Here is a 72,089-nt window from a genome sequence, read left to right on the forward strand (position 1 = left end):
CACACATTATACATTCAATACAACACTTATACATCTACAACACCTTCACAATACTCTTGATTTCTGATTAAGTGTTTTTGTTCAACGCTAAGATAGCCTGGTGCACAAAAGAGTGTTTCAGCCTCACTTTGTTAAATCTGGGGACTCTATACCTCCGCTTTGATGGTAGTAGTTCAAACTCATTATGCAGGATATGCATAGGGTTAGAAGCTATATTATTAGCCAGCCTTAGCAAATTGTTGTGATAGGCTGAATCATAAAGCTTCTCAAGAGGCTGACCTACAATCTTTGAGCAAATTTTTTAATTGATTAAACAACTTAGTTTTTAGCATAACAGACAAACTCTTATACCAAATAGAGTTGCAATATTGCAGTATACTCATTATCACAGACCTAAAGAACAACAGAAGAATCTGTTTTCTTACTCCAAATGACCTAAGACGACGGAGAAAGTAAATTCTCTGCTTTGTTTTTTTTTTTACAGAGTATCAATGTGATCTTTCCAAGATAACATATCGTCTATAATCACTCCTAAATATGTATACGTCTTAACCAATCATATTTTCTCCTTATGAATGAAAACAGGCATATCAGATACAGACCCAAATACAATCTCCTCAGTTTTACTCGTATTAATGACAAGAGCATTATTCTCACACCACTCAATCAATTTAGTCACACCTTGTTGATGAAACCCAAGACTGTCCAAATCATTCAACACAGATATTAAAACATATTCAAAATATTCTGATTTAACATGTCAGTTCGACAGTCGTCTGTATATAAGGTGAAAAGTATGGCAGAACTAACGCAACCTTGCGGTACTCCGACATTTGTATTGATTGCAGACGACACTGTTTTATTCACTTTGACTCTCTGAACTCTATCAGTGAGAAATTAGGTATACCACTGGATCAGATAGGGATTTACATTCAACTGTGCAAGTTTTGACACCAATCTGTCAACCTGTATTGTGTTGAATGCAGAAGAGAAATCCAAAAACAAAGTTCTTACAATTGTTTTGGATTTATCTAAATGTTTAGAGATGATATGTACTAAAGCAGCAACTGCATCTTCAGTACTACAGCCTTTCTTATAGGCAAACTGCCAAGGATCTAATTTATCTTTAACTGTCATAACTAAATGTTGAAGTAACAATCTCTCTAGACATTTCACAATCACAGAGGGAAGGGCTATTGAATCTTTATATTCTCTTGGACATGACATTTTCGGTAATGGTTTTATGAAATGTATGTGTGTCAACGGAAGCTTGAAATATTGGTTGCCAGTTTTAAAGGCTTTCTCCAAACACTTCTGAACTTCTTTTGTTTCCTTTAATTTAATTTTGAACTCTCTTTCTGTTTGTTTAAGTGCCTTAATATATTTATCTTTAAATGCTACTTTCCTCACATTTATCATTTCTTTAATACCTTTAATACCTTTAGTCACACATGGTTTATTATTTGGATAAACTTTAATCTCTTAAGTAGGTATGTTCAGCTCCACACAGAAGTTAATATAATCATTTAACACTGTAGTTCTTTCATCAAGTGAGAAGTTACCACTTAATCCTTTTGAAAATCTAAAACATGAAAATGATACATATTGTACCCAGATATACAGTATTTCATTCCGTCTGGGATCTAACCTTTCAAGAAGTAATATATCTCTTTGTAGTAAACAATACTGAGTGTTAAAAAAATAATATATTACTATATATTGTTGGTGGTGACAGCAGATTTCCAGAGCAGAGTTGGAGGTGACTGCTACTGACCTGTTCTACTTAGGGAAATATCACTTTTAAGAGAAAAGCATTGTTTTGAAAATAACTGGCCTCAGATGGGAGATTGATCACTAGTTTAAAATATGCTCCTAAAATGATGTCCCTCAATATTTTCTTGCCCTTGCAGTGCAGAGACGGCCCCTCCACACCCCGATCATGATTATGCTGAACTGCGCCCGCCACTGGGGGAGCAACTTAAGGAAGCCCACAAGAGCATCAACGATCAAGCAGAATTAATTGCACGTCTTCAAATCAAGCAGTTTCTCCTTTCAAGATTCCAAAGCGATCATAAGAACATCATGTCATTACAACAAATAAAACAAACAAACAAACAAACAAACAAACAAACAAACAAAAACAAACAAACAACACACTGAAAGCAGTGTTTATGGCCCTACAGCCTACTGCAGAAAACATGGTAGGGTGGAGTCAGGCACAGCAAATAAGGCAAGCTGACTGGGAAATTGTAAGGCAGGGGTTTAGCATTCCTAAACTGGCCGTCATTGACCATTTTTTTCTATTTCTTTGTTGTCTTAGGCAAGGTTTTCCTGAACAGGACCTTGCAGTGCACTTTGATGTGTCACAGTCAACTGTAAGCAGGGTCTGTGTAACCTGGGCAAACTATCTACATTTCATGTTAGGATCACTTCCAATTTGGCCTTCGAGAGAAACTGTTAACGAGCTCATGCCTCCTTGTTTCCAAAGCACTTTCCCACTTACAAGAGTTATATTAGATTGTACAGAAATACACGTGCAGAGACCTAGTTCAAAAGTTCTAAACTCTGAAATCTACTCTCACTACAAAGGTAACACCACCTTTAACGGCCTAGTTGGCATCTCTCCCTCAGGTTTAGTCACATTTGTCAGTGACTTGTATACAGGTTCGATATCTGACAAGGAGATCACAAGAGAATCAGGGATCCTGTGTCTACTTGAGGAAGGCGATGAGGTCATGGCTGATAAAGGATTTCTCATCAAGGACCTTCTCACTGAAATCAATGTCTCCCTTGTGATCCCACCCTTTTTAGGCCCAAGTGGACATTTCAGCCAAGAAGAGGTGAGACAGACACAAGCCATAGCCAGACTTCGCATTCATGTTGAGCGTGCCATTAGGAGGATCAAAGAGTATCACACATTCGATAGGGTCTTACCAATGACACTAGTGGGCTCTGTCAATCAACTGTGGACTGTTTGTGCCCTCTTGAGTAACTTCCAAGGGCCTCTGTTCTAAAGAGTGCCAGTGTACCCTTGAAATTATACCTGTCTTTATGGACTGGTTTGAAATTATACTGTCCACCCCATGGAACACACTGAATTATGCTGACAGGTTGTTTTACAGACAAGTTTCTTTTATTTTTAACACAGTGTTTATTTTTGATGTAATTTTTGGCGACTGAAGCCATCTACTGCACAGATTCCAAAACATTTAGTACATTCTTGTCATTCCCACACCAAAATATGTTAAAATAGGGCCAAGGTAAAAATGATTAAAAGAGTATTCAAGAAATCAAACTTTGTCACAAAAATTTTTAAATAGAAAGCACTTTCTCTGAAAAACCTCTGAAAAATAAAACACTGTCTTTAAACATGGGCTCCTGTGTTTCATTTCATTTCATTTCATAGATGCTCTTTTCATGTACCTTTGTTGCACAAGGCAGGCAGGAAGTATGTAAAAAAGAAACTGTCAAGTTTGGATTTCATGTTTTCCCATTCTTCAGGGTTGAAGTGGACCCGCTCCAGGTGATGGTCCTGTTTGCACCGGACAAAGAAGTCGCACCATGTCATACCGGTGATACCCATCTGTCCCACCATCTGGTAGTAGTACTCATGGATTGTCTTCAGAGCATAGGTTCCATCGGTTTTGCAGTACAAGTATGCACAGTCTTTAAAACTGTCCTTGTCTGGACTGTAACGACTGAGACAAATCAGACACAATTATTTGGTATATGTACCAAAAAAATCTTTAAACTTCACTCTGGGATCTATGGTCCCATCCCCCCAAACAGGGCAAGAAGGTCTTACCATGACCATGATCAGATAAGTTGGTTTTATTGGTGTTAAAAGAATGTGGCCACATGCTCAAGAGAGAGACAATGGGAAGACAGAAACAATCTTTAATACAGACTTTGCTGCATTAATCATAAATAGATCTTTTCCATAGTTCCATTTCCTGCTTCCGGTTCCATATCACTCACCATTTTACCTATGGATGACTGTATGTATGAATGTATGTATGTTTGTTTTGTTTAGTTATGTTTGTGATTTAGTTAATAAAACTTGTGCACAATATGTATTTGGTTCTGATTCTCTGTTTGCAACAAAGTCCATTTTACGATCTTGATCTTGTTACATGCTCTAAGAGCTGTACATGCTAATTGCTGAGAAATAATTATTCTTCGGTGGCCATGAAAGATAAGCTTTTCTTAGAATAAATGAATAATCAAAAGAGTTCGTTGGAACTGATTAATTGATTGTAATATTAATTTAGCTACCTCAAGTTAATCCAATTAACTGACCCAAATATTAATAATTAATCATAACTGATAATTATGAGTTATTATTAATATTTCCCCTTTGACTTAACATGTTACAATATGGTGGAGAATGCTAGGCATCGTATTAAACATTGTATGCAAGCAGACAGTAATCAATTATATGTTGTCCCATAAGTTTTTATTATACATGCACGTACAAGTTTCTGATAAAATCAGCAAAACTATAGCTTGAATATGCCTTCCTATGAACGGCAGAAAGTTTCTCAATGCTATAATGCATGTTTAAATCGTACGATAAGAAACTCCTGATTTTAGCGAATAAATCCTAATTTCAGTTCTAAATCGAGCGTAAGCCTTCTCTGACGAAGAAATATCAGATTAGCCACGCGTATAAATGGTACCAGAACAAATTAATCTGATTTTAGGGCGAATAAATCCCCATTTTTTGAAGGTGATTGAGCGATGCTCCTCAGTCACCGATTATTCGTTACGTCATTGTATTCATATTAAACCGCTGAACCGCTCATATGAAACAATCACGTCGAATTAGTGGTATAAATTCTAGCCTAGCTAACTAGTAATTTGCAATTGTCTGTGAAGGGACTGTGCTGTTTTGATTTGTGAAAGAGTTGCATCACTTGCATGCAACTTCATGTGTTTAAACTGGAGTTCTCAATGCAAACTTTCAGCACAACCCGATCGCTGCTCCGTTCTATTTGTGTTGTTGGTTGGCATTGGTCTCTTGGCAAAACACATTACACTGGGAAGTGCGAGCAGGCACTTCTGATTTGTGTAAACAAGTGATTGCGTGTAGCCAAAGATAGCTCCCTAGCAACTCTACACGCATACAAGTTAAAGCCCTTTACCTTGACTGATAGCTTTTAGCGCCAGCTAAAACTTAGACACGTGTGAGCGTAAAGTGTAACCTTTAAACCAAAGACTATAGACTTTGGGCCTTGGCCCTTGAAACAAAGGGATAGTGATTTGAACACGTGTAACGAGAGCCAAAGCTCCTCGAGGCTTTGAATCAAAGGAGTCAACTGCGTCACAAATGATTCTTTGTTTTGAAGCGCCCTCGTTGGTGACCCCTGCTGGTCAGAACAGTGTAAGTGTAGAGAAAACTCAACTCAATGAAACACCTTTCACAAACCAATCGCAAAGGTTTGATCAAAGGTGCAATCAAATAATGGCAATCCACGAACCATCTAATACCCTTTTAATATGAGATGTCTTTCAAGGCACGATATCTTAGAAACCTATAGGGCTCGTTTATGAAAGCTTGGTCAACCAGACCAATAAGAGACTATTAAATTCGCCTCTTCCCTTTATCAAATGCATCATTAAACGTGTACGAATCTATAAAAGTGATACAAGATCACATAGAAATCAGATACACACTGGTTCACGAACCGTTGAAATTTAAAATAATTTCGAAACAGCTATGACGCGTAACGAAGCCCCGTTTACTGAAATCACGTGACTTTAGCAGTTTGATCCACGCTCAGAATCACTGATTTGAGACAAATGATTCACACTGGTTTCAGAGCTTCACGAAGCATGTCTCATAGGCGGTTTAAACCACTCCGTCCTCTCTCTCTCTCTCTCTCTCTCTCTCTCTCTCTCTTGACCCCCTCCCTTTTGGTTTCACTTTTAAGTTGAAACCCAGATACCTTGGTTTTTATTTGTGTTTCTTTTATTTCGACTTAAGTCTACCCGTATTTTATTTTGTGTATTTACACCTGTTGAGCCTGAATATTCCTATTCAGTTAAGTTGAATTTAATTAAATTTGGAATTTAATTAAATCAATTTGCTTATTCAATTTCCCTTTTAGTTACCAGAGCTATGAGGACACTCCATGTTTACTCTTTATTCTGATTTTATTTCAATTTATTTATTTTGCGAGGTAGGGCTGGACCTGCAGTCCAGGATGATCAGTCACCGTCCGCTCTCGGGTCCAAGAGGCACATCCAAGGAATGCTGCCGACAACGGCAAATTGTGGTGGCAAACAATTTTCTAATACTGAATAAGAGACAAACAGGTATCAATTGTCTTTAACAATTATTTATTACCTTGCAAGGAAAGGTCAGCAGTCATACAGTCATACAAAGTGCCTGCAGAGTGTGACCACGAGTGGGGGGAATCCTTCATTCTTCATAGTTGTTCCTCCCCCAAGGTTGTTTTCCCGAGGCTACATCAAGATACATCTTAGACATAACTAACACTTCCTGCTCAGCTACTGTTCGGAGGCTCTTGCTTACTGCTCCGCGCTTTGCTCTTTTATATTTTATCTTCTATATTTTTATATTTTAGCTCCTTTTATCACATAATTTTAACTTCAGCAAATCAGCATAGTGCTCAAACGACAAAGTTTGGATTACTACAAAAATGCAGAATTCTTCTAGCCGACCAGCTTACATTCCAGGGAAAGGAAAACACAACTGCCTACAAGGATAAGAGAGAAAATGCCTCTTCTGGAATCTACTTGCTGCACTAACTGCCACAGACTTTTACAAAGGATTGCAGTTCTTGAAACAAAGGGACCACCATCTACTTACGGGACCACCAAACCAGACGGAACACACAACAGAGCTTCGTCATGGACACCCTCAGCATATAGCCGGTGAGTCCCATGAAACTAGTGCTCCTCGACAGGTAGAGAAACAAGCCGATCGACTTACAAATCGATGGCACAAACAGGGAGCGAGACCCAAAGGCACTCGAGACATCAGATTGTCACGAGCCTCACATATTGCCGCAGTAGCATCCTCTACCCCAGATACAGCTCTGACAAGGATTGCAAACACTGGTCTCCTACCAACACCTATACATCTTGAGAACAGATTTGAAGTACTAATGAATGTAAATGAGGAATCCCCAAACATGATGAATATGATCGAACACAGACTGAATCAGCCTGTAGCTAACCCTGATGCTAACTGGCGCTCAAGGTCGAGCAGACAGCGGCACTCAGCTCAGAGCACAGCCGAGCCCAGGACTCTGATAGTGGGGGACTCCATAATCAGAAACATTAGCAGCAGGGATACAACTACATGCTGCCTTCCACAAGCAACAACTTCTGATATAAACAGGGAACTTCAGAACATTCTAATGAAACATAAGACTGCAAATCGACTCATCATTCATGTGGGGAAGAATGATATTCATAAAGAGCAGTCAGAACTCCTTAAGAAGGATTTCAATGAACTTTTTGAAACACTTAAAAGACTGAAAGTTCAAACATTCATCAGTGGACCACTCCCAGCGAGAGGAACAAACAGGTTTTCACGGCTGCTTGGGCTTAATACATGGCTGCAAAAAAAACCTGCAATATAAAAGGAGTAAACTTCATTGACAACTTTAATCTTTTCTGGAGTCAGAGACAACTATTTCATTGGGATGGCCATCACCCAAATAAACTTGGTTCAAGAGTGTTAAAGGACAATATCTACTTCTCCCTCAATCATCCTTCTGCAGTGTGTGCCAATCCACTCAATCTGAACGGCACACACACACCTGGACACAGTATGAATGACCACGGGACTTCACTTCAGCAGCAAAATGGACATGCGGTTGACATATCACACAAGGACAATGATAACACCACTCAGCCACAACAACCTCTGCTCACGGACACAATCTCAGCTGAGCCCTGCCCACAGAGCTCACCACAGGCAGACATATCAGAACTGCTCCAAGATTCAGCACCCAAAGACGACTTCCTGGAAAACAGCCAGTGAAGCCAGGACTGCATTACAGCCTCCGATAACACCTGAGCAACAGCCCCTCTCACCAGACACGTTAAATGGAAGAACTGGTGCATGCTGGAACCAGACTATCCCACTCTTTTGCTGCAAGCCCCCAGATACCAACCAAAAAACGGCAGGCACCTCAAACACCAAGGCCTGCGCGCCGAGCTCGCCCGCCCCCTCCTCCTGTGAGAGCTCTTTGGCCTCTTCGGCCAAAACGCCAGGGCCCACACCCTCCTCCATCTGCTCGAGGTTCATCCAAAAACAACTGATACCAGCTCTCAGTGATATGTGTCGGGTCCCTGTTATGATAACAGTAACTTTCTCAAATGTTTACAGAACAAGCGGAAACCCAGTGTGCCTGTATCTTTCTCTTTTTCTGTTCTATTACAAGATAGAAAGTCTAAGGCCAGGGGTGGTCACGTGACCCAGAGCGAGATGGCTGCTTGAGTTCTCTGCTCCGCTCTTATGTTTATTTAATCCACACCTCATGAAATGCAGCCATGAACTCCTCACTGGAATGTGCACTGAGGGTACGAGACATACGCCCCATAGACTGAGTTTTTAGTGAATGACCAAAATATGGGACATTAAAAATTACAGGCATATGATCAGAGAAGGTTGCATTGCTAATTGTGATATCGGAGACAGATAGACCATGAGTTAAAATCAAGTCCAAGGTATGACCCTGTTGATGCGTAGGGCCAGAAACCCACTGAACAAAGTCAAAGGATTCAATAAGATTTAAAAACTCCATGGACAAGGTTATAGATGCACAGCAAACATGAATATTAAAATCACCAAGCAGCAGTATTTTATCATAAGCAATGACAAGGTCACCGACAAATGCAGCAAATTCATTAATAAATTCTGAGTTATATTTGGGAGGACGATATAACAATGCAATAGTGACAGGATTTGCTAGTAGTATTTGGAATAATTGCACCTCAAAGCTGCCGTATGAAGATGCAGATAAAATTTGACAAGAAAATGTGTTTTTAAAAACAGTCACTAACCCCCCACCACGGCCAGAGCAGCGCGGGGTATTTAGAAAGTCACAACCCTGCGGTAGTAATTCAACAAGTGAGCTGGATTCGCCAGGTTTAACCCATGTCTCTGTGATACAGAGGAAATCCAGCGCTTGTGCAGTAAAAAGTTCGTTTAGGATGAAAGATTTATTTATCAAGGATCGTGCATTGATGAGGGCCATCTTTAGTACAGACGAGTCACTATCCGACTGTATTGTTGCACGACACAGAGGCCTGAGGTTACCTGAATTAACTCCGCCACGGTGAGGATGAAGAGACATCGCATGACGATGCATGGAAATAATAACTGGGATACTCGCACATGGCCGCTGGAACTGAGCCTCAGGGAAACACCTTCCTGTGCCACGTCCACAAGCCCGAGCTCCCAACTCGCAGGACGGGTGCCGCGCGGCGATCTCTCGAGCCAACGCAGTTTTCCGGCGAACAGCGACACCACCCCGTTTGCCGCGCCTCCACCGGCGCCTTCTTCTAGGTAAATCCATAGGACACCTGCACAGGTGCATAGGGAGATGGATCGCAAAAGACGATTGGAATGCTCTATGTCCATTAACATCACCATTGGCAGAGTCCATGACCACATTTCGAATGTTAAGCAATGTTAAGCGGTCATACACGAGGGTGGAATTACAATTTGCGATCATAATGGAGATAAGAAAAAGAAAAACGCATGCCAACGGCAGCGACGAAGCGGACAGCAGACGGCCAGCCAACACAGGCGACATCATCCAGATCTACATAAATAAATATCAGGCCTTGTACTTGTATGCTCCCCCTGAAGCTGGTTTGGGTTCCCCGTTTCGCCTAGCTCCCTCTGGTTTTCAATATTTGGGAATAAATATTACACCCGATTTGTGTGATTTATTCAAAGCTAATTACACCCCATTAATTACCAAAATTAGTCAGGACTTGTCCGACTGGTCAAATCTCCCCATTTCATTTCTGGGCAAGGTTAATGTAATAAGGATGAACATTCTTCCCAGATTGAATTTTCTATTTCAAAATTTGCCCTGCTATTTGACTGTTGCTTTCTTTAAAAAAATAAATTCTATCATATCAAAATTTATTTGGAATAAAAAAAAGCCTAGACTCAAATTCTCTACTTTACTGAAACCCAGAGAACTAGGAGGGGTCTCACTCCCTAACTTCCAGTTATATTTTTGGTCTGCCCAGATCAAGAATATGATGAATTGGTTTCTTAATAGAACGGATTCACGGTGGGTAGGAAATGAGTCTTCGAGATGTTTCCCAAACTTGTTATGTACTTTACCATTTATTTACAGTGTACATAAAATCAAATCAGTGTCCAATATTTATACGGTTCCAAACACTCTCCTGGCTTGGAAAGATGTTTTGGAGTATTTGAATATTCCATATATTTTATCTTTAAAATCTCCTATTTCATCCAATCCTGATCTACCCCCTGCTATTCAAAACATTGGTCTTCGATCATGGAGACTGAGGGGAATTTGGGAGCTTGACCAGTTATTTGACAAAGGCAATCTGAAATCATTTCAGTTATTAAAACAGCAATTTAATTTACACAATAACGATTTCTACAAATTCTTGCAACTAAGACATTTTCTGGAATCACTTTTAAAGGATGATAGAATACGTTTTGATCTTTCTGATATAGAAAAACAATTGTATTCTTCAATTTCCCTCAAAAGGAAGATTTCTGTTTTTTATAATATGTTATCTAATGTCGGGCCTTCCTCCTTTCACCCTCTGAAATCGATATGGGAAAAAGACTTTGAGACAAATTTCAGTGATGAGGCGTGGCAATCGATCTGCACCGGTGTCTTTTTTAGAGGGGCTTCAATATTGAATCACGAGCAAAACTTTAAGTTAATTTATAGGACTTATTTAACACCGGTTCGTCTCCATAAGATTTTTCCTAATGTTTCCCAATTTTGTTTCAAGTGTAAGTCTAATATTGGCACAGTGATGCATATGTTTTGGAGCTGTGACATGATCAAGGTGTACTGGAAAGAAATCCATAAAATTGTTCAGAGGATTACTGGTAAATCTTTTGCTCTATCCCCGAGTATCTATCTCCTGAATTATAAAGCGGAATTACACCTCAATCATGATCTAGAATGTGTTTTACATCTTTGTACCTACTTAGCGAGAAAATGTATACTCCTGTTGTGGTCCACTCCTCATGTCCCTTCTTTTAATATGTGGATGAATCAAATTGCTATTTTCCTCCCTTTAGAAAAGCTAACTTGTGACTTACGCCGGAGGTCTAATGATTTCTGGCGTATTTGGTCCTGTAGAAATGAGTGAGGAGTCCATGAATCCAAGCCAGATGTGTTTATTATACACTCTAAAAACTCCTGGGTTATTTCTTCAACCCATTTTCTGGGTTATTTGTGTTGGGTTAAAATTATGGGTTATTTTTTCAGAGAGTAACCATTTTCTGGGTTATAGGGCTAATATTTTGACCCAATTCATGGGTTGTTTGGGTTTCTGGGTTATTTTTCAAAGAGTAACCCATGTTCTGGGTTATAGGGTTGGCTTTCTCTCTCTCTCTCTCGCAGTTGTTCTGGAATTTTCTCACAACAGTCGTTTGAAATAACCGTCGCTTCGCGCTCGATCCGTTTTGGCCTGTGCTTCATCGGTGCAACTTCATCTATATTCAAGGTAAGAGAGTATTTTCAGTGTTGATGTAATGTTAACTTTTCTGTGTCCATGTCCCTGTTGCTAGTTTAGCACCATTTGCTAAAAAAAAAAAAATACGTTGCTACGTTGAGACTAGCGTTAGCCGTGGTAATTCTGTGGTTGGCATGTAGCCGCGGCTATCACGACAACATCTAGGTCTAGGACAACTCGAGGTAACGTTATCGCACAAGCGGACGCGATTTTGAACACGGTCCTGAGCCGTTGCTGGGTGCCGCGGACAGACCGCCGGTGTGTGTGTGTGTGTCCGTTACACTCATAGAGAATAATGTGTTCGAATTTTAAAGACGCGGCGCTGCGCTTCGCGTCCGGTGTGCGAGCCCCTTGAGAGAGTGCACGTCCGGTGAGCGATACCTCGAGTTGTCCTAGCTGCGGCTACAGAGCGACGAGGCAACACAATAGTTGAGTTATGTTTACCAGCTGTGCCGTGCTTATCATATTATACAGTGCTCTACTGGCTGAAGTAGTGAGAGTTAAAGAAGCGGGTCAAGTCTTCAAATTGTTGCTAACCTCTATATTGCTATGTTTTCTCCACAGTTTTGTCGCTGATAAGCTAACTGAGTGGCAGCTGTCTGAGCTGACAGAGGTGAGCATTTTACTCTTATTGCCCTTATATCATCTCTCTATACCTACATTTTTTTTTTTAATAAGAATGTGTCAGTGCAAGATTTTGTGAAAGTCACAACTTCTTCGACAGTGGGGTATGTACAGTGGTGTAGTCTAGTTTTTTGTAGTGAGTATACTCTAATACCCCCCCCCCGCACGCCGCATGCCGCATGCCGCATACTCACCCATCCCAGAGCGTCACCCCATAAGCACCACCACACTCACTATGCATACAGTATGCATCGACATATAATTGAGAGCATTATGAAATACTAAGTGTTATCAACATGTCAATTTATTATAAGCAACACAAGACTTTTACAGCCAATGACATTTACAGCTGGGGAGGCTGGACTGATTTTCTACTGTTTAGTGTTAATCACCATCTAACTCAGTCAGTTAAGAGCTACCTTTAGCCTTAGATGTTATATGAATAATGGTCCCTGAAGCACAGGTTTTATCAGCTGACAATTAAAAAAAAAAAAAAAATTTTTTTAAACATTATAGGCACAAATACAAATTTACTTTTAGAAATGGTGTTTTTGAAAAAAAAAAGTGTTATTTTAAAATACATTTTACTGTGCAATTTCTTTATAATTAATTTGAGTTAGACCGAACTTTTATTTTGGTGGGTTGTAGACATTTGAGTTTCTGTGTGTTTTAATAAACTATTATTATTATTATTATTATTATTATTATTATTAGGCCTGAAGTATACTCCTGAAATATGCAATAGTAATATATTTCTGTTATAATTTCTTCAAGTTACACCGAACTTTTATTTTGACAGGTTGTCGTAAAGACATAACAGTTTCTGTGTGTATATGAAACGAATGAATGACGATAGTTTTAACAAATGAAATGGTGAAATTCTCGTCAAGTGACTCTCATAGCAGCTCTGCGATGAAATGCACATGTGTAGCTGTAGCCTACATCATTCATGTCTCAATACAGTGAAACGCTGAAAACACCACGAGCGTGAGTCACTCGTGCTTCTCTGTGTGTGTGTGTGTGGGTGTGTAGTGGATCACACATTGAGCGCTCATTCCCAGAGACGCGTAGAACAATTGCAGTCTCTTTTAGCTTTAATATTCATAGACACTAGTCCATATCGAGATTTGATTCATTGTACAGCCCTACTTTTGATTTATTCATTCAAAAATAGCCAAAATCCGTGACGTTCTGCCCTATAGCAAGTTCCATTTGTGACTGGATTCCGCGATTCGATCCGTGTCGCTTCGCAAACACAGACGGGGTGAATTTATGAATGAAAGTGAAAGTTCTGACACAAAACGAAGTTGTTACGTATCCTCACGCTTTTTTAAGTGGGTATACGCAAATCCTTGGCCTTTTCTAGTGGGTATACGGCGTATACCTGCGTATCACGTAGACTACACCACTGGGTATGTACAACCCTAAAAGATTATTGTGCCTTGTCTTTAAGCTGTTATGCATAAGAATGGGCTGTCATTACACTTTTTAATGAAAGAAAATATGGCATTCACACAAAATGGGTAATGTTAATGCTGCAAAAGAACCACATTAGTTAACTAGCAATTTGGGGCACGTAAAAAAAAAAAAAAAAAAAAAAAAAAAGCCACTGCATTACCTTAAAAGTGATTATTTGTTAGCTTGATAATGAAAGAGTGTCTGGTGAGTGGTTCACAATTGTCTCGACTTATTAACAATACTCATATTGTCTTGTTTTCTGTCTTTCAGATAGATGAGGAGGCATTTCTTCTCTTTGATGAGGACACTATCAAAAATCTTGTCCCCAAAGTTGGCCCCAGGCTTAAATTCCTGAGGCTCTTCTGAGAATTGTTGTTTATTTTTCTATTTTTTATTTCTAATATTGTTATTACAGTGTGACCTAAAATAAATATGAAAATAAACATGTCCAAGTGTGTGTTTTTTCTTATAGATTTTTATTTAATGCAATAAAAACGTAAACGTGCTTGAAGTGTGTAATATAATGTAAAACAAAGTTTTATTTTCTGAAATAAGGCATACTGGGATAGTGACCCAAGTTAGGTTATTTTTGACCCAACTTCTGGGTTAAAAAGGGACCAACTAATTTTTGGGTTATTTCTACCCAGATGTTGGGTTTTTTAAACCCAACATTTTGGTCAGGTATTTAACCCATTGTAACAACAATGCCTCTAGTTTAGGGAATTTATTAGCTCAAATGAGAGATAATATTCATAAGATATGAATATGCATTATGCCGTTTACACAAATCGAATTATTCCAAAAAGGGAATAGGTCAGACCTCAACGTATATCAATAATTTCCACGATTACTCGTAGAATTTACTGATATAAGTAGATAGAATTATATTTTAATTGGGGGAATTTAGATAGAGGTTAATTCTCATTTATCATACAACCATCCGTCCGGCAGATCGGATGCACGATTTCTGAACAGAAACCTATTGTCTCCAACACGACAAATAATTTTCCTGTGGCCACAAAGGAATGATTATTTTCGTGTCTTAGACAACTTAGATTGTTGGATAGTAAATTAAAGGGTAGAGCTGGGTAGGCGATCACACTTTCAGGGATTTCAGTAATGAAACAATATGAGACAGATTCAATTCACAAAGATTATAGGATTTTAATCAAACAACTAAGATTACAGGTACTATTTCAATCACGCAAGAGTAAATATGCATAACAAACAAATAATATAAACGATCGCAAATAAAACATAAAATAAAACAAAATATATGAGAGGGAAAGAGAAAATGAGAGAGTTTAAAGGAGAGAGTTTAAAGGAGAGAGTTTAAGGTGTGTGTGTAAGATGGTAGCGTGAAAAGGTAGGTGTGTGTGGGTTTTAAAGCACGTGCGTATGTTTTCCTAGGAACGCGTGCGTGTATGTGTGTGCGTGTTGGTTTGAGAGCACGTGTGGGTGTAAGGGTGTGTGTGTGAGGATAAGTGTGTGCGTAAAGAATGAATGAGAGAGTTTAAAGAAAGGCACAGACAGTTTACAACATTCCTTCACACCGAGACCCCAACAGTTTCTAGTAATTATTAGACAACTTAAACAGCATTTCTTTCAGATTGCGAATTTAAGAATGGAAGGTTTTTACTTTACTTGTCCTCGCTTATTTAGGCCCTCGTTTCGTGCGTCTGTGGTGTGTAAAGGAGCCTGGAACACGTGGTCTGGTGCGTCGTCAAGGCGGAGCTCGTTGCGATGGTAACTCAGAGCGTTCAACTTAGCCGAAGATGATTTAGCCTTAAGTTGGTTTTCTTTGGTTTGTAAGAAATGATCAAACTGAGGTAAACTATCAAGAAAAGAAAGACTTAGAATAGAAAACGAAAATAAAAGCAAACGAAGGTTCCTTGGAAGAAGGAAGGAGGCGGGTCTCTCTCTCTCTCTGGCGAACTGCTACCAACAAGGAGAGATCTGGCGCCGTGTTTTGAAGTCGCTAACACCACGCCTTCTAGCGTGCGTGACCCAGTCGTCTGGGAGGACGATTGTGGCCACCTCCTTACGTTTTGCAAAGGTCCACACCTTCTTCCGACTATGTATTAAACTAATAAATTCGGTTATAACCCTTGATAGCCCGGGATTAATGAAAGAAAGCATAATTTTACACATTGAGTTAAGGATTCAACACCGTAGGTTCTTCCTGAACCCAATGGTACCGCGAATCATGATTCTGTGATCTGAGGATACCTAGATACACGATTTCTCGTGGTTACAGGCGCATCACATTAATTACATCCCACTAAAGCTTCATAGGTATATCAGCGTGGTTACAGGGATCATACACACATCAAGAAATATATTTTAAACATTTTACAAGGTAACATTGTATGAGAGAGAGTCTCTGTGTGAGTGTGTGTGACCCAGGCTGAGAGTTCACAACCGCGCGCTGAACTTTTGTCCTCGAGCCGCGGGGTTGAGAGGCTATGTGTGTGCGTTTTTAGAAATGATGCAATTAACATGGTTTGGACATTTGTTCGGATAGAGTCTTGTTGTTCTGAAGTGTAAATCAGTGTCTTAGAGATCCCTAGGGGGTTCTTTCGAGATTGCTCTATTGGTCAGCGGATGTTCACCAAACAGTAAAACAGAGGGTTTTGTTGATTCAGCAGTAAGAGATCTGTGTTTTCAGATAGGCAGTCAATGAGTTACGCGTTGGTCGGCGCCATTTGGTCTGCACGTCCTGCGCGGCGAGGATTTAAGACAATGGAGGTGTCTGTAAATGGGGATTCCAGTAAGTTGATTAGGTCCCAGACTAGAGAAGGGGTTTGATCACAGGGTAATCTCAGTAATTTAATCAATAGAGAGAGAGCTGGCAATCTGATCATCTTCTTTGCGCTACACCATAATTTGGGTCAAAAAGCATAACCCAATTTTCTGAGTTGAAATAACCCATAAATTAGTTGGTCCCTTTTTAACCCAGGAGTTGGATCAAAAATAACCCATTATGGGTTATTTTTGACCCAGGAGTTTTTAGAGTGTATAAACTTCTGTTGTGTATAATCAACTTATACGGCCACAGGCAGCATGCTAAACTAGCAACTACAACTCGGCGGGGGGGGGGGGGGTGACACGAGCGCGGGCAGAACTAATGCGCATGCGCGCTTCCTCCAGTACGGTAACTCATAGTGTCCATACAGTATGCAAACACGATCATTCACCAGAATGATCTACATCCCCTTTCTTTAGTTTGTGCTTTCTACGGCAAACTGAATAAAAGGCTAGGCATTAACTTACAACACTATGACAGTTGAATTTTGTATGTTGTGAAATTGTACTTTGTAAAGTAAACTGTATATATGACTCTGGGTCAATACGAATTAGCTCAAGGATATAGGGAATTTGGAATTATTAATAATCATAACTCATGGTCATAATTCATAAATCGCATATACATTTACTTTATCAATTATCGAGATTACCTTGTTCTGTAACTGGTCTAGTCATCAGTCATTCGTCCAGCGAATAAGTGTAAGATTATCACAGTCAAGAAGGGGTATCCCGTTTACAAACTCCAAGAAAATGTATCTTCTGGCCGTGAACATAAAACTTTCTGGGTTTATGAATTAAAACTACTCAAAGTAGTCTATAATATCGAACGTGTAGCTTAGATCTTTTGGCATTTTCATTGACTTTGTAAAGATGGATTTTCAAATACAGAGACAGTCAAAGTATGAATAAGTTTTAATAAATGTCAAGACTAGTTATTACATAAGCTACAACTATAAACATACGTAAACATGCAAACAATAAAACAAACAAACATTTAAACAAACAAGAACATAAGAAATAACGTGATCAGAGTGAATGAAATGAAAGAGAGAAAATAAAGTGAGAGAGAGAGAGAAAGTAGAGTGAGAGAGAGTCAGAGAATTGAAGAAGAGCCTGGCAACTTATTACAAACAAAGAACCCTTTTGAGAGACACCTAGATTCAGCTTTAAAATATGTCAGATTATATACTTGCAGTTTGATGCACTCTTTTGTGGAGCTGAGAAAAAGGAATATGTGTGTGTTCCTTTTAGAGCGGAGATGCGTGTCCTGGTCTTCTTCCGGAGTTGTGTAGCGGGAAGATTTGAAGGTTCACTTGAGCGTACGTTACCGAGAATGATTCAGGCTAAGTTCATTCAGCTCGTGAATGAACAGAGGCGAATAGGAAAACGAAACTAGACTATAGAAAACATAAAAAGAAATAAAAGAGAAGAGAAGCAGGCCGAAGCCGGTCCGGACTTGGGTTTCCAGAGTTTCCGAAGGAGGGAGAAGAGAGTTGAGAGTTGAGAGAGTTTGGACTTTTTATTAGTGTCCCGTGTACGCCTCCTTTGCGTGGAGGACGAATCATCTTAGAGCATTTCGAACGGGAAGATCTTTTCTTTGTCTTGTCAGGACAACTAATCTGCATGGTTTATGATGGTATGAATTTTCGTCATTTCTACCCAGAAAGATTGTACACACAGAAGATTACATTTTACTTTAATCTCGCATGTGTGAGTGTTTCAGTCAAAACACGACGGTTAACCAGATACCAAGGATGACAGATAAAACATTTAAGGATACACAATTACACTCAAAAACCCGATTATAGGCATTTTACATTTGATTAACACATAATAAAATTGTAGATACTTCCATTGTGACATGTGAAGACATCTAAGCACCAAAAGGAATATATTTAAAATATTTAGCGGTACTTTTCTCTGAAAAGTTCCATGGATGGTGTCTGTGTGTGTAATGTGTGTTTTGGAATGTGTGTGCGTTGGAATGTTGCGCCCCCGTTGTCTCCCTTGCATAGGGCTGGATGAGCTTCGTGGTCAAATTTTATGACCTGCCAATGAGATCGGGTTACGGGATGCGATTCTACTGGGAGCACATTCTTCAAAAATACATTTCAGAGGCAAACACTCGAAGATCATAACTATATGATCAAAACAACATTAATCACACATACATACAGGAAGTTCAGATACAAGTCTGAGTTACATACATTAAAAGGATATTAAGTTAAACACAAAGGATGTTTGTGTGTGTGTGTGTGTATGTACGTGTGTGTGTCATTCAGAATTCAGGCTGCTTTTGTGAACTCTTGTCCTTTCCCCCACCCTTTCGGGGGGGTTCAGGATGTGAGTCCCGTGAGTTGGCGAGATTTGAATCAAGGGACTAGGTCGACCCTTTTGCTCAACGCTCGGCTTGTTATAAATGTGTCATGTGCCAGGGAGGCCCTAGCCCGAGCGGCGCCCCCGCTGGTCAACATGCCCAAAGGGGGTCGTAAACAGAATGCTCTTTGTTTACTCAAGAAGAAACGAGCTGTGTTTTGCAAATCAGGATTCGCTAATTCAGAACATCTGGCCGGATGCCAAGTCAGTGTCGCTACAACTTTTAACATTCAAAACATTTCAACATTCAAATGTGAATTCAGTGCATTGATGAGTGGTAACTGAAAACATTTTCACTAGAACATTGTTTTTTGTTTTTTTTACACAACATGGCTATGGCCAGAACTATAAAGTCCCATATAGAGCCTACTGCAGAATTATATATATTTTTCTTCTTTAAATGTCTTTGGTTTGCAGTCCATAACAGCAAAATATTCATTGTTCATATTTTGGATTAGGCCTACAGACGCGACCCGAGCGTGTCACGTACAGTATGTTACCTGGTGATACCTTCGTTGGAGACTGAACAGCAGGCCTCTGCTGCACACTGGTGGGCCTATAGGTGCTACCTGGGTCTCTCGAGGTGTGTGTGGTGTGTATGGGGGACTGACTGGTGCAGCTGGATCGGCACACTGACAATCAAGGTCTGCAGGGTCGACCTGTCGTGGTGGTGGCTCAGCGACGGGGAGGATGTGGCGGCGATTTCTCCTGTAGGTCCCTCCGTAGGACTCGATGATGTAGGAGCGTGGTTCCTCGCACACTTCCTTCACGGTGCCCAAGTTGTCGTGTCCCTTGATGGTCTGCATCCTAACGACTTGTCCCTCTGCAAGCGGCTGTAGTGGGCGGCTTGATTCATCATAGTAGCGCTTTTGAATGAGTCTTTTATTTTTGAGTTGGGCATTGACCCGCTTTGTGTTCTTTGGGGCTGGCTCCAGCAGTCTGGTGCTGACAGGAAGAGTCGAGCGTGTCTGTCGTGACATAAGACGTTCTGCAGGCGAGCCCAATGCTTGGTCACGGGGAATGTTCCTTATGTTAAGCAGGTTGAGATACACATCAGTCCCATCTCTGTGAGATTTTTCCATCAGTAGTTTGGCACTGCGGACTGCTCTCTCTGCCAGTCCGTTTGACTGTGGATACCCCGGGCTGCTGGTAATGTGGGTGAAGTCCCACTGCTCGGCGAAATCCTTGAAACGTTGGCTTGTGTATTACCTCGCATTATCACTGATGAGGGTGTGAGGTGTTCCATGGACAGAAAAGTGCCTTTTCAGCTTTGTGATCACAGCTGCTGAAGTTGTGTCACGGAGAAGGTCGATTTCATACCACCCTGAGTACGAGTCTACCAGCACGTGGTACTGTTGTCCGTGCTACTCAAACATTTCAGTAGCCACTGCAGACCATGGCAGCGCTGGAACTGGATGTGGCTGTAAAGGTTCCTTTTGCTGATGTGGTCTGGTGCTATTATACCCCTTTTCCACCAAAAAAGAACTGGTTCGGAACTGGTGCTGGTTCAAAGTTGGTTCAACTTGCGAACCTTCTTAGAACCTGTTTGTTTTTCCACTGACTAGAGAGCCCAGCGAACGGCGTCATCACTGTATACGTTGCCATAGGCTACGTCTTAAGGGGGTGTACACCACCTGAAAATCCAATAACATCAGCAATTTTCTGATTTCTGTAAATGAATATAAAACTTGCAGCACAGGGTGAAGTCAGTATACATTAACTACGATATGAGACACATGCAAATTTAATATAAAACTTTGTAACGTCGGTTAAATGGCGCTCTGTTGCGCGGCAGGATTTTGAACACGGTCCTGAGCCGTTGCTGGGCGCTCCGGACAGACGCCGAAAGGCACCGCCGGTGTGTGTACACTTCTAGAGAATAATGCGTTCGAATTTAAAAGACGCGGCGCGTCGCTGAGCTGAGCTGCGCGTCCGGTGTGCGACCCCCTTTAGCTTTCCTAGAAACACTTGCGCCAAATTCAAACATAACAATTACAATGGCGGAATACATCGTCTTTCTGCAAAAGTTTCTTCTTGCTTTGCGATCCTATATTGGGGTCAGAAGAAGACGTTTAGAACACATTCGTGCTGTTCGGACGGAGGTTACGTTCGAGAAGAAGTTCGACAACAACCCCGCCTCCAGCATGACGTGGTTAAAGAACGGTTCTAGTCCAGCAAAGAGTTGGTGCCACTTTGGAACCAATTTTCCTGGCCGAGAACCGGTTCTTTGGCTGTCGAAACACAAAGAACTGGTTCGCGAGTAGGCACCGGCTCCGAACCGGCACCAGCACTGCCTTGGTGGAAAAGGGGTATTACAGATGGAGCATGATATCAGTTCTTCTGCAATGTCTTTGTTCATTGACAGCCAAAAAACAGTGCTCCTGGCCCTGCGTCTGGTTGACTCTAAGCCTGGGTGACCTCTTTGTACAATATTGATGTATTCTCGGTGCAGAGAGTGCGGAATTACTGCTTTATGGCCCTTGATAACTATTCCATCTTCCACCACCAGCTCGTCTCTGTAAGGGAAGAACGAACGAATGGATGGGTGGACACTGCGTTCTTTGTCAGGCCATCCTCGTTGAATGATTGTGCTGAGAGTCTGTAGCACCTGATCCTGTGCTGTGTGGGTCCGGAGCTCCTCTAGTCTGTTAGTTGAAATGTAGCTGATGGACATCACCTCAAATGTATTGTTTGCAGCTGGGCTTTGTGAGACAGTTTTGTTTGGAGCTCGTGATAGGGTGTCAGCTCAGTGGTTCCCAAACCTGTCCTGAAGGCACCCCAACACTGCACGTTTTCTTTGTCTCCCTAATCAAACACACCTGATTCAACTCATCAGCTCATTATCACATGGGTTAATGAGCTGATGAGTTGAATCAGGTGTGTTTGATTAGGGAGACAAAGAAAATGTGCCGTGTTGGGGTGCCTTCAGGACAGGTTTGGGAACCACTGAGCTAGGTACATGTGTTTGAGTGAGGAGTCCATGAATCCAAGCCAGATGTGTTTATTATATAAACCTCTGTTGTGTATAATCAACTTATACGGCCACAGGCAACATGCTAAACTAGCAACTACAACTCGGCGGGGGGGGGATGACACGAGCGCGGGCAGAACTAATGCGCATGCGCGCTTCCTCCAGTATGGTAACTCATAGTGTCCATACAGTATGCAAACACGATCATTCACCAGAATGATCTACAGGTCCCCTCTTTGGAACTTTCTTGAGAATGAATGTTGATTGTCTTTATTTCTTCACTCTTGTTGTTTTTTTGTTGTTTTTTATTTTGTTTTTTTGCTACTACCCTTCACCCAATACTTTAACTACCAGTTGATGGATAACTGTATGTGCTGCCATGAGACACCTGTACCACGGTTTTGATATTGTAAAATTACAAAAACAATTATTTAATAATAAAAAAAAGAAAATAATAAAAAAAGAAAGTCTAAGGCCTTCAATAGCCGTACAGCAAACTCAACTGGTGCCTATTACATGTCAAACTAAGATTGCTGTGGGGACAAAAAGTAAGACTGTTAAGTTAGCACGTTTAAACATTCGCACACTTAAAAATAAATCACTTCTAGTCAACGACTTAATAACCACAAACAACCTGGACTTTATGTTTCTAAATGAAACCTGGCTAGAAGACAACTGCAGTGCAACAGTCCTCAATGAAACAGGTTCAGGTTCAGGTTCAGGTTACTTTATTGGTACCCGTAGGTAAACTAGTTTTACAGTCAAAGAGGCAGGACATCCTTAAGACATAACATGCAACACACAAAACATTAAAACATATAAAAACAGGTAATAAAAATTAAGTAAAAAACAAGGAACAGAGAACCGTACATGACCAAAGTGCTTGGCGTTTTGTGCAAATAATTTTACAGTTTGTTTAACAGAATGATTGCTGCTGGTACAAAACTGTTTTTAAATCTTGTGGTTCTGCAACCAGGAACTTTTAGCCTCCGTCCAGAGGGGAGATACTGGAATTCCCTACTCAAAGGATGCAGACTATCTTTGTTGATGGCCATAGCTAGTTGGTTTACATACAGAGTTGTGGGGTGCAACTGGAGCTCCCCAGTCAGCTTACTCTACCATTTAACAATTTGGTTTAAGCGATTCTTGTGCTTGACTGAGACACAACCGAACCATGCCACCAGGGAGAATGATATGATGGTTTCAATAAAAGACTGATAAAATAATGTCATCATTGTCTTGCCTATATTAAAATGGTGCAATTTTCTCAAACAGTATAGGCGCTGTTGCCCTTTTTTACAGACAGCCTCACAATTCTCCTGGAAATTTCATTTAGAGTCAATAATTGTCCCTAGGAATCTATAGGATTGTACTTGATCCACTAGTTGACCATTTATAGTTATTGCCTCATATCCTGGGGTTTTTCCAAAATCAATGTACATATCCTTTGTTTTGGATATGTTCAGTTGAAGGTGCGACTCCTCACACCATTGGACAAAGTCTTCAATTATTGGACCATGACCTCTATCGTTTTTATGGAGCAGACTCACTATGACGGTGTCGTCGGCATATTTAAAACAGCCCCTCCTAACTTTACTTTTATGAGTGTCTGCAGAGCTGTTAAGAGAGGTGGGGGTCTAGCTGCTCTTTTTAAAGATATCTATCAATGTAAGCAAATATCATTTGGGAATTACCCGTCTTTCGAATATCTGGGTATTGTGTTAAAAGGTGCTCCACGCATTTTACTTATCATTATTTACAGGCCTCCAAAATACTCTCCAGTCTTTGCTGAGGACTTTACAGAACTGTTATCAACAATTACCTCAGAGTTTGACTGTTGTGCCATTGCTGGAGATTTTAACATTCACATAGATAGTGCAGAAAACAATATGGCAAAAGAAATCAAAAATCTATATACACTAGATGTCGCCTTAAAGACATTCGTTCCAATGAACTGCCGTAGACAAGGCGACATCTAGTGTGTATATATCTATGCACCAGTCTGCATACACGTCAGATCAGATCACTTGGACATGGCTGTGTATAAGTGGTAAAAACTATATAAATACTGTTCGTTTTCTCACACAAACCGCTCATTTCGTGTCTTAGGCCATCAATGTGTACTTACGATGGGGAATTGTTTAATTTGGACGACGGGGAATTGTTTTAATTTGGACTCTGTGCATGCTCTTTGAGACAGTGACCATAGACCTGCATTATATGACTGACAGACAAGAACGGTTTGACCTAAAAATATCAAAATTGAAACTACTGCGGAAAAAAAGACACCTACATCTTGGATGCCCTTGAGGTAAGCTAAAACATACCAAAAATTAATTTCAAAGTGAACTATCCCTTTAAGTACAGTTTATATCAGATACTTTAAGACTTTTACTTAAGTAATATTCTAAAAGGTAACTTTCACTTCTACCAAAGTCTTTTTCTAGTACGATACTTGTACTTTTACTCAAGTATTGCTTTCTAGTACTTTATACAACACTGCTTAAAATGTCTCAGTGCGACTGGTACAAAGGTCTCATTCCCAAATAAGTAAACAAAAGGTAATAAGGTTTTTAAGAGTTTAGAGATAACTGGCACACAAAGGAAGGTGAGTCTCTAGGGAAATGGTCTCCTACTCCCAAAAGGTGTCAACTCTGAATGTAAATTCCCATTGTTAGCACATGTTTCCATGTGAAAGAAGTTTCTGTCTATATAATAAAATGCAACTCGAGGATCAGCGCGATTCTGTATCTCAGATCAGCCCGTGAATGCTGAGAGCCGCCGGGACTCTCAGCATCATGTATTTCCTAATGTCGGGTTCGCATCTCTTCTATTTATTCTAGAGCATTTGATGTTTTGTACTGATTATCTTTGAATTGATTATGTAATTGGCATGATACATTTACCTGACATAATAAATTGTAAACATTTGATTCTAATGGACTCATTATTTGCAGTAAAGAGTTAAAAGGAATAGTCAAACATTCGCTCCCATTTGATGCACAGATATCATTAAAACATTTTCATTTATGGAGTCAGATGAAATAACGAGAAAATACATATGAGAAAATGTATTAATTTAATCAAAATACTTTGCCACGAGAAAAGACAGTAACGGGCAGAGACCTTCCCCGCTGACCGGATGCCTCCATTGGGTCGATTGAGCACGGACTTACAACAGTATACTCTGTACAGTAACAGCTGTACAGTATTTTCACAATTTAATATTTTCAAATGCATTCAGTCTAATTAGAACATAGAAAAAGATGGGGCCGTTGTCCATCTGTTTCCGTTGATAAGTCTGCTATTTAGTCTCCTCTTTCATCTGCTGGTTTAATGGAGTGTCTGTGAGGGACAAGAATAGCCTCAGCAGTATTGTTAAAATCTGCTCCAAGATCATTGGAGTTCAGCTGACAGACCTGAGCTCCCTCTGGAAAAAACGGGGGCTCCAGAAGGCTAGACAGGTCATGAGTTATCCTGACCATGTTCTTGGTCAGGAATTCTGTCTAATGCCCTCAGGACGACGCTACCAGCGTTCATGCCAGTTAAGATATATGCCAGTCCCACACTGAGTATCTCCCCTACAGACTATTCATGCCAATCACCCATTGGAAAAATGGCAGCTGATATTACTGAAGATCCTGTGACACCATCAGGAAATATATATGTCCTCGTTCTCCGAAACTATTTCACAAAGTATGTAAAATTGTACCCTATGAAAGATCAGAGAGCTGTAACGGAACAGTATGTCACAGAGTATGTGACATGTCTACTCATGCTAGCTAGTCACTCTAGTCCAGTGGTTTTCAATCCTGTTCTTTTGGACCCACTTGGGTACCTGAGCCAAGAAAGGAGTGGTGAGTAAGAAGGTCAGTTTACCATGATTATTGCCAGTTTCTCATTCCAGTAATTGGCTTGGAGCGACAGGATAAAAGCAACTGGGGAAGGTGCGAGAGAACTTGGTGAACTCGTGTCTGTGTGCGTCTCTGTGGAGAACAAAGCCAAAGGAACTGTTAAATTGAAGGGTCAGTGTTTGTTTTGTTGAGAGAACTGTCGGAAAAAAGTACACCTCTGTCTTCTCCTTGCCCTGAAGAACTGTCACAACAATTATGAGGAGTTTCACTGCAGCATTTTTTAATTCTAAACTTCTGTATATGGCACGTGTGACAGCATTAACACAAATAAACTGTGTGAGCAACCTGATATCCTTAAGGTAAGTCATTTGATTTGTATAAATTCACTGTTGAACACATTTCATCTTAGAGTTAAACCCACTGAATACTATCATACAACTTTAACTCATATAATTTTTTCATAGGGTTTTTACCTATGGTATAGGCCATGGCTACCATTTAACATCACATTTTTGCACATATAATTGTATATGACAGTTTCTAAATAGACACTCTAACACAATGATCAGAGTCTGAATCTAAAACACCTATGATGAGAGTATATGGCACCATTTACCTCCAATTGATCCGAATGGCATCCACATTGTTTTGTGATCAGATTACTCCCAAAACACATTTGGAGGTGGCATGTGACCAAATTGCCATTAATAGATTGAACCATAATCATGCAGAAGATAAATTACATAAAGTGGAGATGTGGGAATTATCTCTTGATCTTCAGCAAACAAGTAATACGCTTAACCCATTTGGAAACTAAATAAGGTTGGATTTATTAGATATTGTCAGCTTGACACCTAAACCTGAGATAAAGAATTCAAATCCTTTTGGAATAGTATTCTCCGGCTATCATCCATATTCCTTATAAACACAAGCTAAATTAAGGTAAACCAGAAGGAACTTTCAGATTGGTGGTATTTTCAGATGTTTCTTTGGGTGGAAGTGAAAAAAAGTTTATAGTAACCATGACTGTTTCAATCTCTCCTGTAATCTCTGTATAGAACTGTGAGCACTCAGAGGAGGACATGTCCACTACTCTCTGTCCATCCCAGTCGAGGGCTGGTGGATGAGAAGTTTCGGATTGTTGTAACAAATTTACCACCAAGTCAAAAGGTGACACTACACTCTCTACTTCAAACAGAGGATAAGGACTTCTGGGAGGCGTTTGGACACTACATCAGTGATGAACACGGAACAGTTACAGGTGCATGGTAGTCTAAATGCATGACTTACAAAAGTTACAATGATAACCACAGTTTCACTGGAATACTATGATTACGACAGTTATTGTTACTGTTAGAATGAAAAGGTGTAGATGACACACAGCTCAAATCTCTATTACTTTGAGTTACTGAAACCTCTCATGACACGTGTACAGAGCAGAGCATCTCTCACACTGGCTGTTTCTCAATTCCAAGAACGCAAATAACAAACTTGCGTTCTCGTGGAGACCAGTCCTGACAGGCGACCTTGAAATAACAAACTCGGAAGGATGCTGGGACACAAAATGCATCCTTGTGAGAATTGAGATGTGATGCTATCTTGTTGCTCAACTGACCTTCCCAGCATATTATAAGTAGAGACTAATGCACAATTAATACAACATAACACAAACAAATGTCAAAACCTATTAAAACTTCTTTCATATTATTATAGACATTTTTCCTATTTAGCACCAAAACTTTGGAACAGTCTTCCTAACATTGTCCGGGAAGCAGACACACTCTGTCAATTCAAAGCCAGACTGAAAACACATCTCTTTGACCTAGCATACACAAAACACATTATAGACTTTTATAATTCAATGTTAGGCTGCATAGATTAGGTCAGCCGGAACCGGGAACACTTCCCATAAATCCTAATGTACTCGTTACATCATAAGAAGAATGGCGTCTACGCTAATATTAGTCTCTCTGTTTATCCCGAGGTTTACCGCAGTCCGCCGGATCCAGGCTGTATCCAGATCTGATGAAGGACCTGCGCCTGGACGCAACGACAGCGCAGTCCTGAAATGTCAACAAGGCTCTTCCCTGTGAAGGCCTCCCTCCCCTCCCTTTACCTATCTACAGATCAAGCGTTGCCGGGATAATTCCGGTTCGCGTGGCAACGTGGAAGCGATACAAATTCTATATTATTAATTTTAAGCCAGACAAGTAGTATGTTGAGGGTTGATTTGTAGGGAAGAACTACACCCCTGTGCACATATATTCAAATGCACATACCTATAGACTGAACTAATAATACGCATGTGCACGCCATCAGCGTTCTCACTGGTTCGCGTTTTTGAAGTTTGCGCAAAGAACTTAAGAGTTTTCTGTTTAAATGAATAACTAATGATCGTTGCAACGGAAGTGAATCAATCAAACTAACTTTAGCTGGACAATAACTTTATTCTAGAGCTGCAATAAAGCCAAAACACTTTACTTTAATTTCCTATTATCAATGTAAAGCTGCTTTGGAACAATCTACATTGTTAAAAGCGTTATATAAATGAAGATGACTTGACTTGACTTGACATTATTTTAATATAATTTTATATCTTTTTATTTTACCGCGTGTATTTATGAAAATGAGTAGCCGGTGTTACCTATGCTTTGTATGTCGAGATTATTTTTAATATGCCAATAAAAATACTGCAGGCTTTCTTCAGGTTACCACTTTAAGCTAAACAAATGGACAAATGTTTACTTTCACAAGCTGTCATGTATTTGCGATTCTCGCGATCTCTGCACGTACACAGTTCGATTAGATTTACACTGCTCACTTGCGTGTCTTCAGGAGGACATATCGCCAAATCAGCCTCCGCCAGACGTGACAGTCTTTTTATTCAGCCAGATTAACTGTGTTTGCATCCTGAGCTGCCTCTTCTTATTTTTTCACCTGCTCCCCTTTTCCACGGCGGCCGTCCACAGATTTCTCTCAGTTTTTTCGGGGTATGTCGCTTTCTAAATCTGCCGCTTCTTCGGCCATGCGTGGTGCACTGATCGCCGGGAAAGACCTTCACCCGTTCTGCATGGTCTGCTTGGGCTTCAAGGATGCAGAAGAGGTTTTGGAGAACCCTGAAAAATGCAGCCATTGCCTTATGCTACCGAAGAAACTCCTGTTGCTGCGACACAATGCGTCGAGTTCGGCCTTTCTGACTCGGATGGAGGACACGGTGATGATGATGCGATACCGGGGGCTTCCCTGGGCACATCGTCCCTCAACTGGACTGACCAGCCCAATCCTGCATTCCCGCAACCACCGACCAGGAAAGGGACATTTACGATGGGAAGCTGCTGGGACCCTCTCTCAGCCTGAGGAAACAACTCTCTTCCCCGTCCTCCCAGCATGCGCAAATCACATGAGGAACAACTGGAGCGACCCACTCGATTTAAAACACGGTCTCGCGGGCCTCGAGGTAAAGGACATGGCGGCTCTCGGCATGGGTGGTCCCCCGCCATCGAGCCTTCTATCGCCGGGCACCATAACCCTTCCCAGGGCGGGCTGCTCACTCCCCCAAAGCCAGCTTTGCACAACAAGATGGACCGCTTTTCTGCTTCAGTGCACCAGGCCGCTTACAAGTCCTCGGCCAAGCTCCAGTGACCAAGGAGCTTGGTCAACCACGATCACCAGCATGCCCAGTTCTGATGGTTGCTAGCCCCAAGCTTTATGTACCTTCCCGTCCTGTAGTTCCTGCACCAGAGCCAGTTTACAACATGGCCGCAACACCGAATCCTCAGACAAGATGCCCGCTACGCCTGTGTCTTCAGACAAGATGGCTACTACGCTGGTGTCTTCAAACAAGATGGCCACCATGTCAGAGCCTCTTCCCATCGTGGCTGCCACTCAAGAGCCTCTTCACGACATGGCCGGCAAACCAGAGCCTCAACTTTCACAGACATTTTGCCAGAATCTCCAGCCATCATGAACGTCACATCTGTGTGACCTGTTGTCATGAGCACTGCACATGAAGACATTAAGGCTTTCCCTAGGCACTTGAGACTGGCTTCAAGTATGGAAGGACACACCGCAGACATCGGTGTAAGCAGCTGGCATCTCAGCAGTAATGTCAAACCTGGGGGTCTCTGAGGAGGTCCCACTGTCTACTATACTCCCTTTTACAGCGATGGCTATTTGGTGTGTTTGGGCCGTGCACTGTGCTTCAGTTGAAGAGTCTATTCCAGAGCCTGATCCAGCCCATGAGTTCGCTTCAGAGTCCACCTCAGTCTATAAGTCCATTCCAGAGTCTTTGTTTTAATGTTAATCAAACAACAAAGGACAAAGAAAAAAATCACGGTAATACTTTACAATAAGGTTCATTAGTTAACATTAGTTAATTTATTAACTAACATGAACTAACTATGAGCAATACATTTGTTGTTTTTTCATGTTAGTTCATGGTGCATTAACTTATGTTAACAAATACAATCTTTGATTTTAATTACGTATGAATAAATGTTGAAATGAATATTAACTAAGATTAACAAATGCTAAAGAATTATTGTTCATTCTTAGTTCATGTTTACAAAGGTAACTAATGAACCTTATTGTAAAGTGTTACCAAAATCACTTACTGCTCTTGACTGAATAACTTGTGTAACTTTAATAAGGATTAATCAATATTTAATTTATACAGTGATTGGGCATGGCCAGTGGCCTACCAAACCATCCACAATGTTTGCGTCTGCATTAAAGCATAATACCCTGATGTAGTGAAACAAGCTACAACATGTGAAACAAAAACCCATCGATATTCACTTAGCCTACCTGCTCACCCAGCTCATGTCCATGCAAAAACAAACAAGGAAGAGCTATTGGACAGCACGCTTCAATGCATAAGACCGGACCACATCTCGAGGCCTCCTTTCGGGTGCCTTCTTAAAAACCCTCTAATTACCTGACTCTTACTGATAACCACTTAACCAGCTACATTCATATAGCGCAGGAATTGAAGATTCGATTGGCACATTAATTAACTCAAAAACTTAAAAATACAACTATGACAAAAAGGTTGCTGACCCCTACGTCAGACTGTAGCTTATGTACAGTTATATAAATAAGCTATCATTTTATTTTTTCTGTTTAACTTGTATTAGACGGCAGATCCAAATGAGAGAATACTTGATAATATTTTTTAAAATGAGAGAAATCACTGCCTAATCTGAATTTATTCAGAATGCAGTTCCACTTTTTTGTTTGCAGAACAAAATGAATAGCCTAAAAACCTTTATCTTGCCTTTATGTTAACTTATGATGAAATCATATAAAATAAACATTAAAAAAAGATGCGTAATCAAGAAAAACTATTTTGCAAAAATAAATAAGGATGCAAGGTGTTTGACAGGAAATGCATCTCTGAAGTCGCCGGCATCAATTGCAAATATTGAACGCGTTTAGAAAAATCTTTGAGGACGACTGGCAACGACTGGTTCTTAAATTAAAATTATAATCTTAAAACACTGCACACTACACAAATTTAAAGACAGACGGTAAACACCAACTAGACATAACTGGAACAGACCTGCTCTGTTTGGGCATGATCAGTCATCATGACCAAATTGCATTCATAATCGGCCTGACAGTCATGTAGTTTGTTCCCGGCTTAAGGTGTTTGAGTCATGTTTCAAACTACATAATTTAAGTAACCTTCACCATCAGCATCAACCAGGTTGATCAGGTTGACAACCAACCCACTAATTGGACCAGCCAATGGTCATAAATGACTAACAGCTGAAGTAGCTAGAATCTTAGCATGGAAAGCTGGTTTTAGCTGGATCTTCCAGCAGTTTTCCAAACTGTGAAATAAATTAATTCAACTTACTGTACCTTCACAGCAACAATTTCCATATATTTGTATAGTGCATTAAACATGATTCAGCATGGAAGTCCAACTCTTTGGGCTGTCAGATATTTCTACAGATATAGAATTCTACAGTATATTTCTTGAGCGAACAATGATCAAGACATTAAGTACATGATGTGGATATGCCCTATTATATATACCTTAGGGACCCAAGATGAAAGTTTGGGAGGCACTTATGAAGGAACAGAGCCAATGGGGTTGCTGTGGAGCATGAGACCCGTACCAGGAAGTCAACAAGGACTTAGGTAGATTAGACTAGAACAATATGATAGTGTGTGCTTATGACCAAGTTTAAAATCAGGTTTCCTTTTTATTTGAGGGGTTTGACACTCTCTTTTGTTACCTAACTACATACTCTTTACTCCAGAATACGCAAGAGGGATGTTCTTACACCGATGGTAGTTCACATTTCAGTATACAGTGGGCATCTATCTCAAGGCTTCAGCCAGAAAACACCCCTGGCAACGAGTGTCATAGAGCGCTGGCATGTAGCACCAGGTGTGAAAAGGATAAACATCAGGGAGGAAGAAGTACAAGGAACACTATTCCTACCTCCAGGTACACACACACAAATTAAATAACAGATTTCTAATCATAACTATTTAAGTTAAATTTGGCATTGGTTCGTATTCTCTGGTATTTCCAGGGGTTAATACAGACCTTTTGTTAAAGAAGTCAAGTGTAAAAATTACTTGCTGTGTGTTTCCAGGCCCTGGGCCGTACCCAGGAGTGCTGGACTTGTGGGGAGCAGGTGGTGGTTTGGTCGAATACCGCTCTGCCCTGCTTGCATCTCATGGCTTTGCATCCATGGCACTTGATTACTTCGCTCCAAAAGGATTGAGATTGCAAGATGTTGATATTTCTTACTTTGAGGTAATTTAGAACTTTTGACAGTCTCCTAATGTGGATCAACCTTGGCATTACATTTGATGTGATCTGGCATTATAAGTTGCCTGTTTTTCCAGAGGGAGAAGCTCAAAGAAATTATTGGCCATCAAAGCAAATGTGATAATATTAGGTACTCATTGATTAGACACAACATTGTACACAAAAGGTTAAGTCAATAACATTGATTATATCATTACAATGGCACCTGTCAAGGGGTGGGATTTATTAGGCAGCAAGTGAATGGTCAGCCCTGCTGAAGAAAAAGTTGTTTTGGACACTTCTTTAGATGGTCAGGCTGGGAGACCAGCTTAAACCAGCTGAGAGCAGCCAACCAGCTTAGGCTAGTTTTAGCTGTTTTTTCAACAGGGAATTCTTGAATTTCATGTGTTGGAAGCAGGAAAAATGAGCAAGTGAGAAGATCTGAGTGATTTTTACAAGGGCCAAATAGTGATGACTAGACAAATAGTGACTTCGTTTGTCAAGACGATGGCTGTTGCTAATATGCCTTTCCAAAGTTTTTTTTCTTGCCTTGCCCCAGTGAGGCTGCTATGCCATAAAATTACCTACAAAAATGTAATTTAAATAAAATAATCAAAAATCTGGCTAAATCTATTTAAAATTCCCGCCAAGTTACCGCCCCCATACAAGCAGTGCAGCACACAGTAAAACAAAGAACAAGGAGAAAACCGTCACATGCACCTCTTATTTCTGCTCAGGTGGGGAAGAGGAAGTCATGCTTTTGCTCTGTATAAAGTGTAAAAAGATTGGACATTACGCTAAACTGTGCCAATCAGCGCAATCAAACATGCGCGAGGTACTGTACACAGAATATTCAGCTCGTACACCCAGCATTACAAGCACAGTGACTATATCTACTTCTGACTCACAGACTTCTGTGGTGGATTTAGTGGTTGACATTGGGTCTTTCGTATCTATTCTGCCCTACAGTACTTATGCATGCCATTTCAGAAACATTATACTGACACGACCCACAGCCAGGCATGTGACGTATTCAAAAGCCCAAATTCCGGTGGTTGGGTAGCCTGGTTAAAACCAGACCATTCTCAGTAGTATCTGAGTTATGGTCTGGCAAAGCTTCATTAATAACTCATTACCAAAGGGGCGTCACCAACGGACGTCGCTCAAATGCCTCTGGGCGCAATTGGATAGACCTAAAACCAATCAGAGCGATCGTCATCGTGTAAAGCCATATGCTGCGTCCCAATTCGCCTAAGTTACACTACGCCATAAAAGTATGTACTCTTTTTGTGAAGAAAAGGTATTTACTTTTGAATGTGTAGAAAAAAGTAGGCAAGCTTTGGGACATACTACTTCGTCATCTTTATCGGACGGATCTGTCGCGTGCATCCTGTCACTTAAACTGCCCTGTCAATCAGCTTGTCACAGTTAAAATCCTCTATTAAATCTAATTTAATTTCCTACCGTTTCGGAGAGAAATGTAGTAGCACGTTCATCTGCCAGTGTGTCTTTCATGGAGACTGTCCTCATGTGTTTGCAATTTGAATATAATAATGCATTTAAAAGTTGGTGCGCTTCACCAACGGACGTTGCTCAAATGCCTCTGGGCGCAATTGGATAGACCTAAAACCAATCAGAGCGATCTTCATCGTGTAAAGCCCGCCTCAACGTTTCTGATTGGTGCCTCGATTTGGACGGATTAGAAATTGGCTTGAATGGGCTCTTTGCCGGAGTACTTGCAGAGCAAATCTAAATTTGCCGGAAGTTTGTCTGGGTTTTCCCAGACTAGTGGTTGGGTGTTTGTCAGCGAAACTTTTCTTAAATGACTGCTCAGATTCTGCTATGTTCCATGTTGTGGACAAAGGGACACCACTCATGAGGATTGAAAACAATCAAGTCCTGCCTCCTAATGCTTTACCTGTGCCTGCCTCTCCTGTGCCAGTCTTTCAGTACATTATTGGTGAGACAACTGATTTTGGATGTGCTAGAAACTTTATACACCGCGTAAAGCTGGATGAAACTATCACACCTGTGTGTCAAAAACATTGCTGTCTGACACTCTCTTTTCATTGTGCTGTGTCAGAGAAATTAAATTGCTTGCAATGCAGCTGGGGTGGTAAAACGCATCAACGCCTCTGCATGGGTGTCACCAATTGATCTTACGCAGAAAAAGCAGGGTAAAATTAGGATGTTCGATAAAGTGATCGTGGTCTCTTTTTCATTGCCACACATGGAAGAAATACTCACTACTCTAAGGCCCCGTTCACACCGCAAGTCTTAATGCTCAATTCTGATTTTTTGCTCAGATCCGATTTTTTGATTGGCTGTTCACATTACCTTTTAAAATGTGACCTATATCTGATTGCAGTGTGAACTGTTTGAGGTTTCAAACTAACCCGCATGCGCAAAAGAACAATAACAATGACATCAGACGCAGCACGCGGTTGCACTAAAGTTCGGGAGGTTATGGAGGAAGTAAGCATATTCACATTTATTTAAACATGTTTGTGTAATGGAAGCCGTAACATTAATGAGCAGATGCTGAGGAGGAGAAGAACGAAGAGAAAGAGAGCAAAATTGGCTATTTTTGTCTTTTGCAGGTTTATGGCTGCAAATTCGCTACAGAGGTCTGTGTGGATGCGTAGTTTGACACTGCAGCCACGTTATCCTGTGTCCCCGTTCTTCCATTTCGTGTGAATTTTTTTTTTAAACGGAGCGGTTACGGTAGGATCCTTCTAGTTTAGCTTGAATTGAAGTATCTCCCTATATAGGCTACTAATTAGGTCTAACACCTCACTCTCAAATTTTTAATGTTAGGCTACTATCTATGTCTGTTGTGTCTAGGGCTTCATCGCCGACGCATAATTGTGACAAATGTTGACGTAGATTGACGTAAAAGTCGCATCAAATCCGCCTTGGTTGTTCACACTGCGGCCGCATTGAAAAAAATCAGATCTGGGTCTGATTTAGTACCACATATGTATGTGGTCTAAATCTGATTAGAAAAAATCTGATCTGGGCTAGATTTGAGTGTTCACACTACCTCTGAAGAAGTCTAACCTGGTCACTTGACCCCAAAACAATCAGATTTGGGCCACTTTTGCCTGCAGTGTGAACGGGGCCTAAAAGGTTCTACTGTTTTCACTACCATCGACCTGACTAATGCTTACTACCAAGTGCCGCTGCATGAGGACAGTCATGACCTTGCGGCCTTTTCTACTCACGACGGACTGTTCCATATTGTTGTTCCTTACGGATTGGCTTCGGTGCCTGCAGCATTTCGGAAGATGATGACAATCATCCTGGCTGGCTTGTCAGGGGTTGAAAATTACCTGGACGACATTATCATCCATGGAAATGACATGTCTATGCATGACAAAGCACTTTTTAAGTCATCTGATGCTGATCTACTTTGCGCTCCTTACTTGGACTTTTATTCCTGATTTTGCCACTGTTGTAGCTCCAGTGCATGCATGCCTACAAGATACAAATGGATTCAGCTGGTCAAAAGAAACTGAACAAAGTTTGACCAGAGTAAAGTGATTGCTAGCAAACAGCCCTGCTTTGGCATTATTTGACCCCACAATTGTCTCCACAGATGCTTACTGTACGACTATGGTGTGGGAGCCATACATTCTCAGGTCAGATTTGCTGATTTGCTGCCATATACTATAAACAGTGCCTGGAACTGTTAAGTACATTTTTGTCTTCCGAGGCTCACGGCCAATATTTATTGGTGCTGGTCTCCATAGCGCATTAAGGACATCAGGCGAGGTGAGAACCAAGCAATGCCTTCGTGATCTCTATTGGTGGCCAGAGATGGATGCTCAGGTTAATGCTGCTGTTCATTCCTGCCACATGTGTCAGCTCAATGACAAAACTGTCAAGTCACACCCTGCTCCTCTCCAGCCAGTGCTGCTGGCTGTAGATATGAGGAGCTCTTTTCCAAAACGGGATAAATCCATTTCAGTAATTTTCAGGAAAATTACATGTTTTACCTAGACCCACACATCTTGTGAATATTCAATTTATCCTGTTAAAATGTTTTTTTTGGCTCAGTCTGAACATGTTGAACAATGATTATTAAATCAAACAACAATATTGTTGATGATAAATTCAAAGTTAATTTTTTTTTATGCAATAAATCCATACATTTTTGGGAAAAAATGATGGTTTGTCTTTTAAAAAAAAACAAAAAAAACAAGAGAACATGCAACATATAATCAGGTACTCATAGTATAAATGAATATAAATTAAATAAGTGCAAATGCATGAAATAAATAAAAGCCAAATCAAATAAACAGTAAAATAAAATAAATAGTAAAAATAAAATAAATATTTCCAGTGACACGTTCTAATATTCTCCACCACATAAAACAAATAATTTCAAAATAACACATACAAATACCAGTCCTTAAATACAAAAATGTTAAAAATACATTCAAATCATTTAGTAACACATTTAGGCTAATAGTCATTCGAACTTGAAAAAAGTAATAGTAATGATAACAATATTCAATAAGTTATTAAGTAATACATTTAGAGTCATTTTTAGTAAAGTGTCAAACCTGTAACAAGTAGGACCAATATGTCCACTACATATGCATGAAAAAAAAACGAATTATTAAAAATATTCAATAATGATAACGATATTCAATAGGCAAGTCAGTCAGTAATAAATTAAAATAAATACAAACATTGGCATTAAAGTGTCGAACCCCATTGTCTGCTTTACATAAAACAAATCACATAGTGTGTGTGTATGTCCTTTGAGTATGTGAGAGGAGAGAGCCAGTGAGTGTGCGTGTGTGTACGAAAGAGAGAGAGAGAGAGAGAGAGAGAGAGAGAGAGAGAGAGAGAGAGAGAGAGAGAGTGAGTGAGTGAGTGAGAGTGTGAGAGTGTGTGTGTGTGAGAGAGAGAGAGAGAGAGAGAGAGAGAGAGAGAGAGAGAGAGAGAGAGAGAGAGAGAGAGAGAGAGAGAGAGAGAGTCTTTTTTGGGGTGTAATGTGTCAAGCCTATAACAAGTAGGACCAATTTGTCCAACAAATATGCATGAAAAACATTCAATATTCAATAATGCATTCAATAGTGCAATACATTCAGTAAGGCATACAGTAAAGTGTCGAACCTGTAAAACAGTTGTCTGCTATACATCTAAAAAAAAATAAAAATCACATAGTGTCTGTGTGTGAGATGTGCTTTGAGTGTGTGAGAGGACAGAGAGAGAGAGAGTGTGTGTGTGTGTGTGTGTGTGTGTGTGTGTGTGTGTGTGTGTGTGTATCACTCGTCATCACTCAGGCCTGCATTGTCAGTCACCTGATACAGTGCATCATCATAAAAAGCAAGCATCAGACACACCTTTTGCTCCTAATAGTGCTAGCACATCTCTCTTTTTTGCGGCCTTAACAGAGTTTTGCTTGGAAGTACTTCAGGTTTCAGGTCAGCCCACCGCTTGCCCCGCTTTAACACACTATGGAAACAATACTCCCCATTGTAAGTCGTCTTTACACCCACCTTGTTGGTACTCAAGTCAAGCATTCGTGCTTCACTGATTTTAAAGCTCCTCTGAGCCTTAACACAGTCTTTTGAGGCTGACCTGTAATCAAACGCCTCCCAGTCTGTGCCATAAACATGAACGTTGCCAAATTGCTGCAGGATGGCGTGGCATTCCTGTGGTAGCAGAATTGTGTCCATTTTCCTGATCTTCTGCTCAATTCTGCCAAAGTCTGCAGGGAGATAACTGTGGCCCCGTACTGGCAAGGTGTGCTCTATGCCAAGGTTGGGGAAAAGCTGCCGAAGTTCCATCAGCATGGACACCATGCTCATGTTCTTGTTCTGCCCAAAACAAGAGTCGCTGAACAGCCGAAGCCCCCTGGATCTGCTGACTTTGTCCTGAAGTTGAACCTTGAGGCAGTCATTCAGCGCAGAAGCAATCATATTGCTGTCTTTGCTACCCTCATTCTCCTGCCACACATACAGATGGACATCATCTTTTTCCTGGTAACTGTTCTCCCCATGGTGCACGACCACACCAAACAGGTACAGATACATCTGGCGTGAGTAATAGGCCTGTCCTATCGCGGTTTTTGGAAGCAACAGGTTTTGCATTATATCAAAACAGAGGGTCAGATGACCTTCAGCAACCCTGCCTAACATGTCATAAAAAACGCGCGCTCTGCGACGATGCAAGATGAATGATGCCGATTCCATCCTCTTCTCTGTGTTAGTAAGGTTTGGGTCTGTAATCCTGATCTTGTACTTGGCACAATCAGCGCATGCATCTGTAGCTGGGTGACCGAAGCCAAGATTGAATTCCTTGGAAAACACAGAGTAATAGAGGGAATAGCTGGTTTGAGCATGGCTCTGAGCCTCAAAGAGCTCATGCATCTTGTGCACATTCAGGTCACTGGGGAGATACTTGCGGCCTGGTGCTCCTCTCCGGCCATAATGGCTGGCCCTGCAGGTAAAAGACTGAATGTGCTCAACAATGAATTGCCTTCTCCTTGCATGCTCCTCACTGTGTCGTGCACCACCTCTTCTCTCTGGGTGAGCCTCAGCAGTCTCAGCGTAATATTGAGCCACCCGGGACACACGGCCTTTGCTGATGCCTGTGAAAGTAAATTATTTAAATTGTCATATACATTGGAGCCAGTATGAAATAAACAGAATTACACACTACTAACTTGCTATTACTCCCTCCCCCTTTCAGTTTTCTCCTTAGCAGGGGTTAGGAACTGCTTTTGCTTAAAGGGATAGTTCACCCAAAAATGAAAATTCTGTCATAATTTACTCACCCTCAAGTTGTTTCAAACCTGTATGAATTTCTTTTTTCTGCTGAACACAAAAGAAGATATTTTGAAAAATGTCTGTAACCAAACAGTTGATGGACCCCATTGACTTCCATAGTATTTATTTTTTCCTACTATGGAAGTCAATGGGGTCCATCAACTGTTTGGTTACAGACATTTTTCAAAATATTTTCTTTTGTGTTCAGCAGAAAAAAGAAATTCATACAGGTTTGAAACAACTTGAGGGTGAGTAAATTATGACAGAATTTTCATTTTGGGGTGAACTATCCCTTTAACATATCACCTTTCACACACACAGCTCTCGCTCTCGCTCTCACTCTCGCTCTCTCTCTCTCTAGTAAGCTTTATTGGCATGAAAAAAAACAAAAACATTTTGTATTGCCAAAGCATCAAAACCTCATAGAAAATGTGTGTGTGAGCCCTGCTCTATAGCAATGACATACCATGTAACAACAACATAATGTCCAATCATATGTAACAACAATCACATCTTTGCACATATCTCTGCACTGTTTACTGGCCGCATTTTATACTTTTGCACTATCATCACTACACACAATCTACCATAGCACCTTATCATGGTCAGTGTATCAAAGGCCAGTCTATCTATCAGTAGGGTAGTAGAACTATTCAGTACTTTTAATGTCACGTTAGCAGGCTTCTTTACAGGAAAATATCTTTATCGCGAGGGGGAAACCTACAAAACGGTAGTATACTAGTCAATTCTGAAACGAAAGTTGTACTCACCAAACACTTTTATGAAGGGCGCCTTGCAAACGGGCACTTTCTCCGGATGACTGTTGCACAAAAGACTGTACTTAACAGATACGTTCCGGTCTTTTTGTTTGTTAATGTCCTGGACTTTCGGACGCTTCCTTGTCACTTGCGTGATGTCCAGGAGATGAAGTATGGCCTGGTCCTGGTCAACCTTGTTTGGTTCCCTTTCAAGGGAACTCGCGTTGCGTCGAAATGACGCTATGGGAACGCTTTGCGTGATGACGTCTTGAAGCACATGTAAAATCAGTCCAGTGGTGTGGCGGAACGTCAGAGGCGGGTGACGTCACGTACCAGGAAGCTATAAAAGCCGGCCCGAAACAGAAAACGAAAGCTTTCTGAGTCTTCAGTTGCTCTCTGTGTTGAATCTGTCCTTGTTATTTGGTGTTGTCTGTCTATATTATATATATATATTCAGTATGGCGAGCAAGCAGCAGTTTAGAGTGTGTGTCCATCCCTGCCCGCGTTATTTAACGGGAGGTGATACTCACACTCTTTGTGTTGTTTGTTTGGGTGAGGAGCATGCCCAGTCAGCACTCGAGGGTGGTGACTGTGTGCATTGCGAGGCGCTTCCATTGAGTACGCTCCGATCCCGCTTGGCTCGGTTCAATCCCGATCATGTTCCCCAGGGCTTGGGTCCCGCCGCTGCCGAGGCACGGCGTCGATCTCAGACCTGGGGTTCACAAATGGATTTATCAGTGGATGTTGAGACGGGCTCTGCCTAAGAAAAGCACGTTCTCTTAGATGCTCCGGTTTCCACTGTTGGTTTATTTGGTGATGCAGTAAACAGTGCGGTAGCTAAATCTCAGGAAGCTGCTAAACAGGCAGCTGCATTACAAAAACTTCTCCCCCGCCGTTCTTTCATTGAGGCTGCTGAGCGGGAGCAGCCTCACTCCTCTAAAAAGAGCGCTGAACATCGTGCCACTCAAAAACAGAGTGTGTCCTCTCGTGCTCCCCCACAAAAATCTCGGGGACACGGAGGGCGCTCTCAAACCCAGCAGTCTTCGAGGGGTAAAACGGATCTGCGGACCGTTATTACCGCCAAGAAGGCTGCTGGGAAAAAGTCCTGATGTCTGAGGGCTCAGGACAAATGAGGGTAGTCCCCCCGAAGCAGAGCGGTTAACACCTCTTTTCACGGTGCCCGTCTCTCTTCGGTGCCCTCAGGGGACCGTTCTGCCAACCCTGCCACCTCTGGTGTTACAGGGCGCAGCGGTCTCCGGCGAGGACATATCTCAAGGTCCACCCGGAAACGTAGTGGCCTCGGGATGCCCGCCCCCTCTGAGGAGGGTGCTAGAGCAGTCTGTTTGGTCGTTCCCTGCCGGTGCGCCGTTACAGGGCGACGAACCGACTACTCAACAGCAGGAGAAAAATACGGTGCCGTCTCTCTTCGGTGCCCTCAGGGGACCGTTCTGCCAACCCTGCCGCCTCCGGTGTTACAGGGCGCAGCGGTCTCCGGCGAGCACATATCTCAAGGTCCACCCGGAAACGTAGTGGCCTCGGGATGCCCGCCCCCTCTGAGGAGGGTGCTGGAGCAGTCTGTTTGGTCGTTCCCTGCCGGTGCGCCGACTACTCAACAGCAACAAAATCCAGAAACCAGTCTCGAGAGACTGGTACCTCTAGTAGAATCTTTGACAGCGTGGAAGCTACTGTCAAATGTTTCTCGTTGGGTCCTGCAGACCGTGGAAAAAGGGTATTAGATACAATTCTATTAACGCCCACCGCGGTTTATGGGGGTCCTGCCCACAGTGGTGGGCCCCGAGCAGGTTCTGGTTATGGAACAGGAAGTAAACACTCTGTTAGAGAAAGGGGCCATAGAATATGTACCCCCCTCCAACAGGGAAACCGGGTTTTACAGCCGGTACTTCATAGTTCCAAAAAAGGACGGGGGATTGCGTCCCATTTTAGATCTTCGAGTTCTGTACGAGTCAGCCATGCAGCTCAAGTTCAAAATGTTAACCTTGAGACAAATCGTGCCACAGATCAGGTCCGAGGACTGGTTTGTAACGATAGACCTCAAGGACGCATATTTACATCCGTCCGTGTCATTGGAAGTTCCTGAGGTTTGCTTTCGGGGGCAAAGCATACCAATATCGAGTTCTTCCATTCGGCCTGGCTTTATCACCCCGCACTTTCACCAAATGCGTGGATGCAGCTCTGGCGCCTCTGCGCCTCCGGGGTATTCGCATCACGAACTACATCGACGATTGGTTGATTTTAGCTCAGTCGCATTAGATGGCGGTTCAACATCGAGATGTTGTTCTCGCCCATATGAAAGAGTTGGGGTTACGGCTGAACGCCAAGAAGAGTGTGCTTTCTCCATTTTAGAGGACCACTTTTTTAGGCGTGGTTTGGGATTCAGTGTCGATGCAGGCGCGCCTGTCATCGCCACGCTTCGATTCCATCCTGGCAGCTGTGAGAAGTGTAAAGCTAGGCCAGCTACTCACTGTCAAACAGTTCCAGAGACTGTTGGGTCTCATGGCAGCAGCTTCCAACGGGATACCTTTTGGACTGCTGCACATGAGGCCCCTGCAGTGGTGGCTCAGGACCAGAGGGTTTTTCCCCGAGGGGCAACCCATTTCGCACAATCAAGGTCACGCGGTGATGCCTACGTGCCTTGGTTATGTGGAAGAAACCTTGGTTCCTGTCCCAGGGCCCAGTGCTGGGAGCTCCTTGTCGTCGCAAACTGCTAACGACGGATGCTTCCCTCACGGGTTGGGGAGCGATCCTGAGGGTCGCTCATCTCAAGGTCTGTGGGAAGACCATCATCGTTCCTGGCATTCTATAGCCTAGAGATGTTAGCTGTCTTCCGGGCTCTGAGGAGCTTTATCACAGGTCTCAGGGGACACCATGTGTAGTACATACGGACAACACGTCGGTAGTCGCCTATATCAAGGGGGTTTGCGCTGGCATGCCATATCCTCTTGTGGTCCCAGGGGAAGTTGCTGTCACTCAAGGCAGCCTACATCCCCGGGGTCCAGAATATAGGAGCAGACACTCTGTCGAGACAGGGGCCGAGGCCCGGGGAATGGTGGCTCCACCCCCGAGGTGGTGGAGCTGATATGGAAATTATAAGTGGATCTGTTTGCGTCTCGAGAGACGTCTCACTGTCCACTTTGGTTCTCCTTCACGCATCCAGCTCCTCTGGGACTGGATGCTATGGTACAGACGTGGCCGAGGCTAGGTCTGTACGCCTTTCCCCCAGTTGCTCTGCTCCCGGGAGTTCTGGAAAGAGTTCGCAGGGACCGGGTTTGCCTGCTTTTTATAGCCCCGCGCTGGCCGGGCAGAGTATGGTTTCCCGATCTTGTGTCCCTCCTCGACGGGCATCCTCTGGAGCTACCCGTCAGGAGGGACCTTCTGTCCCAAGCAGGGGGCTCAATATTTCACCCCCGCCCAGAACTGTGGAACCTGTGGGCTTGGCCTCTGAGGGGGCCCAGCTCATAGAGTCAGGTCTCTCAACTGAGGTTGTTGAGACCATTCTACAGTCCAAGCTCCCTCCACGAGGAAACTTTATGCCCTGAACTGAAGAGTATTCACCTCTTTGTGTAGTGACCGTCGGTTGGATCCAGTCAACTGCCCAATTGGTACAGTTCTGGAGTTCCTGCAGGACCGGTTCACTGCAGGTCTGACCCCGTCCACTTTAAAGGTTTATGTGGCGGCCGTAGGTGCTTACCACAGTCCTTTGGGTGGAATGTCTGTGGGGAAAGACCCTTTGGTATCTTGTTTCCCTCGTGGCACTTGGAGGTTTCGAAATCGGACCAGGAGGCGAATAATTTGCTTTGCCCTGTTCGGGCGTTAGACGCGTATGTCCACAGAGCTGCCCTGTGGCGTAAAAGTGACTTTTGCTCCCCTAACAAGGGAGGTCCAGTGTCTAAGCAAAGGATGAGCAAGTGGGTGGTTGAGACTATCTCACTGGCTTATGAGGCGGCTGGACAGCCTTCTCCTTTGGCTGTCCGGTCGCTCTCTACTAGGAGTATGGCGGCCTCTAAGGCCCTTATATCAGGAGTATCGTTACAGGACGTCTGTGATGCGGCAGGCTGGTCCTCACCGCACACCTTCGTCAGGTTCTACTCTCTGGATTTAGACTCTACTCCAGGGTCTCATGTTTTGTCTTCTTATGGTGCGTTCACACCGGACGCGAATAGCGCGTCAGGCGCGAGTGATTTCAATGTTAAGTCAATGCAAAGACGCGTTACGCGCGTAAAAAATTCCTGCGGCGCGAATGAGGCGTAGAGCGCGGCGCGGTAGACGCGAATACGCCTCATTCGCGCGTCAAGTTCGCGCGAATAGCGCGAATTGAGCGTCTGGCGCGTTAAGCGCGTTACGCGCGAATGATTTTATTAGTGCTATTTGTGCATTCACGGGTTTGATGCGAATTCGCGTCTGCCGCCCGAGTTGAAAAATCTGAACTTCTGCGTGAATTCGCGCCGCGTTAACCAATCAGGAGCCTGCTTGCTGCTGTCACGTGGTGAAGTGACAGTTTATAATGTTATTTTATGTTTGGCCTCAATAAATTATTTTGTAATATGACTAAAATGCACAACAAAGCAAATCTTTCACATAAAAACTCGATTTCAATATATGAGAGATACTCATTTTGTATTGAATGCTATTTATTCCATATCTATTCTAGATTATATGAAACATTATTATTCTAATGTAAAGACAACAAACACAATTTAGTGTATAAAAACAAAAATCACAGGACAGGTTTCACTTTTGGAGGCTGGCTCCATTTATTATCAAAACAAAAATAAATGACAGATTAGGTGGGTGCGGGCGAGGGTGAACCTCGCGCCGGGCTGTAGAGCGCGGGCTCGACAGGCAGCGACCACTCGAGGCCGAGGCCTTATACGGCCTACGCTGTCCTCGTCAGCGTCCTCACCGTTAGGTCCACCAAACCTAGCTCCTGGAGCAAATTGTGAAACTCCTGAAACCCTCCCGAGGGTCTGGTGGATCCGAGTACAGCGACGATGTCCCCTACGCAGCTGTTTCTGCTCTCCAGAGCATATACGAGCGGTGACTCTCTCGATTAATGCTAACGCTAATGCTCGATAAACATCTAAAAAAGATGGCCGCCAAAACTTTCACCTCTGACGCGCGTAAATTTCGCTTCAAACTTTTGTTTTTACGCGCGTGGGACACGCGAATTAACACAAAGTGGTCAAGCGTCAAACTAGACGCGGTAGACGCGAATTTGACGCGCTATTCGCGTCCGCTGTGAACGCAGCATTAGTGCTGCTCACATGATTACACACAGGACAGACATTTGTAGCTATGGAGGCGTTGGTATAGACGTTCCCATAGCGTCATTTCGACGCAACGCGAGTTCCCTTGAAAGGGAACGCCTCGGTTACGACTGTAACCTCGGTTCCCTGAAGAGGGAACGAGCGTTGCGTCGCCTTGCCATATCTCCTTCATGCCTGTCAGCGCGACTTCAGACTTTACGAAGCTTTCGTTTTCTGTTTCGGGCCGGCTTTTATAGCTTCCTGGTACGTGACGTCACCCGCCTCTGACGTTCCGCCACACCATTGGACTGATTTTACATGTGCTTCAAGACGTCATCACGCAAAGCGTTCCCATAGCGTCTTTCGACGCAACGCTCGTTCCCTCTTCAGGGAACCGAGGTTACAGTCGTAACCGAGGCGTTTTCCATAAAAATAGTTGAAATTTACCATCAGATCGTCCGGCGACAGCCTCTCGGCCTGACAGAAACCTTTGGCGTCAGCTTTGTGTTGACATCTCACTGTTGGTATTAACGCGCCACCCGAGTGACGAACCTTCTTTTTTTGTTGTTTTTTGTGATTTTCTTTGTCCAGTCTGCGTTTTCTACCCCCAGGTGTTAGGTCTCACTGGCTCATCAAGGCCATCAAAAGTGTTACTACAGTTTAAAGCACTCATTTTGAGGAATGAATGAACATAAACAAAGTAACAAACCTCTGTTCAGATCGCCGCCTATTTGGATTGTGTAGAACGCTCACCGAATTCTGATTGATTGAGAGGATATATCGCGTTTAGGCTAAAAATAGGTTCGGCGCTTATCTCGTTTTGTGAAAGAAACTGCATCTTGCAGTACATTTTAAACAAGTGAATATAGCGATTTGTCATGAAACGTTGATGGAGCAGTGAATAGGTTCAGTACACAGCAAAATGACAAACAAATTTTTTTTTTTTAAATGCCGTTTATCCCGTTTTGGAAAAGAGCTCTTCATATATTCGGGCCATTTCACATTGCTGCATCCGACTGCAGGTTTGCAATAACTTTAATTGATTATTACAGCAAATGGCCTGAGATCTCCTTTACTCACACTGTCATAATGGAGTCTGTGGTTTCATTTCTGTCATCAGTCTTCAGCCGCCATAGAAAACCATTGAGTACTGTTACTGATAACGGTGTTCAGTTTACATCTGCTGCTTTTGTTGCTTTTCTGGAAGGAAGGAATATTCTTCATCATCGTTCCTCTCTTTACTTCCCGGCAGCTAATGGTGCTGTAGAGACGTTCAATCGTGTGCTCAAACACAAATAGCCATCCAGCTACATCAGTCATGGAAACCTGCGGTAACTGACTTCTTGTAGGTGTCACACATGCTGCAACTGGTACTTCACCCTTTCAACTCCTCTATGGCAGGCAAATGTGCACAAATCTTTGCCAAATGTTCGCCAAAGCGTTATGCAGCTGCAACACAAAATGAAAAAGTACATTGATGCTAAGCAGAGTGCTTACACTCCTTGTTTCCAGGAGGGGGATAAAGTGAGGGTACGGAACCCCTTGCATGTTCCTAAGGGACACAAAGTTTACTGATCCTCTCGTGGGTGCCAAAAAAATGGGGGTGGGTAGTGTTGGAAAGACACAGAATGCTTCCCATCTCACTGCATTTCCAGGCACACCAACAACTCTGGCTGAGAACACTGCTCACTAGTCACTACACACACACTTATACCACTAGACCCAAACGTTATGTTCAGAAGCCTAGGTGGTTAAATGAATATGTTACTAAAATCTGATGTTCTTAAAAAAGGGTGAATTATATTGCTGACTACTATTTTGTAAATGGAGCCAGAACTGTTGAAGTGTTGTATTCTGATGTAATGTGTGTAAGAAAAGAAGTGAAAGAGTAAACAAGATGGATGCCGTTTGTGCTAGATGTGCAGCACAATGTCAATGGATGCAGCAAGAGCCAGATAGGATAATACAGCAAACGTAGATGAACTCACAGGGCACGATCAGTCACTGCACCGGTCTCGCTGCTTGGTAGAGATAGGAAGCAGCCAGCTTGCAGGGCTGGAACAAACAGGGAACACAACAAACACAAGACAAGGTATCCAGGCACTATCCACAACTTGAACCATGAGCAATAATTAACAGGTAGCACAACACACTCAATGACAACGAACTGGCAAAACGTGAGGGCAAGAGAACACATAAGCCACTTTCACACAGAGATTCCGGAAAATACACGGATAAAGTGACCGGGATTTGACCCGGGTTCGTTTGATTTTGGTTCATTCACACTGCCAGTGATTTTCCGGAATCAGAGAGTGCGTTCACACACAACCTGTAAAAATCCCGTAAAGACACGTGACATCGATGTGAGTTGTAATGTCTCAGCAGCGTCTTAAGTTTGCTTATGAGCTGCGATTTCCACGCTTGTGCATAAACTTGCACATTACGTACCATTTCACAGCTGGCGAACGATCCCGACTTCAGCGTCATCACTACGACACGGCATTATTACGGCTTTTGTTCACACAGCGTGCGTTCCGGGACTGAACACAGCAATGTTATTAGGTCCCCAACCCGGCATCGATGCCGGCATCAATCCCGGGTCATGTTTGCTTTCACACAGAAGGCTTTCTGGCAATTTCCAGGCAATTTGCCGGGATCATCGCGCTGTGTGAAAGGGGCTATATAAAGGGAGCTGAGAATAAGAGGAACAGGTGAGCATATTCAGACAAGAAACAGGTGAACACACTCAGGCAAACGAGGACTCAACAAGGGAGCAGAGAACATAAGGAACAGGTGACAACACAGACAAACGAGGACTCAACTAGACAAGAGGGTGTGGTACAGGGAAACAAGGAGGCAGGAACAGAGGAGCACATGGCCAACACAAACAAAGACAGAGCCTAATGTTCAAGCACAACACAAACATAGAGACATGAAACAAAGACAACACAGACAAAGCTGCCAGGGCAGAACCAAGACAAAACCTAAATTGGGTTATGGGGTGAACAGTTGATTAATCTTTACAGATGTGTGTGTACATATTTCCTATAGAAAGCATACCAGATCCTGAAGAATCATCCAGTTGTACAGACAGATGACCTGGCTGTGCTTGGGCTGTCTTTTGGAAGTATAATCACACTCAGTATTGTGGCCTACTCTGATGTCATCAAGGTTTGCTTGGCCTACACCAGTGGTCTCCAACCTTGCTCCTGGAGAACAACTGTCCTGCAGAACACTGTGATTAGCTGGTTCAGGTGTGTTTGATTGGGGATAAATCTGAACACTGCAGGACAGTAGCTCTGCAGGAGAACGGTTGGTGACCCACACACATGAATCTACATTTTGAATGCAGATATATTTTTCTTGAATTACATTGGTATGTTGATTAGTCTCTATTTATTGTCTTTTAGCCCCAGTGCTCTGTGTGCATTAACGGAAGTCACCTGATTCCTTTTGACAAAAACCTCTTTGAACTCATTGAGGAGATGAAAAAGTGAGACACAGAAAACAGAAAATATGTTATGGTGTTATAAAGTGTTTTGGAATTTTTGTTATTCAGTGTGTGGCCAAAATTTGAGCACTTAATTCACACTTAAAAGTGTAAGAACTTGACAAGTAGTGCATCTCTGTCATTGGCTTTCATAGAACCACAGTTACATGCATAACTGGCATTTTATTGTATGCCTCCTGACTGTCAGTGAGGCTTTTGGATGACCACATACCAGCATAGGAAAGAGTGAAAGATACAGGTCCATCAGGAAAGAAAACTATACTTGGGAGAACTCAGGGCCGGCCCGAGGCCTAAGCGAACTAAGAGGCTGCTTGGGGCCTCCTCGCCACCAGGGGGCCCCCAATCAAGGTTTTTTTTTTTTTTTTTTTACATTAATTACCTTAAACAAGTGACAAATGAATGAATGGATGAATAATTCAAGACAAGAAAATTCTGATTTCATGATCAATATACCTGCCAACAACTGCTGCTGTGTCTGCCAGTGTTTGAGTCATGTGCATAAACTAGACACCTCGCAAGCATAGACAATTCGTGCGCAAAGTCATGGTAATGTTCAAATTTAGGGTTAGATATTTTATTATACATATACAAAAATTTTTTTTTTATAACAATGATTGATGATTGACATTTAAATCAATGATTTATCCTTTAAATTTAATGATATTCAGAACAGAACAAGAATAAAAAAATAACTATAAAAAAGGCCAAAACAAAATAATTTAAAGTGAAAGTGAAAGCAAGCGGCGTTGGGCTCACGTATCCCTCTCATTAGAATCAAAATGTTTCAACATTCGCATTGTATTTGGCTGCTAAACTATTCTTTATTATAGGCTTTGTACTTTACTCACGTTCCAATATCGACTGAAAAAAATCATCCTCTTCACATGTGCAAAAATGTGCTTGGAAACATCACAGTGGTGCAGTGCTTACCGTGAATGGTACAAATTGTACTACTGAATATTTAAACAGCAGTGTAATTTTTATATGTTAGGTTGACTATTTTATTATTATATTTTATTAAGGCTATAATGAACAGGCTGCGATGTCAAGATTGCAATGCTGGAATATGGTGTGTGTGTGTGTGTGTTTGAGGCGTGGGCGCGATCGAACAGTGGAAACATAAAAAGATACTCTGTCATGTTCATACAAGACATCATTCAAACTGCAAAATGTTGCAAAACGTTGGAGGATATTTTGCAAATAATTTATTTAATATGTTTTGTAACAGTTTGTTTTCAGAAGTTTCAAAGAGTTAGTAAAAGAGTAAAGAAAAAGTTAAAACTTTTATAAATTTTGTATTAATACATAACCTCATTGTATTAATTTATAATTTAACACTATAGCGTGACATTTGTGTCAATCGTAAAGCACAGGTGATTCTGCGTGGTGGGAGGCGGCCCCCAAATCAAATTCTGCTTAAGGCCCCCAAAAGGCTCGGGCCGGCACTGGGAGAACTGCAGGAACAAAAACTGTATATGACGCTTAAGAAATTCTGTAGAAACTAGTTAAAGTGGATGGGGATGACCAGGTAGACTCTGCACATATCATTAAGTGGGACCCACACTTAGTGCATGTGTGTGTGTGTGTGTGTGTGTATGTGTGCGTGCATGTGTGCACGTACAGAGTGGTTGGTAAAATTCCGGTCGAGAGTCTCCATTCAAGATAATATGCGTAAATAAATGTAATATGGTTATATAATATGTGTATTTTAACATTTGGCAACCAGAAAGTTTATGTACATTTTGAGCATAGTACCAATGTCTATTTATAAAACTTATTTTTGTAAAACACTTTTTCTTTAAAATAAATGCCATTTTGACCAATTTTTTTTTTTTAGGTTTGACTTAAGTGTTCAGATTTATTATGGGGCCACAGTATGATAATACAATGTGAACTGAAATAATTGTAATAATTTGCTAAATTTTTTAAACAACAGTAATATCGAGTAAATTTGTTCAATGTAAATATTTTACTAATGATAAGCACTACAAAATCTATTCCAGGAATGTAGATAAACTACGTGTGAATGAGGAAAACCAGGTAATTCACAGAGATGTTATCTTAATGACTCCTCCAGACCCACCAGTAAAAGTAGATGTGAGTATACACAGTATGTTGATATTATGGATGTTGATATTTAGTCTGTTTTGCTTATTTTTATTTTCTTGTAATGTCAATTGTGTGTTTTTATTTAAATGCACACAGGTTGGGAGAATAAAGTGTCCACTTCTTTTGGTGACTGCTGGTGATGATCAGGCTTTTCCTGCAGTTGAATCTGCTGAAGATGTGAGTTACATTTCTTATGTATTATATTGTCTGCTGTTAAGATAATAACTTTACTGAACTGTTGTAGTAACCTTTTGAAACTGTTTTCAAATGGCCTAAATTTGGATAACATGCAAAAAAGTTTTTTGAAGGTTAAACAACGGAAATGTTTTTTAACTCCTTCCCCATCATTGGCGGAATTTTCCATCATTTATGACACAACGCTTCCCCGCCATCGACAGAAATTTCCTGCAAACCATGTTTCCACTGTTATACAGTAGGGGGTGTTACTACGCATCTTCTGAAAGAGAACAGAATATCTGGATCAAAACACAGAAGCAGAAACAAGAGATAAAAGCATTGCATATGCACAAGTAAAATAATGCAATCATTAAACATTAAAGGGACATTGTGTAGGATTTTCTCCCATCTAGTGGTGAAATTGTATTTTGCATTCAAACGAATAGTGCTCTCCAGCGCCCCGTTTTTTAAAATGCGTGTTGCATCTACGGTAGCCGTCATGTACCAAAAAGCTGTGACAGATGTCTTCTAATAGCACTTCATCGAGTTTTCCTTCAGGTGAACTGGTTTGTTATTTCAAACAAACTGCAACTTAACACAACGAACAAACAAATGTTACAGATTTGAACAAACAAAACTTACAACCTTGTTTTTAGGGCCTTCTCTACTTTACTCAATAGCTGCTATTAATCAAAGAGCCTGTTTAACTTTTAACTATAAATGTTCTGCTGTCTATATAATAAAGTACACAACATAGCAATGAAAAAAAGCTTGTAATTAAGACCGTAACATTGACTTACCTGTCGAGAAGAAAGCAGGCAACTTAAAAGCTATCCCGACATTAACCCTTGTTTTTTGTAATCTCCGGTCACTTTTCCTTTTACGGCCTATTTTGGATTTTTTCGACGACGAGGACTCCTTATCCTGTGACTCAGCATATATATGGTCCTCCATTATAAATAACCGTACAGTGCAGCCTTTTAAACTTGCCGGGGCAGTGACAAGCGCCTCTCGCTGCTCTGCTCCTCCGTTTCTGCTGGTTTCAGTCACGTCACGTCACGTGACTGGCTGGCTGGCTCTGAACGAAAACACGTTGTGGAAACGCGTTGGCCTAGTACTATTTGTCCCTCTCTGCTATTATAGTTTTTCAAGAACTACATGGAAGCCTCCGTGGACCTACCCGTCCCATGTATATACTGTAAAGATAATAAATTCTTCGTTTATGAGGTTAAGTCAGATCATTGGCAGAGGTATTTGTACACCATTGAGGACATATTTATGAATAAAAATATTGAGTTTAGATAATAAAATACCAAAAAAACTACACATTGTCCCTTTAAACAGCATATAAATCAAAACAGCTTAACGTTTCTGAATGAAATGTCAACCCAGGAAGTGGTATAGGACAGTGCAAGCTTTGGGGATGTGATGTGGACAAATACTTTGACATTAACATGATTTTCTCAGCTTTTTGTTCAAAATATTGCTTATTTAATATTGATAAGAAAAGAATGCATAAAGCTAGAATAAAATGTTTTTTATTGCCTGTTCACCCCCTTTGTACCATTTATGTAATGGAAAATGAAAAATCAAAAATGTAATAACTATTAATTTATTAAAAAGCTTTAATTTAAATTGTCTGACATGATTTGGATCCCTGGTATTTACCTTTTAAACCCAGATTGAGATGATGATGGAGAAAGCAGGAAATCGGCACTTGTTGGAAGTCCTGACGTATCCCGGGTCTGGTCATCTAATTGAACCGCCTTGCTCACCTCACTTTCGTGCAACTAACTTCAACCTACAGTTGACAAAACAGAAAGGTATATCGTATGCATGCATGATCATTTGTTTTGTTTTTTATTGGCTTAATGCCAGTTCTAGTTTTTATTTGTGATATGTGTGTGTGTTTTTCATCTGTTTTACATGGTGTTGTTGCTGCAGTTGTCGTTCTTTGGGGTGGACAGACCCAATCACATGCGTATGCACAAGAGGACGCTTGGAACAAGACTTTAGCATTTCTGCGGGAGCACCTCTACTTCAATTAAACACTGCATTATGGAAAAACATCTAGCTGTGTTATATCAGCTGAGTAACTTAATTTTAAGTTAACCCCTTTACATCTAACAGTTTTAAATCTCTAGGGTGTTTTTAATTGATGACATGATGATATATGTTCTTATGATGGCCAGCTTAAGGAGAAGCTTTATTTAAGTTTCAAATGAGTTTATGGAGAGATGCTTTTCATTAAAGATTTTATGCTTTGGTTTGTGTGCACTTTCTTCCATGTGTACTGACCAAGATGAACAATCAGCTGCAAGCAGATATGCACAACACATCACCAAGTGTTTAAGCTACTGTGTCCATTTAACAAAAGATTTAATGTATTTAGGGCTTCAAAACTAATCGATAAATATTATTATTATTAATGTATTAATTGTTTAATAATAAAAAAAAATAAATACAATAGATCATCCATGTAAGCCCGTCTATTGGTCCAATGGGGGTTTCCAATAATACGGGGAAGGTTTCTCTGCACGTTACTGTCTTTCCTTTTACGCAACACAACAAGATTAAATGGAACACAATTCTCATATGTATGTTCTCGTTATTTCATCTGACTCCATAAATGAAAAGGTTGTAATGATATCTGGGCATCATTAAAATGAACGAATATTTGATTATTCTTTTAAACTCTGATTATATTTTACCCGCTTAGATCAGGAAACTATATCGCTTTGAGTTCCTTACCAGGTCTCCGGCACAAGGGGCAAGTCCCGAAGATCAGAAGCAGAGGTAGTTGGCTAAATATCTAGGATTTGCCGTAATTCCCACGCGCACAATCGAAGATATATTCATATAGCCCCCTAGGATGCCCTTCAGGAACTTAATTCAATCGTTTACTTTAGTAGCGTTTTTTGAACACCATTTTTGAACACCTTGTTCCACGTATACTTATCTAAAGTAACATTAAATTAGAACAGAAGTCATCAGACGCGTCCAAGCTAGGTTGACCAACCAGCTTCTTGCTGATTCTAGACGGACAAACCCATCTTCTCATCCAAGTACACTTATTTTCTGATATCAGTTATCAGTCGTCACTAATCTCTGACGCAAATATATGTGGAAATATATGGATCCGTTAATCTATTTGGGAAAAACAAGTCTCAGAGTCGTTCAGAATAAAATCAAACGTTTACAATTTATTGACCAGGTAATGAAGCAATAATTCAAAATCCAATTCGCAAGAATAAAATCATCAGTTAATCATAACATAACAACAATTCAGGAATCGAATAATTTGTAGAAATTATTACCTGGCAATGAAAATTACACACAGCAGTTGTGTGGGCAGTCAACCCACAGACTCCTCAAACTTTTCTACACCTTTTCCTTATATACCCAGATAATTCGATATTCTGACCAAACGGTGGCGTCAGTCATTATAATTAGATTTTGATTCCCTATTCAGGGATTCACACTGTGAGATCAGAATTTGTACTTGAATAGGTTCTTGTTTTACATACAGGAGGTATAGTCTGAATGGAGGATCTGGGGAGGGAAACACCTTTAAGGGACACATCACTTTTCTCATATTTTATAACTTCTTTTAGCTTTTCATTATGGTTGGGAGAATGAGACCATTTTACCAGGCGAACTGAGACACTTTAAATGATATCAAACATGCATAGTTTCTTCTTGTACATACATTACATTGCATAGGTTTTCAGTGTATTTCAGGTGAGGAGGAGGAGGGGGATGAAGGGGAGATAGTGTGTGTGAAGTGTGAACTGTACTGTGTGCTGCGTCTTGGAAGTTCCTGTTGCATATGCAGGAGATAGTTCAAGTGTTAATTCTCAGGAGGGCCTTTTGTTTCATCGAGGGGTCGATCAGACATACTGGCACCAGCCTTACATCCACATTTAGCGATTAATCGTTTAGCAAATAATCACGTTTGCACAGAAAACATTTGCCAGCCACATCACTTTACAGTCGTGTAGCGAGTTCAGGACCGTCGCTAGCGGAGTGAAAGGTATTGAAGATTCTAAGGGCCCCCCGCGATTTAGATATATTATCATATATAGGCTACACAAAAATATAAAGGCTTTCAAAAATACAATTAGTTTGCATAGCATTGCATTTGCTGTGTATTGACCAAGTTCATAAAACAATGTTTATGTTGGTAACAATATGTATACGTAGATGCCACATTCTACTGCTCCAGGTACGTCAACGCATCTGCCATCTTGGAACGGTCTCCATATCGGTAATGAACAATGTGGCTCATTTCCTCCACACCGAAGTGATGAATTAACTGGTGAAAGTGTCTGTAGAAGCTCTTCTTCCAGCTCATAGCGAGTCAGGCATTTACATCCACTACTTCCTCGTGCCAAAGAAGGATGACGGCCTCAGGCCCATCCTCGATCTCAGACATCTGAACTGCGCCCTTATGAAGCGGCCGTTCAAGATGTTAACATTGAAACAAATCCTCTTGCAAGTGTGCTCGGGGGATTGTTTTTTTCTCAGTGGATCTGAAATATGCCTACTTTCATATCCAGATAGCCTCCCATCACAGACTGTTCTTGAGATTTGCGTTCGAAGGGGTGACTTACCAGTATACAGTCCTTCCATTCGGACTGGCTCCACGCACTTTTACAAAGTGCATGGATACGGCCCTCTTCCTCCTGAGACAGAGGGGAGTGTGCATTCTGAATTACCTCGACAACTGGCTCGTGTTAGCCCAGTCGGAGGCCAAGCTAGAGACTCACAGATCCATACTCCTCAGCCATTTGGCCAAGAGCTCACTGTCTTCCAGCAAACGGATCTCGTTCCTGAGAGCAGTTCTCAATTCAGCCGAAATGCAGGCCATGCTCACGCCAGAGTGAGCAGCTCGTGTCGCATGATCCAACAGCTCGTGGTGTCTTTCAAGGTAGGGGTTTTACCCCTCCTACAGTACTGGCTGAAACCCCATGTTTCATCCCACACTTGGTGTCACGGACGCCTCCTTTCCTAAGCAAAAGGAATGATCTGGAACCCCAACCAGAGTCTCGACAGAAGCTTATGGACCTCTCTGCGAGGGTCCTAAACACTATTTCTGAGGCTAGAGCCCCATCCACTAGACGCCTCTACACCCTTAAGTGGTCTGTTTTCACCGGCTGGTACGCAGCCCGGAGGGAAGACCCGATGTCCGGTGACATTTCACTGGTACTGTCTTTCTTTCAATAGCTGCTGGATAAGGGTTGCACCCCTTCCACGCTCAAGGTCTACGTGGCGGCCATAGCAGCACGCTCCTTTGACCGCCGGCCAGTCCGTAGGCAGGAACAACCTGGTTTTTCACTTTCTGAAGGGGTCCAGAGGGCTAAACCCGCCTCGCCCCCTCACGGTTCCTCCATGGGACCTGTCTGCTTATTTCTGAACTGCAGCCCCTTTCGCTTAAGACTGCCCTCCTGCTAGCCTTAGTATTAGTCAAGCGAGTGGGCGACTTGCAAGCGCTCTTTGTGAGTGCTTCTTGACTTAAGTTTGGGCCTAACAACTGGAAAGTTGTCCTCAATCCAAAACATGGCTATGTACCTAAGGTGCTCTCTACTCCGTTCAGAGTACAGGTCATTACTCTCTCATCTACATTCAAATTGTTGAAAATAAATTACCACATTAGGTGACGCTTGAAATGGTTGTTTTTTTTGTGTGGATTTTCCAGCAACAAATGAGCTGCATTATATGGGATTATATGGACTAACCTCAATTATGTTCCTAAAAATCTTCTTTTGTGTTTATCTGAAGAGAGTAAGTCATACATGAAGGTGATTAAATGAGAGAATTTTCATTTTTGGATGAACAGTCCCTAAAGGATCAAAGGAGAGCTTTGTTACTTTATACAATCAGAGAATGTTCTTAAAGTCTGAAATGATGCTAGGATGTATCAAGGTTGTTAAAGTTGTTCATCTACAAAATGTGCTTTTAATATGCAAATTCAATATTTTCTAAAGTAAAATGATTTGTTGCAGTGTTACACTAATGATGATTTTAATGATTTATGTGACACAAGGGATGTAATGTGCAGGTGGTCTTGTGATACACTTGCTATACCCATAAAATAATTGTATTTTTTGAGAGCAGTACCTGTAAATGGACTATATAGTATGAGGTGTAAATGTAATGGCATTTTGAAAATGTAATAAAATGTACAAATGATGAAATAATTTTGTGTATTCTTTCTACCTCTTACCAGTTAATGGTGTCTGTGCTTTTGTTTTGTTTGTTTGTGTGTTTGTTTGTTTGTTTGGAAGCCAGTGATTATAATTTATAAAGTTATAAATATGGATATTTTCTTATAAAGCTTGGAAGAGCAAGGATACTTTTTAATATAGCCTATTTCCAATTGTGTTTGGCTGAAAGAAAAAAGTAATATACACCTAGGATGACTTGAGGGTGAGAAACTATGGAATAATTTTCATTTCTGGGTGAACTAACCTGGGGCCTGTATCATGAAGGTAGCTGAACAAACTCGGGGTTACAGGATTAGTTTTGAGTTGACAAAACCAAACCGATGCAATCAGGCTTTATTGGTACAATGATGCAGCTCATCAACTTTCTCTGTCAACTCAGGCTTTGACCCTTAAGCTATGATTACTCCACGTGCGCGTGCACATAAAAGAGTGCCGTCGACACTGAACAGCCAATCGCGGGTAGTAGAGCGAGAGCTATATATTTTTCCGCGGAGGAGCAAGAGATAATCATTCATTATTATGATGAATTTAAATATGTATTTCAAGCTCGTAACAATATGGTCTCTGCTGCCAAAGCAAGAGAAGACTGTTGGAGAAAGATTGCTGATTGTTAATGTGTAAGTTAAACAAATACGTTCTATATTTATGTAAAATTATGTATGTGTAGCCTATACATGTAATATAGCCTATAGCCTATTTTTATAATTTATAAAAATGTGCATGTACTAAGAAAGATTAATATTCATTGATTTTTAGATGCAACCCCAACTCCAAATGTTCTTGGCAGCAGATAAGACAAAATATAAAAATATAATTCAAAGTGGTGAGTATTTACCACAACCTTTTATTATTTTTGTGAACATTTTATCACAAACACTTGTTTGCAGCAAACAGAAATAAAGAGTTAAATTCAGAAAACCAGAATACACTGTGGAGGAGGAGTTGGCTCTGAGTAGGTAATAAGGGACGGACGATTATGGATGTGATTACAGGTGCTGTACAATCTGCCCCTGGTGCTGGCTCCTCTAAGCAAGTAACACTGGGTACGTGTGCAATACATTACTACTTTTTTTAAAGTTTTAAATATGGCTGACTGTATGTTCTGCAGTAGAGGGAAATACAGTGTCCCTGTTGAAGCCAGCACACACACAGTTTCCCACACAGAGGTCAGTATGCAGCAGACAGAACACCAGTTATATAACTTTACAACAGTTATGCTTTACATTGGCCTATTTTTATTTATTAGGGTGGAGGAAATGATGAAGACACTCTGTCTGTGTGTTCTCAGACTGTTGCTGATGTGAATGCACTGGGCTTTTTATTATGGCAAACATTTGAATGTGTGGCATAAAAAAGGGACTGGCCCTTACACATCTCTTTGATTGTAGGATTTTTTACAACCTGGCCCAGAAACTGAGGTCTCTACCTCAATGGGCTTCAGAAGAAATGTGTAAGGATTTAAAACCCTTGACATAAATTACAGTCAGTCCTGTGTTTGTAGGAAGTCAAGGAACTTTTTGTGATTTGATGAGCCTCCAGAAAACTTTTAATGATCATGTTTGTGGTGGAATTGTGTTTCAGGTGGAAACCGACTCAGTCATGGCCCTGTACAAAAGGAGTCTTGAACTAGACTGCACACTAAAGGAGTCTTGAATTAGACCGCACACTAAAGGAGACTTGAACTAGACTGTTCACTAAAGGAGCTGGACTGCGAGCTGAGGAGGCTTCAAAAAAAAAAAAAAAAAAAAAATTGGAGATCAAACCGCTGGATAAAACTGATCTCAGTATGTGAACTTATTTAACCAAGTAACACTTTAATATGAATATTTATTAATGCAACTTTCTCGTGCTCTCTTTCTCCCTCCCATCCCACAAAACAAATAAAACAGTTTGAGACCTATCTGCAGTGCTTTTATTAAGTGTAATATTGTATGGTGATTGCATCTACATCTGCACCAGCTGGGTGGTCCGCTCTGGTGACTCTGAAGCACCGAACACAGTTGAAACGTGCCTTTAGGAGGCCAAAGGTCATCTCTATCTTCACTCTGGTTTTACTGAGGGCCACATTGAAGCGGTGCTGTGGCCCTGTCTGAGGGTCATGATAGGGGGTTATTGTGTAGGTTTTTCTATCTCAGTTCAAATTAAGTGTTTTGTACTGTACCAAATTTAACTTGCTTTCCTCAAAGCGCTGAGAAAACAAAGACTCACGGAAAATTCGTGAGTCAAGCACTGGAGCCAGGCCATTTGGCATCCAAACTTGTGATCATACGTTCATTGACCACCACAAGTCGTCTGCAGATGAAATGTTTAGTAGATCATTGTTATATCTGTTAATGTTACTATTAATTTAAAGATTCATCTCACAGAAAATAATCATCTCACATATTCACATCATCTCTACCTGAACATTAAGGCTGTGATAGGACTTCCTATTAACATAATCTGCCTCATGTTCCCCTAGAGCAGTGGAGATTGGAGCAATAGACTGCATACATGTTGCAATGACTCTAGGGAATCCTATCATAAGATTAACAGAATAATAATAAAAAAGATTTAAAATAATTCTCAACATGTATTGTATAGTACATTTGTGAAATTTGCTTTAAAAAAACAAACAAAATGTGTTCATGTGATGTCACCCTATATCTTACCGGCAATTTTATAAAAGCCCTCTTTTATTGACATGGTCGATAAATGTCCGGGAAACACTATTAATGAAACTATTCATGTACTCCTGCAGAGCGAGGACCACCTTGCGAATGGTTCAACAAACCGTGTTTTCCCCTAGCTTCTGTGCGTCACCCACCGTGCAAGTCTGTACCACTTGCAAAAAAACGCAACGCAATACCATTTGCGGTACAGTAAGTGCATGAATTTGACGTGTTAAATTCTTTATGTGCGGCTCAAGAAATTTGCAAAGATAAGACATTCCTTCCGCGGAAAATCTGTATCTTTCATACAAGTAACTATCAGGAAAGGCAAGGGGATTTTGTCTGGCTAAAAACTCTTTCTCTACGAAGTGCTCGTCTAACAATTTGCGCTGAGATGTCCACCGGATTTGGAAGAAAAGGTGAAGTCATTGCAACAGACACTGGGAATAAGTTACGTCACCTATATGTTTCTTTGCTCTCAGCTGAATTGGTCAAACTTCAGTCTGAGATCTTGAATCCAGAACATAACCTGCCCCAGAGCAGGTTAGGCGTGCAGCGTAAGATACCATGGCGACGAACACCGATTAAAGCCAAGCTACTTTCATAGTACCTAAAACCCAGGGTTGGCGGAAACTAAACTGAAACATAGCTGGCTAGCCACCTAAACCGGCTTCATGGTATAGGCCCCTGTAATGAGTTGCCGTTAATAATATGAATAAGAAAGTTTAGAACGCGTACAAACAGAGTCCATGCAGACAGATGTACATGCAAACAAATTTCTTTCTTTATTACTTGTGCTTCATTTAACATGGTCTCAAAACTTCCTGTGGCCTTTCCTTGTTCACACACAAACCATACCTTGTAAACACTGCATAAGATTCAAATCCACCTTGTATGCTACTCTGCAGTGCAGTCAAAAACTGTGTGCTTCCCAATTACCAACTCACACACTTGTTGCTCAGGTGCTCTAATTATACTCACAGTCACAGCGCCACTCAGTGGACAACAGCAATTTCAAGACTAATAATGTCATGTTACCTGACAACTTCTGTGTTGCTAAGCAACGATTAAATGGCCTGAAAAGGAAACTGGAAAGAAACAAAGGGTTTCATGAGAAGTACTCTAATTTTCTTGCTTATGTTGTACTTAAAGGTTATGCAGAGAAGGTACCATCTCACCAACTAGATAGTGTGGATGGCAAAGTTTGGTACATTTCCTCATCACAGGGTATTTCATCCTAAGGGATCATTGAGAGTCCTGTTCGACTGTGGAGCAGCATATAAAGAAACATCACTAAATAGTCAATTGTTGTAAGGCCCTAACCTTACCAATTCTTTGGTAGGTGTACTGATGAGATTCTGGCAAGAACCAGTAGCCTTCATGGCTGACATTGAAGCAATGTTCCATCAAGTTAACCCTCTGGGGTCTGAGGTGTTTTCTGGGCCCTGGAGGTGTTCTGACATGCACTGACATTTGTTCTTATTTCTGTTACTTGTGACATTTTCATGGCTAAAATCTGATTACACTGTATTAGGGGTGACCCCGAATAGTCGAAGATTCGATGCTTCGATAGGAGGAGCCTGATTCGACTACCGATCTCACGGTCGAATCTTCGCAGAGGTGTTATGAAACGAGGATCATGCCACTTTGGCTATATGAGGGCGCTAAATGTCTGATTTCACATAGAACAAGTTGGTTTTCTACGGGACATTTTAAAATGCTTAACGTGAAAAAAGCTTTTAAAACGCTTATAAGGCACTTTAACGTGACTTAATGTATGTACACAGTACACACTTTATCAAGAAACCAAACTATGTGCAGATAAGCAGATGAACCCAGAATATGAACGCAATGCGTTCCTACTATAGTAAAGCGTTTTCATATTTTAATTGAACTATTTTAGGAGATTAAGTCGTTAAACGTTTTTCACATTACGTGTCTTAGAATGTATTTTATCCACGCGCACAATTTGAAAAGACTCCAACGGACCCAGACAGAGTGAAAGACTGGATTTGTTCTCTCGATCAGGTACAAGTGATTTCAAAACTTTTCAGCCGGTTCTAATTTGATTTTTGGATGCTGTGAACATTTTTAGCTAAAAAGACTGCCACTCCTGTGCCGCAATTCTGGCTACTATCGTTATTTTAATAATTTCTTTATTTTAATTTTATTTATTGATCTGTCAGGGTTATCTAATCTAACTATTTGTGGCTTGTGTTTTGAATATATGTTCCCCTGCACTTTAGGCATTTTGCACACATTTGCTCCTCATCTTGTGACTTGATTCTGATTTATTTCGTTTTGTATTTTTATTTATAAGAAAGGAATATTCTGTTCTAATTTAATTCAGTAAATTAATTGTTTATATTTTCGGTGCATCGATGTTGTGCTGTAGCCTACTTAGAGCCTGCTCGCACAGGTAATTTAGCCGATTTAATTTGATTTGCATGTGAAATGTAAATCCTGTCTGCAGTGTGGCCTTTCTGGAGTTATTTATGTTATTTCTTAGTTTTATTGATCCAAAATGTTTTTATACATTTTCTTCTATATCTTTGTGTGATTTTCTGTACATCGCCGCTTTGAATTGTTAAAGCCCCGCCCCCATACACATGATTCGACTATTAGTCGACTATACGCTGATTTCACGCAGCCGTTATTTTGAAATCGAAAGCGAGGCTCCGGTGGGAAGAAAACCGGAAGTGTCGCCTTTAATCACAGGAGAGTCGTGAATGCGATGGCGTATTGTTGTGTTTAATGATGTTGTGTCAATTCTAAAAATGTACATACATTTCTTGCATACTTTAGACTATATACAGTGAAATTCATTTATAAATAAAATATTTTTTTTATATATAATTCAGAATGTAAAAAAAGAAGCAGGAATGAACTATATATATATCCTTTATTGAATAGTAACATCCAATAGTGTAAATCGTGGCAGCAGCTTCAGGTTGGTAATCCAAGGCATTGTTGTTTATCTTTACTTCCGGGGTTCTTCCCACCGGAGCCTCACTTTCGATTTCAAAATGGCGGCTGCGTGAAATCAGCGTATAGGCAAGACTTGACGATTCTGATTCGACTATGAAAATCCATAGTCGGGGACACCCCTACACTGTATTCAGCACAAACTCTGCTACAATAATATATCAGCAGCGTGTATGTAAAAGTTTGTAGTTTTGAGATAATGACATTTATGCGTGGTTTGTGAAAAAAAGCAAAAACAATTGTCACTGAAATAAGGCCATGAAACCCATACTGATTATTTCTTCACATGACTTTTGAAAAATTTATCACGCAGCATACAACATTTGCTTCAAAACTATGTGAAAATCATCCTGACAACTCATTCAGATAAAACAATATATCGATTTTAAATTTGTAAGACATGTTTTGTGTGAGAAAGCTTTATGCGAGGAGGCGTGAACACATCATTAATATTGATGGCTTTCACATCAGAGAAAGACAAAGACCCTCCCATAATGGACCTATTAGGTGCTATCAGGCCCTATCATTCTGAGCCCTATCATTCTTATCATTTTTAAGATTTAAAAAAGAATGGCTCTTTGATTGTTTGGATTTATTTACAACACAACACAATCCAAAGATACACAACAAATGACAAAAAAGCACATTATTTAACACTGATCTAAAGACAGTGACTTGAACAGTCACACACCTTTGTGCCATTCCTGAAACGTACATACCTGTAATTTCCAAGGTGTTTGATTTTTCACTTTACCATGTTCATGTACAGAGACTCATGTGAATGTTGACTCATCAGTGGCATCTGCTCCCTGTATAAAAAAATAAAAATAAACACCTGTGAACATGCTGAAGAAACTATAAGAGAAACTATAGGGCTGCACGATTTTGGGAATACATTTTTTATTTTTCTGGTTAAAATTGTTTTGTTTTGTTTTAAATCACAAAACACACACACACACACACACACACACACACACACACACACACACACACACACACACACACACACACACACACACACACACACACACACACACACACACACACACACACACACACACACACACACACACACACACACACACACACACACATATATATATATATTGTGACGAGCGTCCTCAAAGGAATCAGCGTCGCCCTGGTAACAAACACAAAACACCTGCACGTCCTCACAGCGGGCTGATCGGTCACAGCTGCACCTCATCAGCCCACAGCCACAAAAGCAGCACGCGCTGAGCAGACAGACAGACTCTGGTCTCGAGCTGAATGAATTGCTGGACTAACCTTTCTCTCTGTTCCCTTCAGAAAGCAGCGAGTGACCGACAGCCCACCTCTTTTGGAGCACGTTTGGACACCCACTTTCGGTTTGGATTGAACACTGCAGAGCACTTGGAGCACCAGCCATCACTCACCGGATCACCGTCTTCCTTCACCTTTATTTTTGCACTGTAAATAAAATCCACCCTCCGGGGCCTTTTCACTAAGCCTGCCTTGTCGAGTGATTCTTCACCCCGTGACAATATATATATATAAAATGAACACCAGGTTTGTTGTGCCTTGTAGGCATATACATGCAGTGCTGTATAAAATAATAAAATAATAATAACAATAACCTATAGCAGGCGGCCTATCAATCGTTTCAAAAAAACACTTCAGTAACACTACACTAGAGAAAAATATATTGATTATCATATGTCACTTCAAATGTTTCCATTCTTTATGACGTAATGAAATGAGATTGGAGTAAAAACATGAAGCCTAATGTTTGGTGCATTTTGCTTTTCAAACGCACAGCGCGTTATTTACTGAAGCGAATTACCGTAATTAATTATTATACAGTAATTATTTACTGAATACAAATCACTAACGCCGCCTTCACACTGGCAGTTGAAATCAGCTCCGATAAGGCTACGAAACGACCGGAAGTCATTCATTTCCTATGGAGATTCGCAGACCGCATGCGAATGGGTGCGAACCGGGTCCGAACGAGTGCGGTGCGAAAAAAATCGTGTCCGTTGGTCATCCGGATGCGTTAAAAAAATTGAACTCTTGCGAAAGGCTACGGACGGTTCCTATCCGACAATTCCAGCGGAAGTTAGCGTTGCTATGGTACTGATAAACAAAACTGAATTCTCAACTTTTAATCAAATAAATAATGATTTTATAACGATAAGTTGTCATGTCATTTTCTTTTATTTTCATGATTTTCTTACGTTATTAGGGCAGTTAATACAATTAAAAGCCCTATATACCACTATATTACATTTAGCCGACCTGACATATCAACGTCCTGGGGAACTTTCCTCCATGCAGCAGCCTTCCGATTAATGTCTCTATAACCCTCATCAGAGAGATCATACAGAATTGTACATTCTGACACTGACAAAATCAACCGTTAATCTCTCCGCCATTTTTGTTCTACTCGCTTCCGAAGCTTTTCAACGGTGTAGTACGACGTCCGCTGGGGGCGTATTGCGTATTACGGAGCTGATTTCAACTGCCAGTGTGAAAGCGGCGTTAAACAGAGAATATTTGTTTTCATTTTGAATCCGATCATTTAAAAAGTACACACTTAAATGTTTATAAAGATATATGGTTCATAAATGTGTGACAAGTATTCGCTGAGTTTTGTTTCAGTTTATAGACGTGCTCAAGAAAAAAAAAGTTCACTGATGAGAGGCAGAAAGCACACCCTGTTTATTTTCTTTATTTTACAAAAGCACAATGTTTGGTTTTGACATCTCACAGATTCTTTTTTCATATTTCTTTTTTCTGTATGAGCATAAATGGAGTAATTTACGTTTTTTGTGCTACTGAAGAAAATCCAGCAAAATGCGCCGGCGCGTTTGCCGACCCCAGAGGGTTAAAGTGGCTGAGGAAGAGGTAGATTTTCTTTGTTTCTTGTGGTGGCCTGATGGAAAATTGACTAGAGAGCCCATTACATTTAGGACAGTTCATCTTTTCGGAGTCGTGTCTTCTCCAAGCTGTGCTTGTTACGCCTTGAAACAGACCGCAAAGGACAATCAAGTAGACTTTCCAGCAGAGGTAATTGTAACCATCAACAATAACTTTTATGTAGATGACTGTCTGAAGAGTGTCACTAAGGAAGTGGCCATCTCTATGGTTATCTCACTGTTCTCTGTCAAAAGGGAGGTTTCCGTTGAACAAAATGGACCAGCAACAGTCGCAAAGTGTTGCAGTCAGTTTCTGAGGAACACTGAGTTTAGAATATACAGCAGCTAGATCTGGATCGAGACAAATTGCCTGTTGAAAGAGCTTTAGGTCTTTAGTGGAGTGTAGATGACGACACCTTTAAATTCAAGATTTCCTTGAAAAATCAACCAAGTAGGCTACTAGGAGAGGCATTTTATCGGTGGTAAGCTCTGTCTATGTTCCCTTGGGTTTTTTAGCACTGCTTATTCTGCCAGCTAAAGTACTTTTACAGGAGTTGTGCAGACAGAACTTCCATTACTTCTCAGAATGGAAACGTTTGAAAGTTGCAGTTGCCTGGTATTGGAAACTGCAGAAACTTCTGATGGAGCCGAGTCGTAAACGAAAGGAGCTATCTTAGGAGCAGATTGATACCGGCCCTCGGTGGTCAAAAAATAAAAATAATAATAAAAATGTTTTGCTAAAAAAAAATATATTTTTTGTTCCCATTTGCTCAAATAGCAAAAGAAAAATTCCTCTATAGTTTTTTCACAACTTTCAAAAAGAGGGAAAAAAATGCGAGAGATGGATAACGGCAGTCAGAACTCAGTCAGATCTCAGAAGAGAGAAATATATGTCAATTTGTCATCACTCCCACAGACGCTGTATTAGAAACCCTCACAGCAGCATTAACTAGTTTAATTTTATTGAATAAAAAGGTAATATAATATAATATAAAGTATAGTGTTATAAAAGTAAATACATATTTTTTTAAATTGAAAATCTAAAAAACTTTACAGGATTTATGCTGATGATGACCGTTAAAACGAGTCATCATCACCCTGTTGAAAAGGGTCCTTTTTCACAGTGACAGGACACCTTGCTCGTTAGCTTCTGCTGGTGTTAACATAATCCGTACACACTTAACATAGCAGCAGTAGCCAAGGGAAGTTACTCGTTTTACTCGTTTTCTTTTTTGCCTTTCCATCATTTAACTCACTCACACGGACGTTAGACTTCCAAAACGTGACGAGGAAAAAGAGGTGTTCGGCGGCTTTTTACATCGAAGGCCGGCCCGATAGGCTATACCATTTGGGGAGGGGCCGCTCACTGATCCCCCTATGTTTTTGAAAAATCCTAGACATGGTTGGACCTGCCGAACGGGTTGAGCACTTTTATATACTGTGTTGAGCAGAGAGATCTGACGCACAGAAGCCAATGGCACATGTCACCATGCGTATTAGCACATCCGGTCTTCATTGGCATGTGCAAGTGGATAGTGGCATGTGTCACTGACATTATTGGCATGTGCCAGTGGTGGATAGTGGCATGCGTCCCTGACATTATTGGCATGTGCCAGTGGTGGATAGTGGCATGCGTCACTGACATTATTGGCATGTGCCAGTGGTGGATAGTGGCATGTGTCTCTGACACACTGACACTGACATGACACCTGACTGACACGAGTCGCGGAACATGTCACCGTCTTGCGACACCTCCAGTCGTGACTGACAGATTAATCGAACACCTATAGCCTAGTGACGTAATTGTGGCACAAAATCCTAAATAAATAGCCTAATTTTGTGATATTTAAAATATCAATTAAACGAATTAAAGTGCATTCATATTTTTTCAAACGTGTTATTTGTGTCACGTCTGTATTTGATTGGTATGTGCCACTGAATGTTTTGTAATACCAGTGCTACTTTATGTTGTTTATCTCGCAAAGTCACAAACTGCCCATTCTATGAAAGACACAAAATAAATCTATCATGGGTCACTACGAATAACGTATTAGTAGTCGCATCCGTTACTGTAAACCTTTATTTTTGCGTGATGCTGCACAGACGCACGCCAGAAGGTGTCAGAATAAGTGAGTTTAACACTGGCCAGCGCAATTCTCATCTGTGGCTGAGTCCCAATTCGCCTACTTATACTACGACCTAAAAGTATGTACTTTTTTTGTGATGAAAAAGTACATAGCCTACTTTTGAGTGTGTAGCAAAAGAGTATGCACGTTCTGGGACATACTTCGATGACGTCATGCAACCATAGACTGTAAAAAATATGGACGTAGTGTCCGTGACGTAACCCGTAGGTTTCTGAAGAGCATTTTTGAAGCCTAAAGTGGGCGGAGCCGGCCGTCGCCATCTTGGCCTTGCGTCACTCCCGGATAACAGAAAATGGGCAAAGAGGCTGAGGAGCCTGGCTATCTGAAATCACGCCCAACTAGCTCGACGTGATCGAGTTAGCTTATGCTACTGACAGTACCAAGTCTGCGACTGCACAGGGCCTCGCGCTAAAGTGACAGTTCATGATGTAAAGCCAATTAAAAGTTCCTCTTTTTGCCCTTCGAAATATTATAATAGTTAAAAGACATGGCAACAAGTGAGACTGTATATCGTGAGTCTGTACTATTCTGCTAGTTGAAAATGTATTATGCAGTAACTTAATATTACTCTGAGAGAGTGTGTGTGACAGTGATTTATGTGCATACATGTCAGTCACTCTTTTTTTATAGTCTATGGTCCGTCAGCGCGGCATCGCTCGTCAAGTTCGTAGAGAGCTTATTCAGTCCATTTTAAATTCTGATTTTGTCCGCCTTTCAAATGGGTTAAACCATAGATATATTGCCTATGAAGTTCAAGTAAATGCGCTAGAAAAGCAGCGCTCATTCAAGGGTGTGCATTTATTGCATGGACGGAGAAAGCGCCGACACCTGCAGGATTTCACCTGACGGTACATAAGCATATTATAATCTATCTGTTCCGTGAGAGCAGAACGAAGGAGCCTTTATTGACGTTTTTAAATCTGAAAACTCCAAAAATCAACGAAATTGTCAGACATCCATTAGAGCATGTTCACAGAGGAAAAACACTGAAAAACAGCGCTGGTTGTTCTCTCGAACGATACTCGACGACAACGACGGAATCCTAAGCCGTGGGCGAAGTAATGGGTGTATTAAATTGTATGAAATAATCCCGAAAAAAAGCACAAACACTGCAGAGATGGCAAGTTCAGCAGCTAACATATGCTGAGGTGAAGTGACGGCTAGTAACAGCAGACAAACGGCTAGCAATGACATCAGCGGCAATCCACCTGTCACTCAAGTGGCCACACCCTTAATTATGCAGAACATTAAATATTAATCAACTAAACGGATGAGTTATAAAAAAAATTCACCCCCCTCACAGTTGTTATGAAGGGCAAAATTAGCTGTATAGACCAAAGCCACATAGAGAACCAGGCTGTAAACACGTTTTTTTCTGCTGTAAAGTTGGTAATTTTAACATGGGGGAGATGCAGATTTGACTCACTTGTGCAGCCAGCCTCAAGCGGCCAGTCAATGAATTGCAGTTTAACTCACTTTCGTGTTGGTTTCAAGAGAGAGACGGGGAGGTTGCCGCTTGGGTAAAACCAGCACGGCACAAAAGACACACAGTATTGATACAAATACTTTAGCTAAATGATTAATGCATAAGTTGATACTTGTTCAAAACAATCACTTTAGCAAAGTTTATACTATTTTTGGGGGTTATTTTGATAAATTAAATAATTAATGTTTGTTCAATAAATATACTGTCATCAAAATTTATTAAAAAAAATACAGAAACAAAATTATTTTAAAAACTAAAAGATTCTTGAGATCTTTGTATTGAAATTGCTACATAAGTCTAAAACATAAAAAAACTAAACATAAAATAGATCAAATTAGTACAGAATCAATTTTGCCACGATCAAGTCAAGTATCAGCCAAATTTCCAAGTCCATCATCAAAAGCATTTATGAAAAAAAGTGCTGAGCTGAATTTGTGCCATAGAGTGGTCTAAAAGAGAATTAAGTCAAATGTGCATTTTACCCCAGTGTGACTTTATAACTGTTGTAACCTACTATCATTTCAATTTGTACTGTAACTGTATAATATTAAATTAAATGTCTAATACTTCCATTTAAGATGAGGCAGCTCAGAGAGTGCGTGAGAGCCCACTGAGCATCAGCCAAATCAGACAGTTAAACTGGCTGACAGTAAATAAATATACTAGAGTGTGATAAGAAAGACAGACATTTAATTATTTAATTGGAAGAGTAATTATAACAACATAAATTGATTTAGCACTAAATCCTGATTGTAATCTAATTGCCCATGATTATAAAAGAGTTGTTATTAATTCTCTATATTAAGATGATACTGCCTCAGAGTCAAACTCCTTATAGTGCTTTAAAGAGCAGCTGAGTTTAATATCACTGGTGTCACCTACAGACTCTCTCAAGGTAAAGCCACACAAGCTGGACTGATGTATCAGAGAAACCACAAGAGCACTGTCTGATAGACTTTTATTCTATTTATTCTATAGACTTTTATTCTTTTATTCTATAAGATGTTAATGCTTTTCTTTCAGGTGTGGTTAAATTAATCATCCCTGCTGTTGCATCCAAAAAAGCAGTCATTGCTGGTATGGATTTTACCTGAGAGGAATTTTACTCCCTTAATTCGAATCGTTGAATTTTAATTTCCCCAAATTTTTTATGGGGTTGAAGATTTATTTTTCGTTAATTTAGCCACTATTTCAAATAAATGCCTAGGGTTTTGTTTATTTTCTTCTAATAGGGTTGAAAAATAAGCAGATCTAGCAACTTTTAAGGCCTTTCTATACGCAATTGTGCTCTCTTTCCATGAAATGGGCTCTCTTTTCATGGTGCTCTAAGGTTTATATCAAATTGTAAATCTTCAACTCATTGCACCTTGTACCATAGAGTAGGTTGGCCTTCTCTGTCTACCAGAAGAAAAATGCACTGGTATTTAATTATTTACAAAGCCATGGGGTTGTTGCCTTCTTATCTCTGTTGTTTTATGCAGCAGAAAATTAACAAGAATTATTCTCTTCGTTCGCAAAACTTTTATACTCTTTCTGTTCCTTTTACTCGAACTGAGTTAGGTAAGAAGTCTTTTATGTATGCAGCGCCGTTTGATTGGAATCTCCTCCAATCTAAATTACAATTAGAAAATCTGCTGACTCTAGACCGTTTCAAATCAGTTATCCGGCAAATGGAAGTTGATCTAACATTATGCAACTGCTTTTAAGTGTTTTTAATCTGTTTGTGTGATGTTTATCTGTGATCTAACATTATGCAACTGCTTTTAAGTGTTTTTAATCTGTTTGTGTGATGTTTATCTGTGATGGAACTGATTGTACTGCTGCACATTTTGGCCAGGACACTCCTGTGAAAGAGATTTTTAATCTCAGAGAGCTTTTTCTGGTTAAATAAAGGTTAAATAAAAAATAAAATAAAAAAAATGCGAAAAAACTCATAAAGTTTTGTTTTCTTCCAGATGCGATCCATTTTTCTGGCTGCTCTCTTAAGGGCCTGAGTGTGCTTGTTGTACCATGGCATTGGACTATTTTCTTAAATCTTCTTTAAGCGCAAAGGAGCATCTGTGTCTAAGGTGCTGGAAAAGAGAGAGTCAAATGTTTCTGTCACAATATCAAGTTCTTCTAAGCTATCTGGGATGCTGAGATGAAACTGATCAGGAATATTATTAAAAAAGCAATCTTTAGTGGCAGAAGTGATAGGTCTAACATATAACACGGAGTCGACTTTGCAGCCTTGGCTAAATGAAGTTTATACAAGACTAGATAATGATCTGAGATGTCATCGCTCTGCTGTAGAATTTCAACGGCATCAACATTGATTCCATGTGATAATATTAGATCTAGAGTATGATTACGACATTGAGTAGGTCCTGACACGTGTTGTCTAACTCCAATAGAGTTCAGAATGTCTTTAAATGCCAATCCCAGTGCATCTTTTTCGTTATCTACATGTACATTAAAATGACCAACAATTAGGACTTTATCTGCAGCCAGTACTAACTCTGATAA

The 72,089-nt window shown here is 41.0% G+C and overlaps 1 protein-coding gene and 2 long non-coding RNA genes across 3 annotated transcripts; all 3 read left to right on the forward strand.

Annotated features, from left to right (window-relative positions):
* The first annotated feature begins 13,767 nt into the window (after positions 1 to 13,767).
* On the forward strand, positions 13,768 to 14,256 carry LOC309497296. The gene is made up of 2 exons (XR_014205473.1): positions 13,768 to 13,923; positions 13,958 to 14,256. It is a non-coding gene; the product is annotated as an uncharacterized lncRNA (long non-coding RNA).
* Positions 14,257 to 25,946: 11,690 nt separating this feature from the next.
* LOC309496360 (peroxisomal succinyl-coenzyme A thioesterase-like) lies at positions 25,947 to 53,383 on the forward strand. The gene is made up of 13 exons (XM_082166354.1): positions 25,947 to 26,177; positions 26,877 to 27,079; positions 31,866 to 31,965; positions 32,088 to 32,278; positions 32,430 to 32,593; positions 38,365 to 38,625; positions 38,989 to 39,132; positions 48,446 to 48,565; positions 48,805 to 48,887; positions 50,909 to 51,002; positions 51,111 to 51,191; positions 52,873 to 53,014; positions 53,136 to 53,383. Exons 1-13 carry the CDS (start codon positions 26,074 to 26,076, stop codon positions 53,237 to 53,239), a joined length of 1,791 nt encoding a protein of 596 aa, XP_082022480.1. The 5' UTR covers positions 25,947 to 26,073; the 3' UTR covers positions 53,240 to 53,383.
* A 5,295-nt stretch (positions 53,384 to 58,678) lies between these two features.
* Positions 58,679 to 59,144, forward strand: LOC309497935. Its single transcript, XR_014205768.1, has 2 exons — positions 58,679 to 58,760; positions 58,807 to 59,144. It is a non-coding gene; the product is annotated as an uncharacterized lncRNA (long non-coding RNA).
* The last annotated feature ends 12,945 nt before the right edge of the window (positions 59,145 to 72,089 follow it).

This window comes from Leuciscus leuciscus (assembly GCF_965113295.1).
Source record: "Leuciscus leuciscus genome assembly, chromosome: 4".
In the NCBI taxonomy this organism is placed as follows: domain Eukaryota; kingdom Metazoa; phylum Chordata; class Actinopteri; order Cypriniformes; family Leuciscidae; genus Leuciscus; species Leuciscus leuciscus.

Coding starts and splice junctions, on each gene's coding strand:
- LOC309496360 (XM_082166354.1), top strand. CDS start 26,074: ATGAGGAGTTTCACTGCAGCATTTTTTAATTCTAAACTTCTGTATATG. Junction 26,178..26,876: donor AGCAACCTGATATCCTTAAG/GTAAGTCATTTG, acceptor ATCTCTGTATAG/AACTGTGAGCACTCAGAGGA. Junction 48,888..50,908: donor CTCATTGAGGAGATGAAAAA/GTGAGACACAGA, acceptor AATCTATTCCAG/GAATGTAGATAAACTACGTG.